The sequence below is a fragment of the Amblyraja radiata genome, chromosome 1 (assembly GCF_010909765.2).
Source record: "Amblyraja radiata isolate CabotCenter1 chromosome 1, sAmbRad1.1.pri, whole genome shotgun sequence".
Lineage (NCBI taxonomy): Eukaryota > Metazoa > Chordata > Chondrichthyes > Rajiformes > Rajidae > Amblyraja > Amblyraja radiata.
The window spans coordinates 34,792,260-34,854,534 of NC_045956.1; the positions used below are offsets into that span (position 1 = coordinate 34,792,260).

The 62,275-nt window shown below is 47.7% G+C and overlaps 1 protein-coding gene across 5 annotated transcripts; it reads left to right on the plus strand.

Annotated features, from left to right (window-relative positions):
* Positions 1 to 2,366: 2,366 nt before the first annotated feature.
* Positions 2,367 to 57,639, plus strand: bdh2 (3-hydroxybutyrate dehydrogenase 2). 5 transcript variants are annotated; one of them, XR_004411853.1, is made up of 11 exons: positions 2,483 to 2,503; positions 3,863 to 3,937; positions 4,520 to 4,598; positions 24,605 to 24,701; positions 28,100 to 28,208; positions 32,758 to 32,818; positions 35,296 to 35,409; positions 37,367 to 37,425; positions 39,089 to 39,181; positions 42,217 to 43,065; positions 57,562 to 57,639. XR_004411853.1 is itself a non-coding variant. In XM_033020441.1 (10 exons), exons 2-10 carry the CDS (start codon positions 3,866 to 3,868, stop codon positions 42,268 to 42,270), a joined length of 738 nt encoding a protein of 245 aa, XP_032876332.1. In that variant the 5' UTR covers positions 2,367 to 2,384; positions 3,863 to 3,865; the 3' UTR covers positions 42,271 to 43,343. The 5 variants fall into 5 exon arrangements, 3 of the variants coding, with proteins under 3 accessions (XP_032876332.1, XP_032876330.1, XP_032876331.1); XR_004411859.1 differs by lacking the exon at positions 57,562 to 57,639 and adding an exon at positions 53,278 to 53,340; XM_033020441.1 differs by lacking the exons at positions 2,483 to 2,503; positions 57,562 to 57,639 and adding an exon at positions 2,367 to 2,384 and having other exon boundaries at positions 42,217 to 43,343.
* Positions 57,640 to 62,275: the final 4,636 nt, after the last annotated feature.

The following is a 62,275-nucleotide window of genomic DNA, read 5'->3' on the forward strand; positions in this document are numbered from 1 at the left end:
ACAACATCCTCGTAAATCTTCTCTGCACCCTTTCCAGCCTAATTATCTCTTTCCCCTAAGCAGAGTGACTAAAACTAAGATCACAGTGCTGATCGGTAGACACAAGGAACTGCAGATGCTGGTTTACAAAAGAGGATACAGAGTGCTGGAGTAACTCAGCGGATCAGGTAACATTTCAGGAGAGCATGGGTCGGTAGCCTTCTTCAGACCCTTAAGTGACTTTTTGGTCTGAAGAAGTGTCCTGACCCTAAACGTCATCTATCCATGTGTAGAAAGAAACTGCACCAAAGATAGACATAAAGAGCCGGAGTAACTCAGCAGATTAGGCAGCATCACTGCAGAAGGAGGTTCCGACCTGAAACATCACCCATCCTTTTTCTCCAGAGATGCTGCCTGACTTGCTGAGTCACTCCAGCACTTTGTGTCTATCATCGGTATATACCAGCATCTGCAGTTCCTTTCTGCACGTCATCTATCCATGTTCTCCTGAGATCCCACCTGACCCACTGTTACTCTGTGTCTTGCACTGATAGGTCCACCTTTGTAAGCCTTTCCAGTTCATGTAACCATGGAAATAATTTATGGACTGTCCATAATTTATTCATCCTAATAAATGCACGTTTAGAAGTTATTTTTTCACTTGATCAGATCATTTATCAAGGGCAGCATGGTGGCGCAGCAGTAGAGTTGCTGCCTTACAGTGCCGGAGAGCCGGGTTTGATCCTGACTATGGGTGCTGCCTGTGTGAAGTGTGCACAATCACCCTGTGACCGCGTGGGTTTTCCTTGGGTGCTCTGGTTTCCTCCCACACTCCAAAAGAGGTTTGTAGGTTAATTGGCTTTTGTAAAAGTTGTAAATTGTCCCTAGTGTGTAGTGTGTGTTAGTGTCCAGGGTGATCGCTGGTCGGCGCAGACTCACTGGGATGAAGGGCTTGTTTCCGTCCTGTATCTCTAAACTAACCTATAACAACATCACTACCAAAACCCAAGCAAAATGGAAGATGGAGTTGAATCCGAGCAAGTGTGAGGTGTTGCACTTTGGGAGGTTGAATGGAAATGGAAAACATACAACTAATGGCAAGACCCTTAACAGCATTGAAGTACAGAGGGATCTTGGGGTCTACATACATAACTCCCTGAAAGTAGCAACACAAATAGATAGTGGAAAATAAGGCATATTGTATGCTTGCTTTTATAGGTTGAGACATTAAGTATAAGAGTCAGAAAGTCATGAGATAGGTTTGTTGGGCTTAGGTCAGGCCGCACTTGAAGTATTGCGTGCAGTTCTGTTCATTCCATCATGGGAAGGACGTGGAGGCTTTGGAGAGGATGCAGAGGTTGTTTGCCGGAATGTTGCTTGGATTAGAGAGGATTAGCTCCAGGGAGAGGTTGGACAGACTTGGATTGTTTTCTCTGAAACTCTGGAAGTTATGGAGAGACCTGATAGAAGTATACTAAATTATGAGAGGCATAGATAGGGTGGAGCCAGAACCTTTACCATTTGTTTATATAGGCATAGCTTTATGTTGAGAGGATCAACGTTTTAAAGAGATGTGGGGGAACGTTTGTGTGCCTGGTGATGTGTGCCTGGATGAGTGTGATGGATGAGACAGATACTATAGTAGCATTTAAAAGACTTTTAGATAGAGGCATGGATATGCAGGGAATGGAGTGATATAGATTATGTGCAGGTAGATAAAAATATCTGCCTGCACATAGAACATGGACACAGAGTGCTGGACTAACTTGCGGGTCAGGCAGCATCTCTGGAGAACATGGACACAAAGTGCTGGAGTAACTCAGCGGGTCAGGCAGCATCACTGGCGAACATGGACACAGAGTGCTGGAGTAACTCAGCGGGTCAGGCAGCATCTCTGGAGAACATGGACACAGAGTGCTGGAGTAACTCAGCGGGTCAGGCAGCATCTATGGAGAACATGGACACAGAGTGCTGGAGTAACTCAGCGGCTCAGGCAGCATCTATGGAGAACATGGACACAAAGTGCTGGAGTAACTCAGCGGATCATAGAAAAAATAGAAAATAGGTGCAGGAGTAGACCATTCGGCCCTTCGAGCCTGCACCGCAATTCAATATGATCATGGCTGATCATCCAACTCAGTATCCTGTACCTGCCCGCTCTCCATACCCCCTGATCCCTTTAGCCACAAGGGCCACATCTAACTCCCTCTTAAATATAGCAAGATAGCAGCATCTCTGGAGAACATGGACACAGAGTGTTGGAGTAACTCAGCGGGTCAGGCAGCATCTCTGGAGAACATGGATAGGTGAAGATTCAGGTCAGGACCCTTTTTTATATTGAGGGGGTAATAAACTGGAAGAGAGGAGGGGCGGGCCAAAGCCTGGAAAGTGATAGGTGGATACAGGTGAGGGTTTTTTTTGGACAGGCAGATGGTTGGACAAAGGTCAGAGATGAAACAGAATGTGTGAGACAAAAGGATTGAAGAGGTGCAAATTGTGAAGCTAGAGGATGGAAAGTGGAAGAGTAGGAGGAAGGAATGTGTGCGAGATGCAGCACAGGGGAGAGGCTTTAGTGGCCGCACAGTCCTACCTACACCCTATAGTGTCTGTACAGTCCTACCTACACCCTATAGTGTCTGTACAGTCCTACCTACACCCTATAGTGTCTGTACAGTCCTACCTACACCAGTAGCTTTTTATCAGTTGCTGTTAAAGTAGAAATGTAAATATATCCTCTCCGGCCCGGCTACAAGGCCTCTGGGTGTCCAGGGGAGGGCGGAGGGAAGGCGGGCCGGGCCGACGCTGTGAGCGGGTGGATACAACGTAAGGCGCTGCGCAGCGTCTCCATAAACCCGGGGCAAATTCCAGCTGAGCAGCGCTTGACATAGCAGGCAGCGCCGGAGTGTGTGGTGAGGAGCTGGGCTTCCGTGCACTAGCTGCATGTTGCCCGTGTGCAGAGGAAATCGTGACAAGCGGGGGGCACCGACGGCTGCCCTGCACCCTAACTGGCTCCGCTCCGTGCGGGACTTGGTAGCGGTGGAGGGTGATGTAGGAGGCTTGGGGTGATGGAGGGCGGTGGGGGTGATGTAGGAGAGGGTGAGGATGATGTAGGAGAGGGTGAGGATGATGTAGGAGAGGGTGATGGAGGAGGAGGAGGAGGAGGTGACAGTAGAGGAGGAGCAGGCGAGCAAATGGGACTAGCTTAGATGGAGCTCATTGGTTGGCATGAAGGGCCTCTTGGGCTGAAGGGCCTGTTTCCGTGCTGTTTTAACTCTACGTCTGTGATTCAATGTCCAGTTGTCCACTCTCAATTTAGAATTTAAAACTGCACCAGTTCCACTTGGACCATAGAACAGTGCAACACAGGAACCAGCCCTTCGGCTCACAATGTCTATTTTGAACACGAGGCCAAGATAAACTCATCGCATCTGACTGCACGTGGTCATATCCTTCCATTCCCAGCATGTCTATTTAAGAGCCTCTTAAATGTTGCTATTGTATCTGCCTCCATCCACCTCCAGCAACGTGTGCCAGGCACTCGCGACCCTCTGTGCAAAAGAAAACTTGCCCCGCACATCTCCTTTAAACTTTCCCCCTCTCACATTAAAGCTATGCCCTCTGGCCTTTGACATTTTCCCCCGGGGGGGGGGGGGAGTGCTATGCCCCTCATAATTTTAAGTGTATACTTTTATCAGGTCTCCCTGCAATTTATGGTGTCCCAGAGAAAATAATCCAAGTTTATCCAGCCTCTCCCTGTAACTAATACCCGCTAATCCAGGCATCAGTCTGGTAAACCTCTTCAGCACCTTTCCAAAGCCTTCAAATCTTCCCTGTAATGGGGCAAGGAAGATATTCTCTGTGTGTAATTACTCTCTTCTCTCAGAGGATGGGCCGGCTGGATGGGAAGGTGATTGTCCTCTCGGCTGCTGCACAGGGCATTGGACGGGCGTGTGCAATCGTAAGTCCTCTTAGCTTTAGTATTAGATATACGGTGTAGAAACGGGCTTCTTCGGCCCACCAAGTCCGCGCTGACCAACAATCATACATACCCTAGTTCTATGTCCTACAGTACACTCTATGGGGAATTTATAGAGACCAATTAACCTACAAACCAGCAGGTCTTTGAAATATGGGAGAAAACTGGAGCGCCCGGAGAAAATCTACATGGCTACAGGGAGAACGTGTAAACTCTGTACAGACACCACCTGTATGTAGTCAGGCTCAAACCTGTATCTCTGCTGATGTAAGGCAGCAACTCTACCGCTGCACCACTGTGCCTTCCTCTGTTTCACTCTTTGTTAGAACTTCTCTTGTTCAACTGGCAGTTCACATCACTCAGATTGAGGTCAGCCTTTTCTTAAATAACACATGATGTTGCATTAAACACCAACTCAACTATGAAGCTGCTATTGAATATCTTTGCATACAAATTTTAAATAGCTTTTGAAGTTGGAACAATGTTGGATAGAATGTAATCATCATTTATAAAAAAATCAAGTTGCCTTTCCTATTAATTGTGATTTTTCCTTTTAACTTTGAGGCATTTTGCAAAGAAGGTGCGACAGTAATTGCTACAGACATCAATGAAGAGAAACTAAAGGAGTTGCAGCTGTACTCAGGTGAACAATCTGTTTGTTCTTTTCTGTGTTCCCACACAATCTGTGGTGAAAACTCATGGAATAACTCTGTTTGTTCACTCAACAAGATAAACAGACTAGCTAAGTGGATGTGATGTGGGGAGAAATGTCTGCACCCAGAGGTGGTGAATATTTGGAATTCTCTACTCGGGAGGTCTGTGGAGTATTGATCATTGACTTTGTTCAAAATTCAGATTTATTGATTTCTGAACATTGAAGGAATTTGAGCAATATTGGGATAGATCAGGTAAATGGTGGTTAGGTTTAAATTTATTATTATTGTTATATGTACCAAGGTACAGTGAAAAACTTTGTTTGGATGCTATCCAAAAAGACCAGATAATATTCATGAATATAGTCGTCAAACTCAAGGTCAATAGATAGAGCAAAGGGGGAGATACTGAGTGCAGAATATAGTTCTTAGCCTCGTAGTGCCTGAGTTCCAGAGACAAAGTCCAATGTCCAAGGTAATTGAGACAGTACCCTAGCTTATGGAAGGACTGTTCAGAAGCTTGATAACAGAGCGGAAGAACCTGTTCCTGACTCTGGTGGTGCGCGCTTTCTGCCGGACGGGAGCAGGGAGAAGAAAGAATGACCGGGGTGGGACAGGGACAAGTCTTTGAATATGTTTGCTGCTTTCCCGAGGCAGCGTGAAGTGTAGATGGAGTTAATGGTGGGGAGTCTGGTCTGTGTGATGGACTGGGCAACATCCACAACTCTCTGCAATTTCTTTCATTTTTGGACAGAGCTGTTCCAAAACCCAGCTGTTATACAACCGAACAGTATGTTTTCTATGGTGCATCTGGAGAAGTTTGTCATTGCCGAATGTCCTCAGTCTAAACATGCCGAATGTCCTCAGTCTCCTCAGGAAGTAGAGCCGTTGCTGGGGCTTCTTGGCTGTTGCATCATTGTGGTGTATGGTAAAAGATCAGTCATGATCTTAATAATGGTGAAACAAGCACATAAGGCTTGAAGAAGGGTCTTGACCTGAATCGTCACCTATTCCTTCTCTCCGGTGATGCTGTCTGACCCGCTGAGTTGCTCCAGCATTTTCTGTCTATCTTTAGTGCACCTCTGATCCTATTCCTAATATTCTTATGATGTCAGATAATTAATAACCACATTGCTCCATTCTTAAACTGAACTTTTCATAAATGCAGTTGAAACATTTCTGCATTCTCATATTATCATTCAGTGCAGGGAGAGGAGGGAATTACTTGAAATTGGAGACCTGGTTTTGCTCGGGATATCATTTTTCGATCCTTCTCTGGGAAGCAAAAACAGGAAGGCAGATTTCTATCTAAATGGCGTCGTTGGAAAAAGGGGAAGTTCAACGGGATCTGGGGGTCCTTGTACATCAGTCTATGAAAGTAAGCATGCAGGTACAGCAGGCAGTGAAGAAAGCGAATGGCATGTTGGCCTTTATAACAAGAGGAATCGCATAGAGGAGCAAAGAGGTCCTGCTGCAGTTGTACAGAGCCCTAGTGAGACCACACCTGGAGTATTGTGTGCAGTTTTAGTCCCCTAATTTGAGGGAGTGCAGCGTAGGTTTAAAAGGTTAATTCCCGGGATGGCGGGGCTGTCATATGCTGAGAGAATGGAGCAACTGGGCTTGTACACTCTGGTGTTTAGAAGGTTGAGAGGGGATCTCAATGAAACATATAAGATTGTTAAGGATGTTAAGATTGTTGGGTGAGTCCAGAACTAGGGGCCACAGTTTAAGAATAAGGAGTAAACCATTTAGAATGGAGACGAGGAAACACTTTTTCTCACAGGAGTGGTGAGTCTGTGGAATTCTCTGCCTCAGAGGGCGGTGGAGGCAGGTTCTCTGGTTGCTTTCAAGAGGGAGCTAGATAGGGCTCTTAAAAATAGTGGAGTCAGGGGATATGGGGAGAAGGCAGGAACAGGGTACTGATTGGGGATGATTAGCCATTATCACATTGAATGGCCGAAGGGTCGAATGGCCTACTCCTGCACCTATTGTCTCAGAACAAGCAAAGAGCCACCACGCTCCAGCACCTTATTTGAATTTTACTGCTCCTTTGTGCTTACTATTGGGGCCGAGTTAAGAAAAACACCAGTTTTTAAAATACTTATCCATGTTTTCGTTATCCTCTGGAATCTTTCCCTTCCTTCCTGTGCATCCACTCCATCTTCACTCGGCTTCTTTAGTCTAGCTTGCATTCATACAACCATATCTCTTCAGAATTGATAGCCAGACCTTGTACTTTGTTCCTTTGTTTCTTATCACCTGGATAACAGAGATGCCTATTCTTAGACGACAGAGCTGCTTTCAATACCATGAACCCATCCAAGCCCATTTCCAAATTCATGGAGTCCGCACTCATCTCTGTAACTGGATCCTCGGCTTCCTGACCAACAGGCCCCAATCAGTGAGGATTGGGGACAAATCATCCTCTACGATAATCCTCAACACTGGTGCTCCGCAAGGATGTGTTCTCAGCCCCCTTCATTACCCCTTGTACACCCACGACTGTGCAGCCTAGTAAAAATCGCATTCAATTTACAAATTTGCAGACGACACCACCATAGCGGGCATGGATATCAAATAATGATGAGACGGAGTACAGGAAGGAGACTGGGAACCTGGTGGCACGACAACAACATTTCTCTCAATGTCAGCAAGGCAAAGGAGACAGTGATGAACTTCAGGAAGTGAAGTGGTACACACACCCCAGTATACATTGACGGTGCCAACGTAGAGATGGTTGAAAACTTCACGTTCTTATGAGTAAACTTATCCTGGACTAGCCATACCAGAGAAACGGCCAAGAAAACACACCAACGCCTCTACTTCCTAAGAAGGCTTAGGAAGATCAGCATGTCCCCTACAACTCTCACCAACTTGTACAGATGTACAAAGCATTTTATCAGGATGCATCACAGCATAGTTTGGGAACCGCTCCATCCAAGACTGCAAGAAAGTGCAGAGAATTTAGGATGCAATTTAGGACCATCATGCAAACCTACCTCCCTTCCACTGACTCCATTTATACCTCACGCTGCCTCGGCAAGGCCAGCAGCATAATCAAGGACATGTCCCACCCCGGACACTCCCTCTTCTCCCCTCTCCCAGCAGGCAAGAGGTACAGAAGTGTGAAAACGCACACCTCCAGATTCAGGGACATTTTCATCCCAGCTGTTATCAGGCAACTGAACCATCCTATCACCAACTAGAGATTTGTCCTGATCTACCCCCCATCAGTCTGAAGAAGGGTTTCGGCCCGCAACGTTGCCTATTTTCTTCGCTCCATAGATGCTGCTGCACCCGCTGAGTTTCTCCAGCATTTTTGTCTACCTACCTCATTGGAGACCCTCGGACTATCTTTAATCCAACTTTTCTGGACTTTTTCTTGCATTAAGCATGTTTCCCTTTATCCTGTATCTGTACACATGGGCAGCTTGATTGTAATTATGTATAGTTTTTTTGTTGACTGGACAGCACGCAACAAGAAAGCTTTTCACTGTATTCCAGTATACGTGAAAATAAACTAAGCTAAACGAAGAAGGGAAGTTGAGATAATCCAGGAAATTATACGTTGGAGAACCTCGTGTCAATGGTACAGAAGCTATTGGAGAGGATTTTTTAGGATAAGATTTACTCCCATTTGGAATGGGTTAAGTAGACCCAGTCAGCCTGGTGTTGCACAAGACGGGCTGTGTCTTACTAACCAGATCAACATTGTTGAGGAGGTGACGAAGGTGAGCTTTGGTAGGGTGGTGGATGCTACATGGATGCATTTACGTATAAAGTCCCTCAGTGCTGACGATCCTGAAGATTAAGATGGATTGGATCCATGGTGACCTGGTCATATATGATAGGAGCAGAATTAGACCATTCGGCCCATCAAGTCTATTCCGCCATTCAATCATGGCTGATCTATCTCTCCATCCTAACCCCATTCTCCCCATAACCCTTGACATCCGTACTAATCACAAATTTATCTACAGTATCTCTGTCTTTAAAATATACATATATACAGCCGTCTGTGGCAAAGAATTCCACAGATTCACCACCCTCTGACTAAAAAAATTCTTCCTCAACTTCTTTCTAAAGGTACATCCTTTTGTTCTGAGGCTGTGACCTCTAGTCCTAGACTCTCCCACTAGTGGAAGCATCCTCTCCACATCCACTCTATCTAAGCCTTTCACTATTCAGTATGTTTCAATGAGATCCCCTCCCTCATCCTTCTAAACTTCAGCAAGTCCAGGCCCAGTGCCGTCAAATGCTCATCATATGTTAACCTACTCATTCCTGGGATCATTCTTGTAAACAACCTCTGGACCCTCTCCAGAATCATCACATGCTTTCTCAGGTATGGTGCCCAAAATTGCTCAAAGTACTCCAAATGCAGCCTTATAGAGACTCAGCATTACATCCCTGTTTTTGTATTCTAGTCCTCTAGCAATAAAGGCTAGCATTGTGTTAGCATTCCTTACTACCGATTCGACATGCAAATTAACTTTTGGGGAATCCTGCACCAGCACTCCCAAGTCCCTTTGCACCGATTTCTGGATTCCCTCCCCGATTAGAAAATCGTCTACGCCTCTATTCCCACTACCAAAATGGTCTTCAGATGGTCTTGGTCTTCGGATTCTGATTAGAAGACAGAGGGTTACGATGGAAGTCAGGGGAGGGGGGAGTCTGAGACCAGTGAAGTTCTGCATGGATCTATGCTGGGACCACGTTATTTATAATGTACCGTAAACCATCGTTTTGACGCACCCCTTTATAATGGATTTTTCAGATATAGCAGACGAACCTGCTGTTGCCACCTGTGGTTTGAACGGCTCTCTGACCGTTCAGAGCCCCGGCTGCCGACCCCACTCCTGTCTCACAAGGTGCACCAGCGAGCCCTTCTTCTCCCACTGCACCGTCCGGTTGATGCGGCTCACGTTGTAGCTACTGGGGTCTGCACTATCTTTGGGCAGCCACCACCGACAGGACGTGCTTGGTCACCCTGGGGCTCCGGTCATAGAGCGGAATAGATGATACTTCTTCAGACTGAGTCAGGGGAAAGAGGAACAAGAGATATAGACGGCACTAAGGACAAATGAATGGAAGATATGCCTATATCTCCCATTTCCCTTTCCCTTGACTGTCAGTCTGTAGAAGGGTCTCGACCCGAAATGTCACCTATTCCGCTCTATGATCGTTACTTTCGTCCGTCTGTCCGCGCGTTCGCTCGCTCTTGGTGCCGGCGCTTCTCCCCTCGGACTCCGCCAAAAACACACGCGCACACGCGCACACACACACTCCGGCAGATCGATGCGGGCCGAGACCAGGAGCAGGGCGAAGGATGATATCAAACGGGTCATGGCAGCTATCAAAAAAGTCGACCCGAAATATCACCTATTCCTCTCCAGAGATGCTGCCTGATCCACTGATTTACTCCAGCCTTTTGTGTTGTCTTTGGTTTAAACCAGCATCTGCAGTTCCTCCCTGTACTAGGTATGTGCCGTTTAAAAAGAAAACTGTTCCCCCGCCACGCTCATTACACTGCGAGAGGCATAACTGAAGTCGGTCGGGGTTTACTGAAATGGCGGAATCCAGACTTTCCAGACTTTGACCCGCCCCTCCTCTCTTCCAGTTTATTTCCTCCTCCCTATAAAAAAAAGGGTCCTGACCTGAATCATTACCTATCCATGTTCTCCAGAGTTGCTGCCTGACCCGCTGAGTTACTCCAACACTCTTTTTTAGTAAACCAGCATCTGCAGGTGTGCCCAGTAGAGGGCGGTGTTGTCTTGTGTGGGGAATGGTAGTTTGGTGGAGGAAGGGTGCTGAACAACGAATGCAGATTATCCTTTGTACACTGGCCTCAGCACTCACATACGTGCTCGCGAACACATGTACGCGCAGGCGAGCGAGGACACACACACGCACGGATGCACGCATACACACGTACGGATAGACACGTGCACACTCTCACACACACATTCAAACTTTGTCTCGCCTTCTCACTTCCTTTCTCTCCAGCCTTGCTCTGAGTCCACTTTGCCCTACACTCCTTCTCTTTGCTGAGAAGGCCGTGTGCTGGATGAGTTTGAGTAACATCAACTTGCATCCATTATCCATTATGGAAGGTTTGCTGATTGGTATCTGATGCATGATGGCATTGGATGTATCAATTTCTTTCATTTTTGGACAGAGCTGTTCCAAAACCCAGCTGTTATACAACCGTATGTTTTCTATGGTGCATCTGGAGAAGTTTGTCATTGCCGAATGTCCTCAGTCTAAACATGCCGAATGTCCTCAGTCTCCTCAGGAAGTAGAGCCGTTGCTGGGGCTTCTTGGCTGTTGCATCATTGTGGTGTATGGTAAAAGATCAGTCATGATCTTAATAATGGTGAAACAAGCACATAAGGCTTGAAGAAGGGTCTTGACCTGAATCGTCACCTATTCCTTCTCTCCGGTGATGCTGTCTGACCCGCTGAGTTGCTCCAGCATTTTCTTTCTATCTTTAGTGCACCTCTGATCCTATTCCTAATATTCTTATGATGTCAGATAATTAATAACCACATTGCTCCATTCTTAAACTGAACTTTTCATAAATGCAGTTGAAACATTTCTGCATTCTCATATTATCATTCTGTGCAGGGAGAGGAGGGAATTACTTGAAATTGGAGACCTGGTTTTGCTCGGGATATCATTTTTCGATCCTTCTCTGGGAAGCAAAAACAGGAAGGCAGATTTCTATCTAAATGGCGTCGTTGGAAAAAGGGGAAGTTCAACGGGATCTGGGGGTCCTTGTACATCAGTCTATGAAAGTAAGCATGCAGGTACAGCAGGCAGTGAAGAAAGCGAATGGCATGTTGGCCTTTATAACAAGAGGAATCGAATAGAGGAGCAAAGAGGTCCTGCTGCAGTTGTACAGAGCCCTAGTGAGACCACACCTGGAGTATTGTGTGCAGTTTTAGTCCCCTAATTTGAGGGAGTGCAGCGTAGGTTTAAAAGGTTAATTCCCGGGATGGCGGGGCTGTCATATGCTGAGAGAATGGAGCAACTGGGCTTGTACACTCTGGTGTTTAGAAGGTTGAGAGGGGATCTCAATGAAACATATAAGATTGTTAAGGGTGTTAAGATTGTTGGGTGAGTCCAGAACTAGGGGCCACAGTTTAAGAATAAGGAGTAAACATTTAGAACGGAGACGAGGAAACACTTTTTCTCACAGGAGTGGTGAGTCTGTGGAATTCTCTGCCTCAGAGGGCGGTGGAGGCAGGTTCTCTGGTTGCTTTCAAGAGGGAGCTAGATAGGGCTCTTAAAAATAGTGGAGTCAGGGGATATGGGGAGAAGGCAGGAACAGGGTACTGATTGGGGATGATCAGCCATTATCACATTGAATGGCCGAAGGGTCGAATGGCCTACTCCTGCACCTATTGTCTCAGAACAAGCAAAGAGCCACCACGCTCCAGCACCTTATTTGAATTTTACTGCTCCTTTGTGCTTACTATTGGGGCCGAGTTAAGAAAAACACCAGTTTTTAAAATACTTATCCATGTTTTCGTTATCCTCTGGAATCTTTCCCTTCCTTCCAGTGCATCCACTCCATCTTCACTCGGCTTCTTTAGTCTAGCTTCTTGCATTCATACAACCATATCTCTTCAGAATTGATAGCCAGACCTTGTACTTTGTTCCTTTGTTTCTTATCACCTGGATAACAGAGATGCCTATTCTTAGACGACAGAGCTGCTTTCAATACCATGAACCCATCCAAGCTCATTTCCAAATTCATGGAGTCCGCACTCATCTCTGTAACTGGATCCTCGGCTTCCTGACCAACAGGCCCCAATCAGTGAGGATTGGGGACAAATCATCCTCTACGATAATCCTCAACACTGGTGCTCCGCAAGGATGTGTTCTCAGCCCCCTTCATTACCCCTTGTACACCCACGACTGTGCAGCCTAGTAAAAATCGCATTCAATTTACAAATTTGCAGACGACACCACCATAGCGGGCATGGATATCAAATAATGATGAGACGGAGTACAGGAAGGAGACTGGGAACCTGGTGGCACGACAACAACATTTCTCTCAATGTCAGCAAGGCAAAGGAGACAGTGATGAACTTCAGGACGTGAAGTGGTACACACACCCCAGTATACATTGACGGTGCCAACGTAGAGATGGTTGAAAACTTCACGTTCTTATGAGTAAACCTATCCTGGACTAGCCATACCAGAGAAACGGCCAAGAAAACACACCAACGCCTCTACTTCCTAAGAAGGCTTAGGAAGATCAGCATGTCCCCTACAACTCTCACCAACTTGTACAGATGTACAAAGCATTTTATCAGGATGCATCACAGCATAGTTTGGGAACCGCTCCATCCAAGACTGCAAGAAAGTGCAGAGAATTTAGGATGCAATTTAGGACCATCATGCAAACCTACCTCCCTTCCACTGACTCCATTTATACCTCACGCTGCCTCGGCAAGGCCAGCAGCATAATCAAGGACATGTCCCACCCCGGACACTCCCTCTTCTCCCCTCTCCCAGCAGGCAAGAGGTACAGAAGTGTGAAAACGCACACCTCCAGATTCAGGGACATTTTCATCCCAGCTGTTATCAGGCAACTGAACCATCCTATCACCAACTAGAGATTTGTCCTGATCTACCCCCCATCAGTCTGAAGAAGGGTTTCGGCCCGCAACGTTGCCTATTTTCTTCGCTCCATAGATGCTGCTGCACCCGCTGAGTTTCTCCAGCATTTTTGTCTACCTACCTCATTGGAGACCCTCGGACTATCTTTAATCCAACTTTTCTGGACTTTTTCTTGCATTAAGCATGTTTCCCTTTATCCTGTATCTGTACACATGGGCAGCTTGATTGTAATTATGTATAGTTTTTTTGTTGACTGGACAGCACGCAACAAGAAAGCTTTTCACTGTATTCCAGTATACGTGAAAATAAACTAAGCTAAACGAAGAAGGGAAGTTGAGATAATCCAGGAAATTATACGTTGGAGAACCTCGTGTCAATGGTACAGAAGCTATTGGAGAGGATTTTTTAGGATAAGATTTACTCCCATTTGGAATGGGTTAAGTAGACCCAGTCAGCCTGGTGTTGCACAAGACGGGCTGTGTCTTACTAACCAGATCAACATTGTTGAGGAGGTGACGAAGGTGAGCTTTGGTAGGGTGGTGGATGCTACATGGATGCATTTACGTATAAAGTCCCTCAGTGCTGACGATCCTGAAGATTAAGATGGATTGGATCCATGGTGACCTGGTCATATATGATAGGAGCAGAATTAGACCATTCGGCCCATCAAGTCTATTCCGCCATTCAATCATGGCTGATCTATCTCTCCATCCTAACCCCATTCTCCCCATAACCCTTGACATCCGTACTAATCACAAATTTATCTACAGTATCTCTGTCTTTAAAATATACATATATACAGCCGTCTGTGGCAAAGAATTCCACAGATTCACCACCCTCTGACTAAAAAAATTCTTCCTCAACTTCTTTCTAAAGGTACATCCTTTTGTTCTGAGGCTGTGACCTCTAGTCCTAGACTCTCCCACTAGTGGAAGCATCCTCTCCACATCCACTCTATCTAAGCCTTTCACTATTCAGTATGTTTCAATGAGATCCCCTCCCTCATCCTTCTAAACTTCAGCAAGTCCAGGCCCAGTGCCGTCAAATGCTCATCATATGTTAACCTACTCATTCCTGGGATCATTCTTGTAAACAACCTCTGGACCCTCTCCAGAATCATCACATGCTTTCTCAGGTATGGTGCCCAAAATTGCTCAAAGTACTCCAAATGCAGCCTTATAGAGACTCAGCATTACATCCCTGTTTTTGTATTCTAGTCCTCTAGCAATAAAGGCTAGCATTGTGTTAGCATTCCTTACTACCGATTCGACATGCAAATTAACTTTTGGGGAATCCTGCACCAGCACTCCCAAGTCCCTTTGCACCGATTTCTGGATTCCCTCCCCGATTAGAAAATCGTCTACGCCTCTATTCCCACTACCAAAATGGTCTTCGGATGGTCTTGGTCTTCGGATTCTGATTAGAAGACAGAGGGTTACGATGGAAGTCAGGGGAGGGAGGAGTCTGAGACCAGTGAAGTTCTGCATGGATCTATGCTGGGACCACGTTATTTATAATGTACCATAAACCATCGTTTTGACGCACCCCTTTATAATGGATTTTTCAGATATAGCAGACGAACCTGCTGTTGCCACCTGTGGTTTGAACGGCTCTCTGACCGTTCAGAGCCCCGGCTGCCGACCCCACTCCTGTCTCACAAGGTGCACCAGCAAGCCCTTCTTCTCCCACTGCACCGTCCGGTTGATGCGGCTCACGTTGTAGCTACTGGGGTCTGCACTATCTTTGGGCAGCCACCACCGACAGGACGTGCTTGGTCACCCTGGGGCTCCGGTCATAGAGCGGAATAGGTGACACTTCTTCAGACTGAGTCAGGGGAAAGAGGAACAAGAGATATAGACGGCACTAAGGACAAATGAATGGAAGATATGCCTATATCTCCCATTTCCCTTTCCCTTGACTGTCAGTCTGTAGAAGGGTCTCGACCCGAAATGTCACCTATTCCGCTCTATGATCGTTGCTTTCGTCTGTCTGTCCTCGCGTTCGCTCGCTCTTGGTGCCGGCGCTTCTCCCCTCGGACTCCGCCAAAAACACACGCGCACACGCGCACACACACACTCCGGCAGATCGATGTGGGCCGAGACCAGGAGCAGGGCGAAGGATGATATCAAACGGGTCATGGCAGCTATCAAAAAAGTCGACCCGAAATATCACCTATTCCTCTCCAGAGATGCTGCCTGATCCGCTGATTTACTCCAGCCTTTTGTGTTGTCTTCGGTTTAAACCAGCATCTGCAGTTCCTCCCTGTATGTGCCGTTTAAAAAGAAAATTAATTAAAAAAAAAAAAAACACACAAACTGTTCCCCCGCCACGCTCATTACACTGCGAGAGGCATATAACCATATAACCATATAACAATTACAGCACGGAAACAGGCCATCTCGACCCTTCTAGTCCGTGCCGAACACGTATTCTCCCCTAGTCCCATATACCTGCGCTCAGACCATAACCCTCCATTCCTTTCCCGTCCATATAACTATCCAATTTATTTTCAAATGATAAAAATGAACTTGCCTCCACCACCTTCACTGGAAGCTCATTCCACACAGCCACCACTCTCTGAGTAAAGAAGTTCCCCCTCATGTTACCCCTAAACTTCTGTCCCTTAATTCTCAAGTCATGTCCCCTCGTTTGAATCTTCCCTACTCTCAGTGGGAAAAGCTTATCCACGTCAACTCTGTCTATCCCTCTCATCATTTTAAAGACCTCTATCAAGTCCCCCCTTAACCTTCTGCGCTCCAAAGAATAAAGCCTTAACTTGTTCAACCTTTCTCTGTAACTTAGTTGCTGAAACCCAGGCAACATTCTAGTAAATCTCCTCTGTACTCTCTCTATTTTGTTGACATCCTTCCTATAATTAGGCGACCAAAATTGTACACCATACCCCAGAATTGGCCTCACCAATGCCTTGTACAATTTTAACATTACATCCCAACTTCTATACTCAATGCTCTGATTTATAAAGGCCAGGCTACATGAGATTCCACTTTCAGGGAACTGTGCACAGTTATTCCCAGATCCCTCTGTTCACCTGCATTCTTCAATTCCCTACCATTTACCATGTACGTCCTATTTTGATTTGTCCTGCCAAGATGTAGCACCTCACACTTATCAGCATTAAACTCCATCTGCCATCTTTCAGTCCACTCTTCCAACTGGCATAAATCTCTCTGTAGACTTTGAAAATCTACTTCATTATCCACAACCCCACCTATCTTAGTATCATCTGCATACTTACTAATCCAATTTACCACACCATCATCCAGATCATTGATGTACATGACAAACAGTGGACCCAACACAGATCCCTGTGGCACCCCACTAGTCACTGGCCTCCAACCTGGCATAACTGAAGTCGGTCGGGGTTTACTGAAATGGCGGAATCCAGACTTTCCAGACTTTGACCCGCCCCTCCTCTCTTCCAATTTATTTCCCCCTCCCTATAAAAAAAGGGTCCTGACCTGAATCATTACCTATCCATGTTCTCCAGAGTTGCTGCCTGACCTGCTGAGTTACTCCAGCACTCTGTGTCCATGTTCTCCAGAGATGATAAACTCTCTTGACTTGATGCTGCCTGAGCCACCGAGTTACTCCAACACTCTGTGTCCATGTTCTCCAGAGATGTTGCCTGACCCGCTGAGTTACTCCAACACTCTTTTTTAGTAAACCAGCATCTGCAGGTGTGCCCAGTAGAGGGCGGTGTTGTCTTGTGTGGGGAATGGTAACCATATAACAATTACAGCACGGAAACAGGCCATCTCGGCCCTACAAGTCCGTGCCGAAATGGTAGTTTGGTGGAGGAAGGGTGCTGAACAAAGAATGCAGATTATCCTTTGTACACTGGCTTCAGCACTCACATACGTGCTCGCGAACACATGTACGCGCAGGCGAGTGAGGACACACACACACGCACAGATGCACGCATACACACGTACGGATAGACACGTGCACTCTCTCACACACACATTCAACCTTTGTCTCTCCTTCTCACTTCCTTTCTCTCCAGCCTTGCTCTGAGTCCACTTTGCCCTACACTCCTTCTCTTTGCTGAGAAGGCCGTGTGCTGGATGAGTTTGAGTAACATCAACTTGCATCCATTATCCATTATGGAAGGTTTGCTGATTGGTATCTGATGCATGATGGCATTGGATGTATCAATTATTGGTGCCCTGCACTGGTCAGCTTTCAGTGACACAGAGCAGGGCAGGAAAAGCAACTGCTTGCAGTGTGGAAACAGGCCCTTTGGCCCACTGATCCATGCTGGCCAGGTTTTGTAATTAAGCTAATCCCATTTGCCCGCGTTTGGCCCATGTCGCTCCATGCCTTTCCTGTCCATAGAAACATAAAAAACACGTGCAGGAGGAGGCCATTTGGCTCTTCGAGCCAGCACGGCCATTCATTGTGATCATGGCTGATCATCCACAATCAGTAATCCGTGCCTGACTTCTCCCCATACCCCTTGATTCCGCTAGCCGCAAGAGCTCTATCTAACTTTATTTTAAATTACTCCAGTGAATTGGCCTCCACTGCCTTGTACCGGGTTGCCTTCTGCAGGGTTGCCTTCTGCAGGGTTGCCTTCTGCAGGGTTGCCTTCTACCGGGTTGCCTTCTGCAGGGTTGCCTTCTGCAGGGTTGCCTTCTGCAGGGTTGCCTTCTGCAGGGTTGCCTTCTGCAGGGTTGCCTTCTACCGGGTTGCCTTCTGCAGGGTTGCCTTCTGCAGGGTTGCCTTCTGCAGGGTTGCCTTCTGCCGGGTTGCCTTCTGCCGGGTTGCCTTCTGCAGGGTTGCCTTCTGCCGGGTTGCCTTCTGCAGGGTTGCCTTCTGCAGGGTTGCCTTCTGCAGGGTTGCCTTCTGCAGGGTTGCCTTCTGCAGGATTGCCTTCTGCCGGGTTGCCTTCTGCAGGGTTGCCTTCTACCGGGTTGCCTTCTGCAGGGTTGCCTTCTACCGGGTTGCCTTATCCAAAACTGTTCAGTGTCTGTAGGGAGCCCATCTTTCTTAAATGGAGCTTCTTCTTTCCAATCGACAAAAGGTATTTGGCTGTATTGTTCTTCAGTTGTGTTGACCTTGTTTCCTGCATGGTGTATAAAGGGTGACTTGGAAAACCTAGGCCTTGAAATTTGATTCATAATTATCACAGGACTCAATTTTGATAAACTTTCAAATGCATCTCTTGCCGACAGAAGTTTCCGTGTAACGTGACAGAGAGCTTCTTCTAGCATAGACAAGCATCTTTCTTTGACATTTTTAATCTCTAGATGAGCCTCAGCACTGTTGTTAGGTTGCAGGAACTTATTACATGCTGTTAAGAATTTGATACCAAAATCAGCTTGATTAAGAGTTTTTTTCTGTCCTTTGGCATCATACAGTCTGTTCTGAAGACTCTAAAACCCCTGTTCCACAGTACGAGTTCATTCCAAGAGTTCTCCCGAGTTTGCCCTGATTCGAACTCGGAGATTTACGGTAATAGCCACTCGTCGGTACTCGGGGCTCTCGTGGACATTTTTCATCATGTTGAAAAATCTTCACAAGTCTTCCCGTGCTTACCTGCCGTTAGCAAGTCCAGGATGCCCCCAACATTGGGAACATTTTTCCTGCATCTAGCTTGTCCAGTCCTTTTATAATTTTATACGTTTTTATCATCCTTCTAAATTCCGGTGAATACAAGCCCAGTCTTTCCAATCTTTCCTCATATGACAGTCCCACCATCCCGGAGATTAACCTCGTGAACCTACGCTGAACTGCCTCAATAGCAAGGATGTCCTTCCTCAAATTAGGAGACCAAACTGCATGCAATATTCCAGATGTGGTCTCACCAGGGCCCTGTACAACTGCAGAAGGACCTCTCATGTTTGTTCAAAATGTCTATTAAACGTGGAGCTCAATGCTCTTAAGACAGTGGAATTGATTGTAGACTTTAGGAGAGCTCCCCCCCCCACTCACCATCAACAACACAACAGTCACATCTGTGAAGTCATTTGAGTTCCTTGGAACCATCATCTCCAGGGACCTTAAATGGGAGGCCACCATCAACTCCACAGTCAAAAAGGCCCGACAGAGGATGTACTTCCTGCGGCAGCTGAGGAAACACAATCTGCCACAGGCAATGATGGTCCTGTGGCGGCTCCCAAGGGTCGTGCCATCATACTGTTGAACCCCTCGGCATGGGAGTGGTTCAGTCCGGAGGTTTGGCCATCAACCTCGACAAGTGCCGTTTTGGTGTAACCGAGATTGACTTCCTTGGCCACCGCGTGACTGCGCAATGCGCGGTTCCCCTGCCTGACAGGGTCGACGCCATCCGTCGGTTTCCCCGCCCACGCACGGTGCGTGGCCTGCAGGAGTTTGTCGGCATGGTGGCGTTTTACCATCCGCGGCCCACATCATGAGGCCGCTGTATCAACTTCTGGCGGGTGGGCAGAACAAAAACGTTGAATGGACCCTCGAGGCAGGGGCAGCTTTTGACGGCGCGAAGGAGGCCCTTGCTCGGGCCGTACTGCTGATGCACCTGCGGGAAGATGCCCCGACTGCTCTCACGGTGGACGCCTCGGAGTCGGCGGTTGGTGCTGTGCTGGAGCAACTGACGGGCGGAGGTTGGCGGCCCCTGGCCTTCTTCAGCCGGCACCTCAACCGTGCGCAGACAAAATACAGCGCGTTCGATCGCGAGCTCCTGGCTCTGTACCTGGCAGTGCGCCATTTTCGCTACTTCCTGGAGGGCCGCCCGTTCACTGCCTACACGGACCACAAGCCGCTCATTTCGCCCTGGCGAAGGTTTCCGACCCCTGGTCCGCACGACAGCAGCGGCAATTGGCCTACATTTCGGAGTATACAACATCTATCCGCTACATCGATGGGAAAGAGAACCGGGTGGCCGACGCATTGTCCCGCCCCGCTATCAACGCCGTGTTCGAGGTGGCGCCCGGAATTGACTATTCTGCTCTGGCAGAGGCACAGCTCACGGACGATGAGATGCCCGCCATTTCCGGCCTCCGCCTTGAGGATGTCCCTCTCGGTCCTGGGGGAGTGACAATCCTGTGCGATGTGTCGTCCGGTCAGCCGCGCCCCATCGTCCCTGCCACCTGGCGCCGGAGGGTGTTCGAGGTGATCCACGGACTTGCGACAATCCGGGCGACAACGGCACTAGTGGCCGCTCGTTTCATGTAGCATGGTCTGCGCAAGCAGGTTGGCCATTGGGCTCGCACCTGCATTCCGTGCCAGACGGCAAAAATCCAGCGCCATGTCCGTGCGCCTCTCCAGGAGTTTGGTCTACCTCACCGGCGGTTCGACCATCTCCACATAGACATTGTAGGGCCTCTCCCGCCGTCCCGGGGCATCACCCACCTCCTTACAATGGTGGACCGCTTCACGCGGTGGCCGGAGGCCATTCCGCTGGCCGATACTTCAACGGCTACGTGTGCTCGTGCGTTGTCCGCGCACTGGATTGCTCGCTTCGGGGTGCCGGCGCATATCTCCTCAGACCGGGGGCCACAGTTCACCTCCGAGCTGTGGTCACCCATGGCTCGCTTGCTGGGGGTGCGGCTACACCACACCACGGCTTACCACCCGCAAGCTAACGGTCTGGTGGAGAGGTTCCACCGGCAGCTAAAGGCAACACTGAAGGCACGACTCTCCGGCCCGGACTGGATGGACGAGTTGCCGTGGGTCATGCTGGGCATCCGGACTGCTCCCAAAGAGGACTTGGCCTCATCATCGGCTGAGCTCGTGTACGGGTCACCACTCACGGTGCCCGGGGAGTTCGTGCCGTCGGCGCCGGGGCAGCAGGGAACGCCCTCATCCACCCTAAAACGCCTTCGCGAGTGAGTTGGCAGGCTCGCACCCGTCCCGACGTCCCGCCATGGGACATTTCGCCCTCATGTGCCATCAACCCTCAGGGACTGCCCATACGTCTTCCTGCGCTGTGATGCCCACTGGACGCCACTCCAGAGGCCGCACGAGGGCCCGTTCCGGGTGCTGGAACATGGGCAGTCGACTTTTGTCCTGGACATGGGGGGCCGGTGCTGGTCGATTGACCGTTTGAAGCTGGCACACCTGGACATTGACCAGCCGGTGCTGGTTGCCCAACCTCGGCCTCGAGGGCGCCCCCCTTCACGACTCCCTCCGCCTGTCACTCCACCTGTCCTCCCGCCGGTCCCTCGACCATTCCCTCTACCTGTCCCTCCACCTATGCCTCCGCCAGCCCCACGATCGGGAGGAACATAATGAAAGGTGCCTCTCAAAACACTGGACTTCGTGCTTCCTTTTGAGACCCACGCACCACAGTCCAGTTTTATACTGCCATAGTAGAGTCTGTCATCACCTTCTCCATCATGGTCTGGTTTAGCTCAGCCACCAAACACGACATCTGGAGGCTGCAGCGATCGTCCGGTCAGCTGAGAAGGTTATTAAACATAGAAACATAGAAAATAGGTACAAGATGAGGCCATTTGGCCCTTCGAGCCGGCACTGCCATTCATTGTGATCATGGCTGATCGCCCCAATCAATAACCCGTGCCTGCTTTCTCCCCATATCCCTTGATTCCACTAGACAATAGGTGCAGGAGAAGGCCATTCAGCCCTTCGAGCCAGCACAGCCATTCAATATGATCATGGCTGATCATCCCCAATCAGTACCCCGTTCCTGCCTTCTCCCCATATCCACCACCCTCTGAGAATTCCACAGACTCACCACTCTCTGTGAGAAAAAGTGTTTCCTCATATCCGTTCTAAATCGCTTACTCCTTATTCTTAAACTGTGGCCCCTGGTTCTGGACTCCCTCAACATCGGGAACATGTTTCCTGCCTCTAGCGTGTCCAAACCCTTAACAATCTTATATGTTTCAATGAGATCCCCTCTCATCCTTCTAAACTCCTGAGTGACTCCCAGCTGCTCCATTCTCTCAGCATATGACAGTCCCGCCATCCCGGGAATTAACCTTGTAAACCTACCTCAATAGCAAGAATGTCCTTCCTCAAATTAGGGGACCAAAACTGCACACAATACTCCAGGTGTGGTCTCACTAGGGCTCTGTACAACTGCAGAAGGACCTCTTTGCTCCTATATTCGATTCCTCGTGTTATAAAGGTCAACATGCCATTCGCTTTCTTCATTGCCTGCTGTACCTGCATGCTTACTCAGGCCCTGGGGATTTATCAGCCTTCAGTCCCATCAGTCTATCCAACACCATTTCCTGCCAAATGTGGATTTCCTTCAGTTCCTCCGTCACCCCAGATCCTCTGGCCACTACTATATCAGGGAGATTGTTTGTGTTCTCCTTAGTGAAGACAGATCCAAATTACCTGTTCAACTCATCTGCCATTTCCTTGTTCCCCATAATAAATTCACCTTTTTCGGTCTTCAAGTGTCCAACTTTGGTCTTAACTAATTTCTTCCTCTTCACACACCTAAAGAAGCTTTTACTATCCTGCTTTATATTCTTGGCTAGCTTACCTTTGTACCTCATTGTTTCTCCCCATATTGTCTTTTTGGTTATCTTCTGTTGTTCTTTAAACATTACCCAATCCTCTTGCTTCCCGCTCATCTTTGCTATGTTGTACTTCGCTTTAATTTTTACACTGGCCCTGACCTCCTTTGTCCGCCATGATCGCCCCTTTCTCCCCTTGGAATCTTTATTCCTCCTAGGAATGAACTGATCCTGCACCTTCTGTAATATTCCTAGAAACACCTGCCATTTTTGTCATCCCTGTTAATGTATCTTTCCAGTCAACTTTGGCCAGCTCCTCCCTCATGGCACCATAGTCCCCTTAATTCAACTGTAACACTGACACCTCCGATCTACCCTTCTCCCTCTCCAATTGTAGATTAACCTGACCATGTTATGGTCATTACCTCCTAATGGCTCATTAACCTCGAGGTCCTTTATCAAATCCGATTCACTAGCCCCTAGAGCTCTATCTAATTCACTCTTAAATTCATCCAGTGATTTGGCCTCCACTGCCCTCTGTGGCAGGGAATTTCACAAATTCACAACTGATGAAAAAGTTTTTTCTCACCTCAGTCTTAAATAGCCTCCCCTTTATTCTAAGACTGTGGCCCCTGATTCTGGACTCGCCCAATATTGGGAACATTTTTCCTGCATCTAGCTTGGCCAGTCCTTTTATAATTTTATATGTTTCTATAAGATTTCCTCTCATCCTTCTGAACTCCAATGAATACAAGCCTAGTCTTTTCAATCTTTCCTCGTATGACAGTCCCGCCATCCCAGGGATCAAACTTGTGAACCTATGCTGTACTGATCAATCACAAGGATGTCCTTCCTCAAATTAGGAGTCCAAAACTGTACACAATACTCCAGATGTGGTCTTACCAGAGCCCTATACAACTGCAGAAGAACCTCCTTACTCCTATACTGAAATCCTCTTGTTTTGAAGGCCAACATTCCATTAGCTTTCTTCACTGCCTGCTGTACCTGCACGCCAACTTTCAGTGACTGGTGTACAAGGACACCCAGGTCTTGCTGCACCTCCCCCTTACCTAACCTAACCCCATTGAGATAATAATCTGCCTACTTGTTTTTGCCACCAAAGTGGATAACCTCACAATTATCTATATTATACTGCATCTGCCACGCATCTGCCCACTCACTCAACCTGTCCAGGTCACACTGCAACCTCCTAACGTCCTCTTCACAGTTCACACTGCCACCCAGCTTTGTGTCATCCGAAAACTTGCTAGTGTTGCTCCTAATTCCCTCTTCCAAATCATTAATATATATGGTAAACAATGCAAATACATGGTTTTATATGTCCGAACAGTTACTTTGCCTATCCGGCATCTCTACAGGAATGGGTGACGTTTCGGGTCGGGACCCATCAGTCTGAAGAAGTTGCAGAGTAAAGAATTCTGTAGAAGAGTTACATTGGTTAACAACTAGGAGATCGAGTTAAACCTTAAGATAAACATTGGCTCAGATAACTCTAATCTGATAGCCATTGCCCCTAATCCCATCCTCCTTGCATTCCATATTTCTTCTGCTACCTGCTTTGTAACTAAGGCACAAAGAAATGCAGAATCTTGAGCAAAACACAAAGTGCTGGAGTAACTCAGCGGATCAGGCAGCATCACTGGAGAACATGGACAGACGACGTTTCGGATTGGTCTATAGAAAGGGGCTGACTTAAAATGTTGTCTGCCCATTTCCTCCATAGTTGCTTCCTCAGCACTTTATGTTTTGCTTTGTAACTGAGCTGCTCTCGTTCACCTCACCTCAGCCTCAGCCCCAATCCTCACAAAAACACAAAGATTTGTGTTGCTAAATCATGAAGAGTTTTGCAAGATGTTTTGAACAGAATGCATGCATTAACCTGTGTTTCTGCCAAATGTTTTTCTGCCTGACAGGTATTCAAATCAAAGTTCTGGATGTGACTCGGAAGGAACAAATAGAAAAGCTGGCCAAGGAGATCGAGAGAGTTGATGTTCTGTTCAACTGTGCAGGGTAACAAACATCAGGCATCCATCTGAATATAGTTCGTGAATATAGTTTGAAATTAAGCTAATGCTGATCAAATAACAAAACTGTGAAGACGGCTTGTCTTGATTTAGATATTGCATTGCATTGAAATATTCTTAGACCCGTTTTAGGGGAAGAATGGGTTAGTGCAGTAAGTTATTGATACGGAAATATGCAAAGTGCTGGAGTAACTCAGCGGGTCAGGCAACTTCTTTGGAGAACATGGACACAGAGTGCTGGAGTAACTCAGTAGGTCAGGCGGCATCTCTGGAAAACATGGACACAGAGTGCTGGAGTAACTCAGTAGGTCAGGCGGCATCTCTGGAGAACATGGACACAGAGTGCTGGAGTAACTCAGTAGGTCAGGCGGCACTTCTGGAGAACATGGATATGTGACGTTTCGGGTCGGAACCCTTCAGCCTTGACCCGAAATGTCAACTATGCATGTTCTCCAGAGATGCTGCCTAACCCACTGAGTTACTGCGGCACTTTGTATCTTTCCTTCGAAAACCAGCATCTGCAGTTCCTTGTTTAATTCTGAGGCTATGACCTCTGGTCCTAGACTCTCCCACTAGTCAAGAGCGGAACTCGCTATCAAAACATAGAGGGGACAATTTTTTGGCGGCCACGTGCGCATGTGCACACTCACACACACGTGCGAGGTTTCGGAGGCTCAATCCAGCGCTAAATGCAGCTCAACTCTGCCTGTCTCACCGGGTTAACTACAGCCTTGTCTGGACTGACGGGATACCAGCGCTGCTTCTCCGCGCTGGCCATATTTCCCGCAAGCCCAGGAAGGTTGTAGGCTCACCTGACGGGACAGGCAGAGTTGAGCTGGGTTTTGCGCTGCTTCTCTGCATTGGCCCGTCTGATTCCCGGCCAAAGATCCTATAGCGGAGGATCTTTGATGCCGACTTCTCTGGGGGGGGGGGGGGGGGTACTCGGGATGGGACAGGAGAGCGCCGGAGAGTTGAGATCGATCCTGGCTGCGGATGAAGCGACGGTCTGTGCCACGTCTCCCTCCTCCAATCACCGCACTCTATCCTCAGTCCCACCCCCCCCCCCCCCCACTCCTCCCTCCTCCAATCATCGCGCTGAATTATGTCCCGCCCCCATTGCCTGCTGACCGACATCTCTCTCGTCCTCGATCATCAGTCCCACCCCCACTGTCTCGCGGAAAGCGGAGATTTCACCGGGTTTTAAAATCCGGATTACATAAACTTGGAGGGGGATGTCCCCCACCTCTCAAAACTTGGGGGGACATGTCCCCTCTGGACCCCCCGGGTTTTCCGCCCCTGCCACTAGTGGAAACATCATCTCCACATAGAATCATAGAATCATAGAAAGTAGGTGCGAGAGTAGACCACCAGGTCCGTCGAGCCCGCACCGCCATTCACTCATGGCTGAACACTAAACAGACACACTTACCCACAAACAGTAGACACAAGACACAGAACACAAGACACTACCCTCCCCTTTATACCGCTATCACCCCTCTCCACCCCAAGAACCGCGTGATCTCCTGGGGGAGGCAAAAAACCGGATAAAAACCCAGGTCCAATTCGGGAAAAAAATCCGGGAAATTCCTCTCTGACCCCAATCCAGGCGATCGACACTTGTCCAGGAGATCACTCAGGTCTCACTATACTAACCATACCTAGGTCCATATCCCTGCCCTCTCCCCGTAGCCCCTTATCCCCTTGGCAGCTAAAAAACCATCTATTTTTGACTTAAATATATTTAACGTTTCTGCTTCCACTGCTCCCTGGGGCAGTGAATTCCACAAACTAACCACCCTCTGGGTGAAGAAGTTCTTCCTCATCTCAGTTTTAAAAGAGCCCCCCCTCACTCTGCAACTATGTCCCCTAGTTCTAGCCTCCCCGATCATTGGGAACATCCTCGGTGCATCCACCCGATCAAGGCCCCTCACGATCTTATACGTTTCAATGAGATCACCTCTCATTCTTCTAAACTCCAAATAGTAGAGTCCCAGCTTACTTACCACATCCACTATCCAAGCCTATATAATATTGATAATTTTAGCTATATTATTGATGTTTTTGCCATAAATCTGTTAATGTGATAGTTTGTGTTTGATGAGTAAATTCTCGTTGAAGGCCGATTATTTGGTCTTGCATGTGGAATTGCCTGCATTTAGCTCACATCCCTCGAAGACAGATCCAGATCCTAGGTCAAGGTAATTTGCAACAAGCCACAAAAGAGCAGAATTGGAAAGTGCCGAGATGTAAAATGTCTTGGTTGAAGAGATAGCGAGAGGTGAAAGAAAGGAAGGAGCTGAGAAGTGTGGCAGTGTCTGTGTGGGAGCTGACATGGGCTCGCAAACGTACGCCGTGGAACAGGGTACATAGAACAGCACAGCAACAGGCCCATCGGCCCACAATGTCTGTGCCAAGACCAACTCTTACCTGCCTGCACCAAATCCATGTCCCTCCATTCCCTACATATGCATTTGTCTATCCAAAAGTATTTTAAATGCCACCATCATATCTGCTTCCACCACCATGCAGCGGGTTGGGTCAGGACCCTTCTTCAATCTTCTGCAGTCTGAAGGGTCCCGACCCAAAATTTCACCTGTCCATGTTCTCCAGAGATGCTGCCTGACCCGCTGAGTTACTCCAGCACTCTGTGTCCATGTTCTCCAGAGTTGCTGCCTGACCCGCTGAGTTACTCCAGCACTCTGTATCCATGTTCTCCAGAGTTGCTGCCTGACCCGCTGAGTTACTCAAGCACGTTGTGTATTTTTTTGTAAACCAGCATCTGCAGTTTCTGGTGTTAAAGGAAATGAGACACCTCGGGGCACGGGGAGGTTTCAGTTCAGTTTGGGATTTGCTGTAACGTCATCACTTTGTTAGACAACGAGACTGTGGCTGGGCTGGGCTATTTATTTTGTGGGGATTAACTAATTGCTCGGTGTTTGCTGTTATAACCATATAACAATGACAGCACGGAAACAGGCCATCTCGACCCTTCTAGTCCGGGCCGAACACGCATTCTCCCCTAGTCCCACATACCTGCGCTCAGACCATAACCCTCCATTCCTTTCCCATCCATATAACTATCCAATTTATTTTTAAATGATAAAAACGAACCTGCCTCCACCACCTTCACTGGAAGCTCATTCCACACAGCCACCACTCTCTGAGTAAAGAAGTTCCCCCTCATGTTACCCCTAAACTTCTGTCCCTTAATTTTCAAGTCATGTCCCCTTGTTTGAATCTTCCCTACTCTCAGTGGGAAAAGCTTATCCACGTCAACTCTGTCTATCCCTCTCATTGTTGTATGTTTAAGCCCTCCTGTCTCTTCACTGTGAAAGATCAACTCAATGCAGTTCTCTTCCTTTTACTTAATGGTTTGCTGATTAGATTTGTGCACCACGGCACAATTCTGGATTGCGAAGACAAAGACTGGGAGTTTACCATGAACCTCAATGTGGGCAGCATGTACATGATGATCAGAGCCTTTTTACCCAAGGTAGGCCAGACTTCTCGTTCCTGCTCCAACAACAGGTGGAGATGTGATTCAGTGTTTGCATAACCATGTTGTAAAGATCCTCTAACAGGATGTATGATGCAAGCACTTCCCCTTCACTGTCAATAGATTAATAAACAAATAAGATTACACAAGGACAAACAGCCCACCGCGCCCTGGAGCAAAGTTCACATCCAATTTACCAGCTGTTTCTCTGTGATCTTGCTTTTTCATCAGGAACCTCGCCAATTGCTTTTGAACCATGAACCTCCTTGGATGAAATGAATGAGCTGGCAGGGGAGGATCAGTGAATAAAGACAGGTGGATAAACACCCAAACCAGGATGATACATAGAAACATAGAAAATAGGTGCAAGAGTAGGCCATTCGGCCCTTCGAGCCTGCACCGTCATTCAAGATGATCATGGCTGATCATCCAACTCAGTATCCTGTACCTGCCTTCTCTCCATACCCCCTGATCCCTTTAGCCACAAGGGCCACATCTAACTCCCTCTTAAATATAGCCAATAAACTGGCCTCAACTACCTTCTGTGGCAGAGAATTCCAGAGATTCACCACTCTCTGTGTAAAAAATGTTTTTCTCATCTCAGTCCTAAAAGATTTCCCCTTTATCCTTAAACTGTGACCCCTTGTTCTGGACTTCCCCAACAATCTTCCTGCATCTAGCCTGTCCAACATCTTAAGAATTTTGTAAGTTTCTATAAGATCCCCCCTCAATCTGCCAGTTCTCCATGAACTTCTGCGTGTTCCAGTTTAGTTTACAGGTACAGCACAGAAACAGGCCCTTCAGCCCAATGAGTCCGCACCGACCAGCGATCCCCGCACACTAACGCCATCCTACATTAGAAAACCCACGCATGTCACAGGGAGAACGTGCAAACTCTGTACGGACAGCACCAGTAGTCAGGATGGAACCCGGGTGTCTGGCCCTGCGGTACTATGACATCCCCGACTCCCCCCCCCCCCCCCCCCCCCACCCCCCATCACCACCAACGCACAGTAGCAGCAGTCTGTACCATCTACAGGACCCACTGCAGCAACTCACCAAGATTCCATAGACAGCATCTTCCAAACATCCCACCTCCACCAGCTCGAAGGACAAGGGCAGTAACAGCACGGGGACACCACCCGGGCGGTCACGGTGGCGCAGCGCCAGAGACCCGGGTTCCATCCTGACTACGGGTGCTGTCTATACGGAGTGTGTACGTTCTCCCTATGACCTGTGTGGGTTTTCCCCAAGATCTTCGGTTTCCTCCCATACTCCAAAGACGTACATGTTTGTAGGTTAATTGGCCTGGTAAATGTAAAATTGTCATAATGGGTGTAGGAAGCTGGTCGGCGCGGACCCGGTGGGCTGAAGGGCCTGTTTCCGCTCTGTATTTCTAAACTAAACCCCCTGGAAGATTCCCCCCAGGTCACGCACTACAAAGATACATATTGTTGGAGTAACGTAGAACAGTAGAGCAAAGGAATAGGCCCGTCGCCCCATAATGTCTGTGCCGAACATAATGTCAACACCATCTCTTAATCTGGCTGCCCATAATCCATATCCCTCCACCCCCTGTATATTCACGTGCCTATCTAAAAGCCTCTTAAATGCCACTATCATATCTGCCTCCACCACCATTGCTGCCAGCGCCTTCCAGGCATTTCACCACCCTCTGTATATTGTAAATAATATATATCTTTTTTTTCAACTTGCCCCGCACATGTTTCCTAAACGTTGCCCCTCTCACCTTAAAGCTATGCCCTGTAGTAGTTAAGCTATGCTTTCTAGCCAAGATGAATATGCCACTGATGTCACAGACTTCATCAGCGAGTGTGTAGTGGACTAGCTAAATAAGTCAATCTGAAAGTTCCCCAACCATGAACCATGACATTCTCTCCCCAGCGAAGACCAAGTCGGAGCTGTTAAATTCGGGTGATCCTGACCTGCAGGAAGTCTAGGTGGGGTGCCAAGCCGGGCAGTGTTGCTGGCAATAATGAGCCCCTCCCCGGTGAACTCAGTGCATCCTATGCCAGCTTTGAACAACGTCACGATCAAGAAACAGTATTTTGGGTTCAACTTGAAAAATAGACAATAGACAGTAGGTGCAGGAGTTGGCCATTCGGCCCTTCGAGCCAGCACCGCCATTCACTGTGATCATGGCTGATCATCCACAATCAGTACCCCGTTCCTCCCCATTTTCCTTGACTCTGCTATCTTTAAGAGCTCTATCTAACTCTCTCTTGAAAGCATCCTGAGAATTGGTCTCCACTGCCTTCTGAGGCAGAGAATTCCACAGATTCACCACTCTCTGGGTGAAAACGTTTTTCCTCATCTCCGTTCTAAATGGCCAACCCCTTATTCTTAGTTGGAAAAATCCTTATAAAAAGTGAGAAACCACACTTCTCATGTTGTGTGGTGGGGAGAGAAAAGGAGAGGAGAGACCAAGAGAGACTGAACAAAGTGATTGGCAGTGGTGTTGACTGAGAGAGGGGTGAAGACTTGTTGAGCACAGTCGCTCAGTCCTGAAGAGATGCAAATAGAATGAGATGAAGAACAGAGGAGAGAGGGGAAAGTGTGAACAGTGGGTAAGAAACACTGGAATCGCTGAAAATAGTCAGACAACATGGAAACAGGCCCTTCACCCAACTTGTCTATACCAAACAAGAAGCCCATCCAAGGTAGTCCCATTTTTCCACGCTTTGGCTCGTATCCGTTTACACCTGGAAAGAGAATGCTCGAAATACGCATTAAGTCGGCCAGCATCCGAGGAGAGAGGAAATGGAGTTAAATTTACAGGTTAAACTTAATAGACACTTGTACCGGTACATGGATAGAAAATGTTTAGAGGTATATGGGCCAGATGCCGATAAGTGGGTCTAACTAAGATGGGGCATTGTTGGAAAAACTGGACTGAAGGGCCTGTTTCCATGCTGTATGACTCTATAGCTATGGGATCAAGGAGCTGTCATCAGAATCTTCCAGTGTGGTATATTATGGATAGGCTGGTGAAGTATTGACTTCAGAGCTGATCCCTGAAGGCTGGAGATGCTGGATCTCATGCTTGCTTTGGCCCTTGCTGCAAGAGGATGAGACCAATGCAGACAGAGTGGCTGGGGAATTACATTGACCGCTACTGGAAGATCAGGGTCACTCTGCAAAAATAAACACCAGTCTCCTGCAATGTGGTCACTGCATCTGTTCTCCAAAGTGTAGGATACGCTGTCACAAACAACCATTACTGCTCAGTCTGAAGAAGGGTCCTGACCTGAAACGTCACCTATCCTTTCATTCCACAGGTGCTGCCTGACCTGCAGAATTCCTCCAGCACTTTGTGTTTTACTGTACATTCATTTGGAATAATTACAAGTGAATGGTTGCTACAGAGGGCTACAGTCACTTGCCCAGAGTAGGGGAATCGAGAACCAGAGGGCGTAGGTTTAAGGTGAGGTGGGACCACCATGAGAGAGAACAAAGATTGACCCGGGGTGGGGCGCCGATAACTGAAGGGCCTGTCCCATTTGGCGATTTTTTTTTCGGCGTAGTGTCGCCAAAAGATTTTGAACATTTCACAATCCAGCGGTGACAAAAAAAACATTGCGACACTTGAAAAAACACCGCGCGTCAATACGTCATCACGCCGCATCACGCCGCAAATTTTCCGGTGACCTGATACGTCAGTCAATGATGCAGGCAGTCGCCGAAAAAAATCGCCAAGTGGGACGGGCCCTTAAGTGGACCACAAATGGAATAATTTGTGTTAAAATGCAATACTTTGTTACTTTGTGGGCGCCCAAAGAATCTCACTGTTACATGTGACTATAAAGTATCGTTTATTCATTCATGGAGGGAAGATTTAATAGGAACCTGAAGAGTTAACTGTGGTTAGTGTATGGAACAAGCTGCTGGAGGAGGTAGTTGAGGCAGTTACTATCGCAATGTTTAAGAACCATTTAGACAGGACAGGACGGGTTTAGAGGCATATGCGGGCCAAATGCGGGCAGGTGGGACTAGTGTAGATGGGGCATGTTAGTCGGTGTGGGCTAGTTGGGCTGAAGGGCCTGTTTCCACGCTGTGTGACTATGAGTAGTGGGTGATTGTGTGGCAGAGGGGAGACAGTGAAAGGGCGGGTGTTGCTCATCCTGCATTGCGTGGAAGGGCGGTGAGTAAGAGGGTGGTGAGTGGAGAGAGAAGAATGGAAGCGGAGTTACCTGTTAAAGGTGAGGGTCTGGTGTGGATTAGCAGTGAGGGTGATAGAATGTGAAGGATGATGTTCTGAATGAGGATGCTGCTGGGGGAAGGTGAAGACTGATCGGGCTGTGCCGAGTGTGATCCAGATATGGTGTTGGTAGAACAGGTCTGATCCGCGACGTACTCCAGCATTCAGTATATTGGACGTTCCTGCTAAAGCCAAACACCAATTCTAACGGTGATGGCAATGTATGTGGAGATGCCATCTGATTCTGAGACTGAACCAGTCACTCTCCCTGTCTGTGAGCTGGTACTGTGGTGATGTTCCATTCATTCATTTTCCTTTTCAATGCAGATGCTTGCAGAGAAGTCCGGCCACATCATCAACATGTCCTCCGTGGCATCCAGCATCAAAGGTGAATAGTGTACTGGTCTACCCTGATAACACGCGCTTCTCTATAATGACAAACAGTGGGTGCTGCCGCATAGTCCCAGAGACCCGGGATCAATCCTTGCCTCGGGCACTGTCTGTGTGGAGTTTCCACATTCCGACTGTGACCGCGTGGGTTTCCTCCGGGTGCTCCGGTTTTCTCCCACAGGCTGCGCATGTGCCGGTTTGTTTGGCCCTCTGTAAATTGTCCCCAGTGTGCAAGGAGTAGATATGAAAATGGGATAACATGGTGTGAACGAGTGATCGATGGCCAGTTTACCTCGGTGGACGAAGGGCCTGTTTCCATGCTGTCTTTCAATCAGGGCCAGGGGGAGTATGGTAGAGCAAAGAGATCTATGACCACAAGTACATCGTTTCATGAAACTGGCATTGCCTAGATATATGATAAAGAAGGCTTTTGGCACACTGCCTTCAAGCCAGGGAATTGAGTACAGAAGTTGGTACATTATGTTACAGTTGCACAAGACATTTTGAGACTTTGGGCTAGGACTTTATTCCCTGGAGCATAGGTAGAGTTGCTGCCTTACAGCGAATGCAGCGCCAGAGACCCGGGTTCGATCCCGACTACGGGCGGTGTCTGCACGGAGTTTGTACGTTCTCCCCGTGACCTGCGTGGGTTTTCTCCGAGATCTTCGGTTCCCTCCCACACTCCAAAGACGTACAGGTTTGTAGGTTAATTGGCTTGGTAAATGTAAATATTGTCCCTAGTAGGTGCAGGATAGTGTTAATGTGCCGGGATCGCTGGTCGGCGCGGACCCGGTGGGCCGAAAGGGCCTGTTTCCACGCTATATCTCTGAAGTAAACTAAACTAAGACTCTGTGATGCTGGCCTGCTGAGCTTGCTTACCATGGGGTAACTGCAGTGGGTGTCGTATCCCATTGCACTCCAAACCCTGATGCAAATCATGCTGACATTGCAAAATGTTTAATGTTTAAAATGCTGCTCCCTCTTTACATCGTTTATGGATTTGCTGCTCTACCACTTGCACCTCCACTCCTGTCACTGCTTGAACCACCGCTGCTCTTCACAGGGACATTCACCCTCCGAGCACTGGTGAAACCTCGCTCAATGTGGTCTGCCCTGGAAGTCTACCCTTTGGTCTGGAACTCCATCCACCTCTTCAGATCCTGCACCTTATTTAATGTCCTCTAAAATGAACCCCTGTAACAAATCTTGATCGCTCCTGCTGCTGAATTCTTCCTTGGTTTGACATACTTCCAAGAAAGATCTTGAATTATTTCTCTACATTAGAGGCATCATACGAAGATGCATTATGTTGTTTACGAGAGTGTTGACCATTACTAACCACATGTGTAGGACAGAACTGCAGATGCTGGTTTACACAGAAGGGTCTCTACCCAAAACATCACTCATTCCTTCTCTCCAGAGATGCTGAGTTACTTCAGCTTTTTGTATCTAACTAAATGAGGGCAGTTTAACCTTCACGGAGACCGTGTTTCTACAGGGAGTTTGCGTGGAGTAAGCAAAGTTAAAGTGGGGTAGGCTGGATTGGAGCAGTGTTCTATTTGTGGGAAGTGATATAATTGCAGCACCAATGTTCAGTCTGGGAAAATGTCATTGCTTGAAGACATGCTTTGATTGGCTGTGGGGAGTTGGAAGTTGCTAAACTTACATCTTTCCTTTTTATTTTCAGATTGGTTTCGTATTGTTCAATTGTGAAACTGTGCCATCTGTGTCCAGCATGGAAACAGACCTTTCGGCCCACCTTGTCCATGTTGACCAAGGTGTCCCATCTATACTAGTCCCACAAGCCCGCGTTTGCCCATATCCCTCTCTAACTTTCCTATCCATATACCGGTCTAAATGTTTTTAAAATTTTGTTATTGTACCTGCCTCAACTACTTTCTCCGGCAGCTCGTTCCATACACCCCTCACGTCTCAATTAAATCTTTCCCCTCTCACCTTAAACCTAAATCCTTTAGTTCTGGATCATCTGCTCATGTCGGCTACATCACCCCCGTCAAGAAACGCAAGTTAGAAAAAAATGATTTACTTTATAAAACATCTGTTCTGCACACACAAGTGTAGTCACTGGAGCAGCATGGTGGTGCAGTGGTAGATTTGCTGCCTCACAGCGCCAGGGACCCGGCTTTGATCCTGACTATGGGTGCTGTCTGTACAGAGTTTGTACGTTCTGACCATGTGGATTTTCTCCGGGTGCTCTGGTTTCTGCCCACACTACAAAGACGTACAGGTTTGTAGATTAATTGGTTTTGGTAAAATTGTAAATTGTCCTTAGTATGTAGGATAGTGCTAGTGTACGGGGTGATCTCTGGTCGGCGTGGACTCGGTGGGCAGGAGGGCCTGTTTCTGCGCTGTATCTTTAATAATAATGTGTGTGTCTGCACATGCATGTATGTGTGTGAATTTTCGAGAGACCATTTGTGCATTGATTGTTAATGCTCTGCTCTGTTCTTCCAGGGGTTGTGAACAGATGTGTGTACAGCACCTCCAAAGCTGCCGTCATTGGATTGACCAAGTCCGTAGCTGCTGACTTCATTGAACAAGGCATAAAATGCAACTGTGTTTGCCCAGGTCATCTTAATGCTTTTGTTTATTTAACCATATAACAATTACAGCTCGGAAACAGGCCATCTCGACCCTTCTAGTCCGTGCCGAACACGTATTCTCCCCTAGTCCCATATACCTGCGCTCAGACCATAACCCTCCATTCCTTTCCCGTCCATATAACTATCCAATTTATTTTTAAATGATAAAAACGAACCTGCCTCCACCACCTTCCCTGGAAGCTCATTCCACACAGCCACCACTCTCTGAGTAAAGAAGTTCCCCCTCATGTTACCCCTAAATTTCTGTCCCTTAATTCTCAAGTCATGTTCCCTTGTTTGAATCTTCCCTACTCTCAGTGGGAAAAGCTTATCCACGTCAACTCTGTCTATCCCTCTCATCATTTTAAAGACCTCTATCAAGTCCCCCCTTAACCTTCTGCGCTCCAAAGAATAAAGCCCTAACTTGTTCAACCTTGCTCTGTAACTTAGTTGCTGAAACCCAGGCAACATTCTAGTAAATCGCCTCTGTACTCTCTCTATTTTGTTGACATCCTTCCTATAATTAGGCGACCAAAATTGTACCCCATACTCCAGAATTGGCCTCACCAATGCCTTGTACAGTTTTTACATTACATCCCAACTTCTATACTCAATGCTCTGATTTATAAAGGCCAGCACACCAAAAGCTTTCTTTACCACCCTATCTACATGAGATTCCACTTTCAGGGAACTGTGCACAGTTATTCCCAGATCCCTATTTAGTCAGGACTTTGCTGTTTCTAAAAGCTTTGCTAACAGACTCCTCATCTTGGAGCTTGACAACATTTCCATTCCTTACACTTAAATTAATATACGCACACCAAGCCCTGCAATACATTGCCATAGTTATACATGATTAAACTACTATCGTCATAGAGTCTTACAACGTGGCAGCAGGCCCTTCGGCCCAACTTGCTCACATCTGTCGACACTAGTCCCACCTGCCTACATTTGGCCCATATCCCTCTAAACCAGGGGTTGCCAACCTTTTTCGACCCGTTTACCCCAGCAACTTTAATAGCCCATAACAATGTTATTTCACTTATTTATGAACAACTAATGATGAACAGATACCAGAACCAAACACAGTCAGTCAATTAGAAAAAATATGTACAAATCCAGAATCAACAAATTTACCCCCTGGGTAGGTGAAATTTACCCCGTGGGGATAAATTTACCCCAGGTTGGGAACCCTTGCTCTAAACCTGTCCTCTCCATGTACCTGTCCAAATGTTTCTTAAACTTTGTGATAGTCCCTGCCTCAACTACTTCCTCCAGTAGCTCATTCCATGCATCCACTACCCTTTGTGTGAAAAAGTTACCCCTCACATTTGTATTAAATCTTTCCCCCCCCCCCCTCCCCTCACCTTAAACCTATGTCCTCTGGTTCTTGATGCCCCCACTCTGGGCAAGAGACTGTGCATCTACCTGATCTATTCCTCTAATATTTTACTATATTTTAATGTAATGCATTTATCAATATGTTGGCTCTTGAATTAAGTTCCAGATTGAACAAGCTGTTTCTATTGGCATCAAAACTCAGTTTCCCCCTGTCCTGGTTCCCCCACGCTGCATCTATCGCTGCAGATGACTGTGGACGCCAAGGCATTGGGTATTTTTAATGCGGAGATTGACAGATTCTTGATTAGTGAGGGTGTCAAAGGTTATGGGGAAAAGGCTGGAGAATGGGGTTGAGGGGGGGAAATAGATCAGCCATGAATGGCAGAGGAGACTCAATGGGCCGAATGGCCTAATTCTGCTCCTGTGTCTTATGATATCGCTCTCCTGTAGAGTCCCCACTGAATTCAGTGAGGTTGGCCAAGAGTATGGTTAGCATGGGCGGGTTGGGCTGAAGGGCCTGTTTCTATGCTGAATGACGCTGTGACTAGAAGATAACAATGCGGGCGCTATGGAGGGTAATTCCTCATGATATATTTCCCCAGGTACCGTCGACACTCCCTCACTGAGAGACAGGATTCAAGCCCAGCCAAACCCTGAACAGGTACGTAAACCCCAGCAGCACGGGCTACACTTTTACAGCCCCCTCTCCAAGCCCCAGGGCCGCTGGGGGTCACTGGCCTGTGTGTGTGTGGAGGGGCTCAGTGGCAGGCAGACGTAGATCCGTGGCCGGCTACACTCACAGTTGCCAACAATCTATGTTTCTCTTCTCCCCACACACTCCACTCACATCCCCCGCTCTGTGGGACAGTCAGAGTGACAGGAGGTGGGTTAGGCATGTCCACCTGTAACGGGCATGGAGGTGTTTGCCATGCTTCACCTGGCAGGGCATCTACACCCTGCGACACAACATGAGTCCACGGGGAGAGGGTGGGCCACGGGGAACATTGGAGCAATGGGATTGAAGAAGGGTCTCGACCCGAAACGTCACTCATTCCTTCTCTCCAGAGATGCTGCCTATCCCGCTGAGTTACTCCAGCATTTTGTGTCTATCTAAATGTGAAAATATTAGAGCACAGAACAGTACAACACAGCGTCAGGCCCTTCAGCCCACAATCTTCATGCTCAACGCAATGCCAAGTTGCACTAAACTCCTCTGCCTGCACGTGATCCGTATCCCCCCATTCCCTGCATATCCATGTGCCTGTCTAATAGACTCACACAGGGGCTGCGGAACATTTTGAAAGTGGAAGGGCTGATCACCGGCCCCGGGGGTACCCGGTGAGGGAGCGGAGCGACCGAGTGGGGGGTGGGGGGCACAATTATTTTTTGTTGTTGCTCCTCTTCTAAAAACTGGAGGATGATACAGGCCATCCCCCCAACTCAAAAAGTGGGGGGATATATCCCCCATCTCCCCCCCCCCCTCCCTCCCTCCCTCTCGGGGCCGACACTCTCTCTCTCTCTCTCTTTCTCTCTCTCTCCCCCCCCTCTCTCCCTCTCTACCTCCCCCTCTCTCGGAGCCCATGGGCCCTCCCTCCCTTCCGCTCGGCGGCCAATCACAGCGCTTCGCTCACTGCCCCATATCACGACTGTGATTGGCCGTTGAGCGGAGGGGAGGGAGGGTTGGGCGGGGAAGGGGGCAGTCGGTTTTCGCCATGGCTGGTCGTGGGTTTGCCCAAAATTCCCAACGGCAATTCGTTGACCGACTAGGCCGTGGCTGGGTGAATGATGAGTTGGCCCGGGTGCTGAACTGCACACAAAGCCCAGCCGGCGGGCCAGCTGAGGAGTTTTGGCCCGGGCTGCACTAAGTCCAGCACCCCATCCAACTCATGAACCGATGATCGGCCATGAGAAGGTGGTGTCGACGGTAAGCGAAGGTCCAAAAGTCAGACAGCTGGCCGGGCTGCCAACCTATGGGGGCCACTGGCAAGGCGCTGCTTCTGCTGCTGCACTCCATGGGCTGCACTACGTTTGGACGGGTGAGGCGGGGCCGGACGCGGCGCTCCAACCCGACAGTCCCCTCGACCCGAGTAGTAGCAGTCAAATACGGGACAAGGGGCGGTCCCGTATGGGACAACCCAATGTATGGGATGTCCCAGCTAATACGGGACAGTTGGCAACCCTAGTCCACCTCTAGCTGGTGCTGGCAGCTGAGCCAAATGCTGAGAGGCAGCTGAGGAGAGGTCTCTAAACTAAACTAAGGGTCTCCACGTGTGGAAGCGACTCTGCACTGAGGTACTGGGGCACTAATCCTTGCACCCTCACAGGCTCTGCAAGATTTCCTGGGCCGACAGCGGAGTGGGAGGATGGCCACCGCAGAGGAGGTGGCTCATCTGTGTGTGTACCTGGCGTCTGACGAGGTACAGTATGTGGTGGCTGCCTCCCTCTCACTGTGTACAGGGGTCGGGCTGGGCAGGAGACATACTTCACAGGGACACTGCTCACTCACCCAGTTCATGCAGCACGGAAACAGGCCCTTCGGCCCAACTAACCATGCCCACCAAGGTGCCCCATCTACACTAGTCCCATTTGCCTGCGTTTAAGGTAAAGAGGGTAAAGATTTAATCTGAACTTGTGGTGGAACCATTTCACACGGAGGGGAAGAGTCAATGGAATTACCTCCGCTTACCAGCCCCATCTCCTCTGGCAGCTTGTTCCATGCAAAAAGTTGCCTCTCAGGTTCCTATTACATCTTTCTCCTCACCTTAAACCAATGTCCTCTGGTTCTTGACTCCACTAACCCTGCGATAAAGACTCAGCGTCTACCCAATCTATTTCTTTCATGATATTGTACATCTCTATAAGATCACCCCTTCTCCAGGGAATAAAGTCCAAGCCTGCCCAAACTCTCCCTATTGCTTAGGTGCTCACATCCTGGCAACATCCTCGTAAATCTTCTCTACACTCTTTCCAGCTTAACGACATAAATGTATTATCCATTACACCAGGGTGCAGAGAAATTCCTTGGTCACACGAGGCTTCCTGAAGGCACAGTGCACTTACTGTACAATCAGTGGCGGACTGACCAGGGTGTCAGCTTGCCCGATGGCAAGTGGGCCCCTGATGAAGTGATAGCAAGTGATGGCAAGTGGGCCCCTGTTAAATCATAGCATTGTACTTGTGGGTGGGCCCCCTTTGTCTCCTGACAACCAATATTTTTAGACCCAGTCCGCCACTGTGTACAATGACAAGTGTATGGTGAATGGTGTCAGGTTACAAAAAGGGGAAGTACACCGAGATCTGGGTGTCCTTGTTCATCAGTCACTGAAAGTAAGCATGCAGTGAAGAAAGCTAATGGCATGTTGGCCTTCATAACAAGAGGAGTTGAGTATAGGAGCAAAGAGGTCCTTCTACAGTTGTACTGGTGAGACCACACCTGGAGTATTGTGTGCAGTTTTGGTCTCCGAATTTGAGGAAAGACATTCTTGCTATGAGGGAGTGCATCTTAGGTTCACCAGGTTAATTCCCGGGATGGCGGGACTGTCATGTGTTGAAAGAATGGAGCGACTGGGTTTGTACTTACTGGAATTTAGAAGGATGAGAGGGAATTTTATTGAAACGTATAAGATTATTAATGGATTGGACACGCTGGAGGCAGGAAACATGTTCCCGATGTTGGGGAAGTCCAGAACCTGGGGCCACAGTTTAAGAATAAGGGGTAGACCATTTAGATCGGGGATGAGGAAAAACTTTTTCACCCAGAGAGTTGTGAATCTGTGGAATTCTCTGCCTCAGAAGGCAGTGGAGGCCAGTTCTCTGGATGCTTTCAAGAGAGAGTTAGATAGAGCTCTTAAAGATAGCGGAGTCAAGAGATATGGGGAGAAGGCAGGAACGGGGTACTGATTGTGGATGATCAGCCATGTTCACAGTGAATGGCGGTGCTGGCTCAAAGGGCCGAATGGCCTATTCCTGCAAATATTGTCTATTGTCTAATGTATAACCGCAGCAGGGTGCATGTTCACCGTGTAACACCATTACATAGATAGGGCAGGTTTGGAGGGATATGGGCCAAATGTGGGCAGGTGGGACTAGTGCAGGTCGGTGTGGGCAAGTGGGCTGAAGAGCCTGTTTCCACGCTGTATGACTATGACCGTGTTACAGCAGATTGTGTTGGTGTTCGCACAGACAAGGGAAGGTTACGTAGCACTTTGAGCTCTCACTGAGGCAATGGTGAACCTGCAGCTGGAGTCCACAAACTAGCTTTTTACCAAGTAACCTCAGAAATTTTGTTACAAAAATACATTAGTTAAAGATTTAAAATATCGAAATTCACCGGGTATCAAAATATTTGCAGACAAGATGGTTCTGCATGGTAGGCTGTTCTGGAAGGTAGATTGCATGAGAATCATAGAAACATAGAGAATAAGTGCAGGAGGAGGCCATTCAGCCCTTCGAGCCATTCAATATGATCATGGTTTATCATCTAAAATCAGTACCCCGTTCCTGCATTATCCCCATATCCCTTGATTCCATTAGCCCTAAGAACTAAATCTAGCTCTCTTGAATGATCCAAGGGGGGGCTGAGAAGACATTTGCTACATCGGCCTTTATCGGTCAGGGTATTGAGTATAAAAGTTGGAAATTGTGTTACAGTTGTACACGGCATTGGTGAGGCCACGTTTGAAGCATTGTGTCCAGTTTTGGTCACCCCGTTATAAGAAGGATGCCATTAAGCTGGAAAGAGTGCAGAAAAGATTTGTGAGGATGTTACCAGAACTCAAGGGCCTGATATACAGGGAGAGGTTAGGCAGGCTCGGACTTTATTCCTTGGAGTGCAGGAGGCTGAGGTGTGACACAGAAATGTAGAGCACAGAAACAGGCCAAGCGTCCCATTTCCCTTCATTTGGCCCATAGCCCTAAACCTTCCGATCTATGCCCCTTCCAAATGTCTTTTGAACGTCATAGTTATACCCACTTCTATAGCCTCCTCTGGCAGCTCTTTCCAGATATGGACTACCCTCCGAGTGAAAACTTTGTCCCTGGGCACCCTACTATATCCCCCCACCCACCCCCGCCCCTCTCACCTTAAGCTTGTGATGAAAAGACTGACTGTTCAACTTATCCATCATTTTATAAACCTCTGCGTCACCTCTCAGCATCCTGACTCCAGGGAAAACCTTCCAGCCGATCTAACCTCCCATAACTCAAACCCTTCAGACCCTAGCACCTTGGTAGAACTCTTGAACCCTTTCCAGTTTCTCTCCATCCAGACCAGAGCTCATTCTGTCTCAATCCATCTCCTGTTTATTTCGGGTTCTCTCTCATCCCTGGGAAGAATCGGAACCATAATTCCACGTAACAAGGTGCCTGACCCAGTGCCCTGCGCTTGCCTCAGATTCCACCACCTCCTGTCTCTGTGCCTCTGAGGTGCCCATGTTGTTTGTTTGTGTTGCAGTCTGCCTACGTGACGGGGAGAGAGTTTGTCATTGACGGAGGCTGGAGCCTGTGACTGCTGGACAGTGCGTGTTACAAGCCCCATCCATCGCCTGTGTGGATCATCGCTCATCAATTCCAACTGATCCTCCTTCCAGCACCTAAATCACACTCCGGTTCCTGCTGAATCACGATGTCCCTGTCTCCTGGTGAACCCTGACCCTCATGCTAACCCTAACCCTGACCCTCATGCTTCTCCCGAGGCTGCCTCACCTTCCCGTTGTGGCTTACGCGGGCCCCACTGCACTGCAGCTGGGACAGACCCAGCCTGGACCCGGCCAGACCCAGTCTTCACCGGTCCTGAAACTGTCTCCTGCACCCAGGTGACTTCCAGCCACATCACGCCCAGCATCACCCATTCATAGTTACACAGCACAGAAGCAGGCCCTTCAGCCCATCATGTGCATGCTGACCATCAACTCTTCATCAAAACTCATGCCGTTCAGCAGCACTGGGCCTGCAGTCATCTCTTCCTCAATGATTCAGCTGCTCACCCAGATACATGTTGTGAGAATCTCTGCCCCCCCCCCCCCAACAGAGAGTGGGTTCCAAACTCCAGCCACCCTCTGGGGAAACCCTCTGAATCTCCTACCCTCCCCCCCCCCCGGATGCCCTCTGGTTCTAGACACCTCTGCTGTGGGGGACCCCTTCTGTGCCTTGCTGTTTGGGCATCATAGAGACATAGTGACACCGCCCACACGGCCCCACGGTGAGGATGCCAAACTTTCATGGCCCCCATAGTTTCCACTCTCTGTTTCCAGGGATCCCAGCGCCTTTCTCCACAGCACTTCCAATCTCCTATAGACAATAGGTGCAGGAGTAGGCCATTCGGCCCTTCGATTCAGCACCACCATTCAATGTGATCATCCCCAATCAGTGCCCCGTTCCTGCCTTCTCCCCATATTCCCTGACTCCTTGCACTTAGTTTCCACAAAGGCTGTGAAGCAGACGTCTGTCTCTCCGTACCTGCCCTTCCTGTCTGTCGGACCACTGCCGTTCATTCCCTTAAGGGCCTGTCCCACGGCGATTTGTTTCGGCGACTGTCGACATCGACTGACGTATCAGGTCACCAAAAAAGCTGCGCGTGATGCGGCGTGGCGCGGCGTGATGCGACGTGGCGCGGCGTGATGCGACGTGGCGCGGCGTGATGACCGATTGACGCGCGCTGTTTCTTCAAGTGTCGCAACATTTTTTTTGTCACCGCTGGATTTTGCAAGTCAATGACGCCGTCAGTCGCCGAAAAAATCGGCAAGTGGGACAGGCCCTATAGACGACTCTTTAGGCCACTGTCAGGGACTAGTTTTAATGAAATTCACCTACGACACCTGGTGACAACCTACGACAACACCGATGACATTCACTGGATGTTTTCAAGAGAGAGTTAGATACAGCTCTTAGGGCTAACAGAATCAAGGGATATGGGGAGAAAGCAGGAACCGGGTACTGATTTTGGATGATCATATTGAAAGGCAGTGCTGGCTCGAAGGGCCGAATGGCCTACTCCTGCACCTATTTTCTATGTTTCTACGACAGCAAAAATTGTCACCACTATCGCCAAAATTTCTTTCAACATGTTGAAAGTTTTGACGCAGTCGCCTGTAGTTGCCCAAAAGATCGCCTAAGTGGGACAGGCACGGTTGCTCCTGAACCAGCCTCTTGATACCATGAACATCAGAGTCCTGAATCAATCATCTCAGGGGGAATTACAAAGTTTCTTGCCTCCAGAGGATAGAAACCTCTTCCCATCGCTGCACTGGGGCCGACTCCTGGTGAGGTCTCCTCAGCCCCAGAACCATTACCTGCCCACCCTGTAGCAGGGGTGTAGTTCCAGCGAGATGCTCTCCCATCCTTCCCAACATGAGAGTGCAGGTCTTGTCTGCCTAACATAGTCATGTAGTCATACAGCATGGAAACAATCCCCTCGGCCCAACCTGCCAACACAGACAAACATGCCACATCTACACTAGTCCCACCTGCCTGCGTTTGGCCCATATCCCTCTAAACCTGTCCTATCCATGTACCTGTCCAAATATTTTTTAAACGCTATGATAGTACCTGCCTCAACTACCCCTCTGGCAGCTTGTTTCACACACCCACCCACAGAAAAATGGCTCTCGGGTTCCTATTAAATCTATCCCCTCTCACCGTAAGTAATTCCTGGGCACAGGGCCCCATCCATAAAGTAACCTGATGAATTTGAGCACAGCTCTCCAGCTGCTATCCACTGGGGTGAGAAACACCGAGGTCATCGGAGTGCGGACTCCCTCCTCCATGCCATGAGGGATAGTTTTTGGCGGTCGCAAGAACGACAACTAAGTTTTGTAACTTATTTTATTCAGAAAATAGCTTCTTAGCTCACAGGTTCTTACAACACGTCTGGCCACAACGGTGGTCAGCACTCAACTGCCGCGCGAAAGCGAAACCGCGCGAAAAACAGCAGCCTCTCCTGAGTCACGTGACTGGGGCTTCCGAACGTCTGGTTCGATACCTGCGTGTGCCAGCAGGCGCCACTACAAGTTACTTACTTCCAGAACAAACGTCTTATGAACTCTACTTCCTGAAGGTCCATACTCAGACATCTGAAGAAGGGTCCCGACCTGAAATGTCACCTATCCATGTCGTCCAGAGATGCTGCCTGACCCGCTGAGTTACTCCAGCACTCTGTGTCCATGTTCTCCAGAGATGCTGCCTGACCCGCTGAGTTATTCCTGCACACTTGTTTTTTTTGTAAACCAGCATCTGCGGTTCCTTGTGTCTCAGTCAGCCGAGACCCAGACCTGTGACCTTGGGTACAGCCCCACATGTCGGCCTTTGTGTCTTGTCTATGGGGTGGGTTCAGGGTCTCCCACATCCTCAGTCCGCGGACCACAGCTGGCAACACCTGATCTCATCTACAGCCCACAGCTCTGGTTTGTACTCAGGAAGAGGAGGCTGCATCTCCAGGAGCTGCAGCCAGAGGGCGGGGAGGAGGAGAAATGAGGGGGGTGGCATGTCTTTGCTGCCTTCAGTGCAGATACATTCATTCAGTGAGTTTGCTCCCCAGTACTGGGCTGATGTGTTGTGCTGTGTGAGGGGTTGTTCACATTGTTGGTATCAGCGCAACGTTACACGGGAAACTGACAACACTCGCAGCAGAATTTACTTTAGTTTATTAATATCACGTGTACCGAGGTACAGTAAAAAGATTTTTGTTGCTTGCTATCCAGTCAGTGGAAAGACTATACAGGATTACAATTGAGCTGTCCACAGTGTACAGATACAGTATAAAGGGAATAACGTTTAGAGCAAGATAAAGTCCAGTAAAGTCCTATCAAAGATAGTCTGAAGGTCTACAACGAGGTAGATGAGAGGACAGGAACATTCTCTAAAGGATGGTTCAGTTGCCTGATGACAGCTGGGAAGAAACTGTCCCTGAATCTGGAGGTGTGTGTTTTCACACTTCTGTACCTCTTGCCTGATGGGAGAGGGGAGAAGAGGCCAGGGTGCGACAGGTCCTTGATTATGCTGCTGGCCTTGCTGAGGCAGCGTGAGGAGTAGATGGTCAATGGGAGGTTGGTTTGTTTAGTTTACTTTGGAGATACAGGGTGGAAACAGGCCCTTTTGGCCAACCAGGTCCGTGCCGACCAGCGATCCCTGCACATTAACACTATCCTATACCAAACTAGGGACAATTTTTACATTTACCAAGCCAATTAACCTACAAACCTGTACGTTTTTGGTTTGTGGGAGGAAACCGAAGATCTCGGAGAAAACCCACGGGGAGAACGTACAAACTCGGTACAGACGGCACCCATAGTTTGGATCGAACCCAGGTCTCCGGTGCTGCATTCGATGTATGGCAGCGACTCTACCGCTGCACCACAATTCTTTGCCGTTTCTCGCAGTCTTGGATGGAGCTGATCCCAAACCGTGCTTTCATGCATCCCGATAAAATGCTTTCTATGGCACATCTGTAGAAGTTGGTGAGGATTGAACTTCCAAAGTCTTTCTTGGCCCTTGGTCCAGGACAAATTCCTGGTGATATTTATTCCAAAGAACTTCTCCCACTGCAGCTTTCAAACCACCAGTAAGGTTAGTTAGAGCTACAACATGGTCCAAACAGGCCCATTGAGTCCATGCTAACCATTGATCACCAATTCACACAGGTTCTATATTACCCCACTTTCACATCCACTCCCTACACACCAGGGGCAATTTCCCACCTGTGAAACTTTAATTTGTCTTTGATTTTTTTACAATACAGTTTGTAAGCTCGCTAAGAGAATGGTACAGAATGTAAATAAAATCTCCCCCTGAAATCAACCTGCTTCCTGGTCTGTGAAATGTAACTGAAGAACACCCTGTCGGGTGGGATACCGGGGGAAATGTGTAGAATGGGGCTGTCTCCTGGAGTGGAAAAAATTCAAAGAGCTTTTATTGAAATAAACACATGTACACAGTAACAAAATCAAGACTGCCATTGGCAGTTTACAATCAAAAATCAAACAGTTATCTGATTAAAATATCATCAATTTTATCTACAATACACTCGACCCCTCCCCCCGCGGCAACCAGCATTCACGGTAGGCCTCCAGAGTCCCCATGAACACCGTGTGTGTCTGCCTTCTCCTGGGACACGCGAGCACGGACGTCGGCCCAGGAAAGGGGCAGGCAGTCGACTCGGGCAGAACACTCGATTGCCCACTGCCTGGACCCGCGAATGGCCATCTTGGCCAGGCCCAGGAGCAGCCCAACAGAGACCCCCCGATGTTAAAGTTCTAACCGCGCGATCATACAACAAACCACATTAGTCACTTGAAAAATGTAACAATTCCACTTTATTACACATGCTGGAGTGGGAGCTACATACTCGCTGCCCATCGCGGTCCCATGCGATTGTGTTGTGTACAGACAGTACATTTATGGGGTCAAGGAAAGAGCGTTCACGTCGCGGCCCTGTTTCAACCAATCTTTCCACCACCACGCACAAGACGCACAAGAAGTGCAAGACACACCATTGTGCAGATGCCGAGAAGTGTGTTCAGCTCTGGCTGAACAACTTCTAATCTTGTGTGTGGACTCGATAAGAAGAAGAAGTACATTTATACCTGAGTATTCACCGGTAGTTAATCACACAGTCAGCACATTCCTCCACCAGTTCTTATCTTGTCTGGATCAGACTTGTCTTTCTGTCCTTTTTTACTTAGCAATCGGCATCCTATCTTTTTAGTCACAGCACCATGCATCTGTTTGTTTTGTCGTGCATGACATCGCAATTTTAGCTATTCGCAGCATTTTACCTTGTTTCCACATATTTCTTGCATGAGCTATTCCTCTGCCCGTACACCCTTAAGGGCCTGTCCCACTTGGCGATTTTTTCGGCGACTGCCGGTGTAATTCCGGTCCTAATCTTTCCCCCCTAGTCTTATTCAGTCAAATACCGAATACGAAGCCCTGGTAATCAACTCTCTTTATTATCCAACAACAATACAATACCTAGTCCAACACCGCGAGTCCAAACCTTGTCTCAACTCATTCAAGCCCTTCAACCTCCTGCGAATAGAACAACTCCAGAAGACCAGCACACTCCCATGCGCTATCCCAGAAGATTGGCACACTCCCATGTGCTCTCCCCACTTTTATATCTTCACGGACCCTTGGCGCAAAATACATGGGGGGGACAATCCCTACAAGCCAATCATCAATAAGATTACAAAATACATTAATTGACAGTTCCCGAACCCAACCACACAACATAGTGTTGATAGAGAGCACTTGGTGGGAAACAGTTCCATTAAGCAAAGAAACACTCTACCAGGTAAAAGAAACAATTTTGGCAAGACCCCTCTCCTTGACCATTCACAAGTAACGGCGCGAAGACCATGCAACATAGTTATCAACATTATTGTAACTCATCATCTCCCAACCAATCCTGAGCATGCATTTGCAGCAGGACCTAACTCCCTCTGCAAAACCCTCATACATATTAACAATTAAAGGCCATCTGGACATCAACCTTTATTCAACCTCGTCCCAGGACACAGACAGTCTGGAGCCATGATCCTCCTGGTCTTTGCAGCTTTTGAAAAAGATGTCAAGCAGGTTTTACAAAAGCAGAAATCCTACATTTGTTCAGGTACCTAAAACGCCCAATATTATCATTCCCATCTTTTATCATACATTCTAACAAACAAAAAAAAAGGTGGCACGGTTCTTGTTATACAACTTAACAACAATGGCCATGTAATTTATCAGAACTCTAGGTAACTTCCTGAGTTTGCATGGGCATAGGTTCACGATTTCTGACTGACGAGTCTCCATATCGTTAGCTTAATGGACTCTTGACTCTCGATGGGTATGATGTTACCTAAGAGATTCCGCGACGAAACAAATTAGCAGTTTATTCTCCCACTAATACTCTTACAATGGTGCAGATGAACCCACGCATTCTTTCCACATTGTCAGGACAACGTGGTAAGGTCCCTCCCAACCTCCAAACCTTTCCTTACCCCATTCTTCACTAGCACAAAATCACCAGGCTTGACTTTAATGGAAGAAACCAAAAGAAGTAATTCACTATATGCTGCTCGCATCCTAGAATGCAAATCCCTTAGTGCCCGAGTCAAGGCCAGAATGTAATCGGTCATATCCGTTGTCATGTGATGGAAGCTTATGCTTTTTGTGGCATTTTGGTTCCATGGGGTTCTTAAAGGACGTCCATAAATAATGTCAGCTGGGCTCCGTCTCGATTTCCCTGCAGGTGTGACACAAATCTGAAACAAAGCTTTTGGGAGTAATTTGATCTTCAATTTAGCTAATTTAGTTTTCAGGGTCTGGTTTGCCCTTTCTACAAGTCCAGCAGCCTGTGGTCAATAAGCACAGTGTAGTTGCTGTTGGATGCACAGCTGTTCACAGAATTCTTTATTAATTTGCCCAATAAAATGAGGGCCAATGTCAGAACTAAGCTGAATTGGGATACCGAATCTGGGGGTAATTTCTTGCATAAGCACCTTGACAACAGTAGCAGCTTTGTTATCGTGTTGGATAGGCCTCGATCCATCTGCTGAATACATTGACAATCACAAGTACAGATCTATATCCATGGCACTTCTCCAGCTCGATATAATCCCTCTGAAGAGTTTCAAAAGGACCCATGGGCAAAGGTGTTCTCCCATTTTCACAACCTACTCCTTTCACAGGATTATACTTCTGACAAATAATACAACAGCTACTCACTTTCTGGGCCAAAGTTTGTAATCTTGGATGCCACTGCAAAATGCATACACTCCACAACCAAAACTGCAAGAGGATCTGTCATGCAAGTCTGCCCTGCCGGAGTAACCCACAATCCCGACATACAATCTATTGTACATCTAGGCTGTTTCCATAATCTTATATCCCCTTTAGGAGCTTCTTCCTGCAATTTAAGAATTTCCTGGATGGTTGGCGTTGGCTTTTCCAATGGAGACTTGTTACCTGAACTTTTTATCAGCCTCATCATTCTTAGCGCCACCACCTTGCGTTCCCGGAATACTTCCTTTGCTGCTTGATCACCACAACGATTACCTATGTCTATCGGGGTCTGTCCCTTTGTGTGAGCGCTACACTTCATTACTGAAATTTGTCTCGGTAGCTACAGAGCCTTTAATAAATCAGTCATCAATTGCTCATGAGATATTTGAGTTCCTGCCGAGGTTAGGAATCTATTCCTCCATAGTTGCCCAAAGTCATGTTCTACTCCAAATGCATATCTAGAATTTGTATATATGTTCACCCTTAAATCTTTCCCAACAACACATGCTCTGATCAAAGCAAACTGTTGTGCTGAATAGGGAGAATCAAAAGCAGCTGCCTCTATGCTGTTCCCATCCAGGTCTACAATAGCGTACCCAGAAAATCTCTCACCCTGGGGCACAATGGATGCACTCCTGTCCACGTATAGTGTCATGTCAGGGTCTTCTATAGGAGCGTCTTTTATATCCTCCCTTACAGATGTTTCTTCTTGTGTTATGAACAAACAGGCGTGTCCTGCTTCTGACTGTTCCTCGGGAGGTGAAATGTGGAAAGATGCTGGATTAGTATCTGAATTGGTTTTGGATTGTTCAATAGATAAATTTCATACTTGCTTTGATGAGCCATTGTCAAAGTTGAGTTTGAAGCTGTCCCAGCAAGGCTGCCACGAATGGGAACTGTACACTACTATTGCTGTATGGTCAGGTTTGCATCAGGCTGTAGACTATTATAGATTGCTGTTAGGATCTGGGTGCATAGTGAGTGTCCCCTTGCTACTGGGTCGAGCTTTGATGAATAATAAGCCACTGGTCTGTGCTTATCCCCGTGTTTTTGGGTGAGGACTGCAGTTGAACATTCGGGAAGGATAGTACAGTAAAGTTGGAAGGGCCTATCATAGAGTGGCCTTCCTAGTGCTGGAGCCTACATTAAAGGTCTCTTCAAATTCTCAAAAGACTTTCTTTGGACAATTGAAATTCACTCTCTAGGCTAGTATAAGGAGTCAATTCCTTGGTGTCTAGTGCAATATTAGGGATCCAGGGTCGGCAGTAGTTCACCATAGCGAGCCACTGTCTCATCTGCTTCGCCTCTTTTGGTACAGGAAATTCGCAAATTGGTTCCAGTCTGCTGTTTTCTAAACTTCTCTCTGTAGCCAAAGTTATTACTCCCAAAAACTTTACTTTTGTGAAGGGGAAGTCCTGTTTAACGAATCTGCTCGAATTCTTTGAGGAAGTAACAACCCGGGTGGATAAAGGGGAACCGGTAGATGTGGTATACTTGGACTTCCAAAAGGCTTTTGACAAGGTGCCACATAAGAGACTATTGCTAAAAATAAAAAATTATGGAATTGGGGGTAATATATTAGCATGGGTAGAGGATTGGCTAACAAATAGGAAGCAGAGAGTGGGGATAAATGGTTCATACTCGGGATGGCAACCGGTAACTAGCGGGGTTCCGCAAGGGTCGGTGCTGGGACCCCAGTTGTTCACAATTTATATAAATGATTTGGAGGAGGGAACCAAGTGTAATATATCAAAATTTGCGGACGATACAAAAATGGGAGGAAAAGTAGGGGATGAGGAGGATAGGAAGAGTCTGCAAAAGGATATAGATAAGCTAGGTGAGTGGGCAACAACTTGGCAGATGAAGTTTAATACTAATAAATGTGAAGTCATTCACTTTGGGAAAAAAAATGATAGGGCAAGTTATTTTCTAAATGAGGAGGAGCTGCGTTGTAATGCAACGCAAAGGGATCTAGGGGTATTAGTACATGAATCACTAAAAGTTAGTATGCAGGTGCAGCAAGCAATCAGGAAGGCCAATGGAGTTTTGGCCTTTATTGCTAGGGGGATTGAGTATAAAAACACGGAGGTCTTGCTGCAGCTGTACACAGTATTAGTGAGACCACATTTGGAATACTGTGTACAGTTCTGGGGTCCATACTTAAGAAAGGATGTACTAGCCCTGGAGGCAGTGCAGCGAAGGTTTACAAGATTAATTCCTGCAATGAGGGGATTGACATATGAGGAAAGGTTAAGTAGGCTGGAACTCTACTCTTTGGAGTTTAGAAGAATGAGAGGCGATCTCATTGAAACATATAAGATCGTGAGGGGCCTTGATCGGGTGGATGCACCGAGGATGTTCCCAATGATCGGGGAAACTAGAACTAGGGGACATAGTTGCAGAATAAGGGGGGGCTCTTTTAAAACTGAGATGAGGAAGAACTTCTTCACCCAGAGGGTGGTTAATTTATGGAATTCACTGCCCCAGGGAGCAGTGGAAGCAGAAACGTTAAATATATTTAAGTCTAAAATAGATGGTTTTTTAGCTGCCAAGGGGATAAGGGGCTACGGGGAGAGGGCAGGGATATGGACCTAGGTATGGTTAGTATAGTAAGACCTGAGTGATCTCCTGGACAAGTGTCGATCGCCTGGATTGGGGTCGGAGAGGAATTTCCCGGATTTTTTTCCCGAATTGGACCTGGGTTTTTATCCGTTTTTTTGCCTCCCCCAGGAGATCACGAGGTTCTTGGGGTGGAGAGGGGTGATAGCGGTATAAAGGGGAGGGTAGTGTCTTGTGTTCTGTGTCTTGTGTCTACTGTTTGTGGGTAAGTGTGTCTGTTTAGTGTTCAGCCATGAGCGAATGGCGGTGCGGGCTCGACGGACCTGGTGGTCTACTCTCGCACCTACTTTCTATGTTTCTATGTTTCTATGCAGGGTGACCTGGACAGGTTGAGTGAGTGGGCAGATGCGTGGCAGATGCAGTATAATATAGATAAATGTGAGGTTATACACTTTGGTGGCAAAAACAAGGGGGCAAATTTTTATTTCAATGGGGTTAGGTTAGGTAATGGGGAGGTGCAGCGAGACCTGTGTGCCCTTGTACACCGTTAACTGAAAGTTGGCGTGCAGGTACAGCAGGCAGTGAAGAAAGCTAATGGAATGTTGGCCTTCAGAACAAGTGGATTTCAGTATAGGAATAAAGAGGTCCTTCTTCAGTTGTATAGGGCTCTGGTAAGACCACATCTGGAGTATTGCGGACAGTTTTGGTCTCCTAATTTCAGGAAGTACATCCTTGTGATTGAGGCAGTGCAGTGTAGGTTCACAAGATTGATCGCTGGGATGGCGGGACTGTCGTATGAGGAAAGATTGAAAAGACTAAGCTTGTATTCACTGGAGTTTAGAAGGATGAGGGGGAATCTTACAGAAACATATAAAATTATAAAAGGACTGGACAAGCTAGATGCAGGAAAAATGTTCCCAATGTTGGGCGTCCAGAACCAAGTGTCACAGTCTTAGAATAAAGGGGAGGCCATTTAAGACTGAGGTGAGAAAAAACCTGTGGAAATCCCTGCCACAGAGGGCAGTGGAGGCCAAATCACTGGATGGATTTAAGATAGGGTTAGATAGAGCTCTAGGGGCTAGTGGAATCAAGGGATATGGGGAGAAGGCAGGCACGGATTATTGATTGGGGACGATCAGCCATTATCACAATGAATGGTGGTGCTGGCTCGAAGGGCTGAATAGAAACATAGAAAATAGGTGCAGGAGTAGGCCATTCGGCCCTTCGAGCCTGCACCGCCATTCAATATGATCATGGCCTCCTCCTGCATCTATTTTCTATGTTTCTTTGTTTCCATGACAATGACCCTAAGCACACGGCCAAGACAACGCTGGAGTTGTCAATGCAAGACAATACGGGGAGGAAAGATGAGGTATGAATTAGTTAAGACCAAAGTTGGACCCTTGAAGACCAAAAACAGAAGCCTAATTTATTATGCGGAACAAGGAAATGGCAGATGAGTTGAACAGGTACTTTGGATCTGTCTTCACTAAGGAGGACACAAACAATCTTCCTATAGATCAGCTGCAGATATAGTAGTGGCCGGAGGATCTGGGGTGGCGGAGGAACTGAAGGAAACCCACATTAGGCAGGAAATGGTGTTGGATAGACTGATGAGACTGAAGGCTGTTAACAAACCCCAGGGCCTGATGGTCTGCATCCCAGGGTACTTAAGGAAGTGGCTCTAGAAATCATGGATGCATTGGTGATAATTTTCCAATGTTCCATAGACTCCGGATCAGTTCCTGTGGATTGGAGGGTAGCTAATGTTATCCCACTTTTTAAGAAAGGCGGGAGAGAGAAAACAGGGAATTATAGCCTGACATCGGTGGTGGGGAAGATGCTGGAGTCAATTATAAAAGATGAGATAGTCGCACATTTGGATAGCAGTAACAGGATCGGTCCGAGTCAGCATGGATTTACGAAGGGGAAATCATGCTTGACTAATCTTCTGGAATTTTTTGAAGATGTAACTAAGAAAAGTTAACAAGGAAGAGCCAGTGGATGTAGTGTACCTGGACTTTCAGAAAGCATTTGATAAGGTCCCACAGGAGATTAGTGGGCAAAATTAGGGCACATGGTATTGGGGGTAGAGTGCTGACATGGATAGAGAAGTTACATAAAAATGCTGGAGAAACTCAGCGGGTGTAGCAGCATCTATGGAGCAAAGGAAATAGGCAACGTTTCAGGCCGAAACCCTTCTTCAGACTTATGTGGGGAGGGGGGGGGGGGGGAGAGAAGAAACAAAAAAGGAGGAGGAGGAACCAGAAGGCTGAGGGATGGGAGGAGACAGCCCGAGGGCTGAGGAAGGGGAGGAGACAGCAAGAGCTAACAAAATTGGGAGAATCCAATGCTCATGCCCCCAGGATACAGACTCCCCAAGTGGAATATGAGGTGCTGTTCCTCCAATTTCCGGTGTTGCTCGCTCTGGCCTTGGAGGAGACCCAGGACAGAAAGGTCGGATACGGAATGGGATAGAGAAGTGGTTGGCAGACAGGAAACAAAGAGTAAGGATTAACAGGTCCCTTGGCAGGCAGTGACCAGTGAGGTACCGCAAGGCTCGGTGCTGGGACCGCAGCTATTTACAATATACATCATTGATTTGGATGAAGGGATTCAAAGTAACATTAGCAAATTTGCAGATGACACAAAGCTGGGTGGCAGTGTGAACTGTGAGGAGGATGCTATGAGATTGCAGGGTGACTTGGACAGGTTGAGGGAATGGGCAGATGCATGGCAGATGAAGTTTATTGTGGATAAATGTGAGGTTATCCACTTTGGTAGCAAAAACAGGAAAGCAGATTATTATCTAAATGGCGTCATGTTGGGAAAAGGGGAAGTACAATGGGATCTTGGGGTCCTTGTACATCGGTCTATGAAAGTAAGCATGCAGGTACAACAGGCAGTGAAGAAAGCAAATGGCATGTTGGCCTTTATAACAAGAGGAATCGAATATAGGAGCAAACAGGTCCTTCTGCAGTTGTACAGAGCACTAGTGAGACCACACCTGGAGTATTGTGTGCAGTTTTGGTCCCCTAATTTGAGGAAGGACATTCTTGCTATTGAGGGAGTGTAGCGTAGGTTTACAAAGTTAATTCCCGGGATGCTGAGAGAGTGGAGCAGCTGGGCTTGTACAATACAATACAATACGGTTTTATTCGTCACATTGCACATAAAGTGCAAGTGAAATTAATTTGCCAGCAGCGGTACAATGATAAAGAACACCCAAAATACACAAAAATATTAACACTAACATCCACCACAGCATTCATCACTGTGGTGGAAGGCACAAACATTGGCCAGTCCTCCTCCATTTCCCCCCGTGGTCGGGACCCCAACCCTCTGCAGCCGTCGCTGCGGGCGTCCAGATGTACAGACAAGTAAATGTCCAGGTAAGTCCAGAGTCGGCGCTTCCCCACTGGAGACCGCGGCTTCAGGTTGGTGTAGGCCGCAGGCCGGCAGTCGAAGAAGCACCGCAGACTGCAGGGCCGGCGGTCGAAGCTCCCTTCCAGGGGTGATTGTAAGTCCACGCCGGGCCTGCGGAAGAAGTAGGCCGCGGGCCAACGGTCAGAGCTTCTTCTCATCCCAGGTCCCCATGAGGGATCCCAGGCTCCGGACGCCGCTAGCTGGGGCTCTGCAGACCGTGGCTTTAGACTGCCAGCTGCCACAGGCCAGCGAAACAGAGCGCTCCCCTCCGGCGAGCCCCGGGCGCGGCTCCGGGAAAGGCCGCCCAATCCTCGATGTTAGGCCACGGGGGAGGCGACCTGGAAAAAGTCGTCTTTCCCTGGAGGAGGCGACCAAAACGGTTTCCCCCTCATCCCCCCCCACCCCCCCCCCCCCCCCCCCCCCAATACAAAACGCACAAAGAAACATTAAAAACCTACCTTAAAACACACTAAATAAATTAAAAACGTTGAAAAGACTAACACGCTGCTGACAGGACTGCCGGCTTGCAGCGCCCCCACCGACCTTGCACCGTACACTCTGGAGCTTAGAAGGATGATAGGCGATCTCATTGAAACATATAAGATTGTTAAGGTACACAAAAATGCTGGAGAAACTCAGCGGGTGCAGCAGCATCTATGGAGCAAAGGAAATAGGCAAAGTTTCGGGCCGAAACCCTTCTTCATAAGATTGTTAAGGGTTTGGACACACTAGAGGCAGGTAACATGTTCCCGATGTTGGGGGGAGTCCAGAACCAGGGGCCACAGTTTAAGAATTCGGAACGGAGATGAGGAAACACTTGTGTGGTGAGTGTGTGGAATTCTCTGCCTCAGAGGGCAGTGGAGGTGGGTTCTCTGGATACTTTCATGAGAGACCTAGCTCGGGCTCTTAAAAATAGCGGAGTCAGGGGATATAGGGAGAAGGCAGGAACGGGGTACTGATTGGGGATGATCAGCCATGATCACAGTGAATGGCGGTGCTGGCTCGAAGATCTGAATGGCCTACTCCTGCACCTATTGTCTATTGTCTATTGAGTGGCTTTGTGACAAGTCTGTGAATGTACTTGAGACCCTGCCAGAGCCTGGACTTGAACCGGATCTAACATCTCTGGAGGGACCTGAAAATAGCTGTGCATCGACGCTCCCCATCCAACCTGACAGAGCTTGAGAGGATCTGCAGAGAAGAATGGGAGAAATTACCCAAATACAGCTTGTAGTGTCATACCCAAGAAGACTTGAGGCTGTAATCGCTGTCAAAGATGCCTCAACAAAGTAATGAGTAAAGGGTCTGAATACTTATGTAAATGTGATATTTCAGTTATTTCTTTTTAATTACTTTGCAAAAATGTCCAAACACCTGTTTTTGCTTTTTTATTATTGGGTACTGTGTGTGGATTGATGATTAAAAAAATGAATTTAATCAATTTTAGAATAAGTCTGTAATGTAACAAAATGTGGAAAAGGTGGAGGGGTGTGAATACTTTCTGAATGCACTGTATTATAATCGGATCATCAATGCATACTCTAACATGATGAATGAGCCCGAGTGATGTAAAGGGCATTCACAACCAGGTGAGAACGTGGAGGTATTGGTGTTAAAAAGTGTGGAGAGAATGTTGAAGAGTGAACAATGATTGCAGAGCCCAGTTGATTGATTGAAAGATACAGCATGAAAATAAGCCCTTCGGCCCACCGAGTCCACGCTGACCATCACCGTTCACCCTTGATCTATGTTATCCCACGCCCTCATCCAATCTCTCCACAATGGGAGAAATTTACAGAGGGACAATTAACCTACAAACCTGCATGCCTTTAAGATATGGGAATAAACCGGGGCATCCGGAGGAAACACACGTGGTCACAGGGAGAACGTGCAAACTCCACGCAGACAGAACCTGAGGTCAAGATCGAACCCGGGTCTCTGGCGCTGTGAGGTTGCAACTCTACCAACATATATTCTCAGTTAACATTTGGCTCGGCTTCTTGACTTTCCTGGAGGTAAATCATTTAATATGAACATTGATAGACAATAGACAATAGGTGCAGGAGTAGACCATTCGGCTCTTCGAGCCAGCAACGCCATTCACTGTGATCATGGCTGATCAGCCACAAACAGTACCCCATTCCTCCCTTCTCCGCATATACCTTCGCTTATCTTGAAGAGCTCTATCTAACTCTCTCTTGAAAGCATCCAGAGAATTGGCCTCCACTGCCTTCAGAGGCAGAGAATTCCACAGATTCACAACTCTCTGGGTGAAAAAATGTTTCCTCATCTCCGTTCTAAATGGCCTGCCCCTTATTCTTAAACTGTGTTCGGATATGTTTACATGTATTAATGATTACTGGGCACATACCAGTGTATTAATAGTGGTGGTGATGAATCAAGCATAGCGTTCCTGTCCTCATGAGCGGAAAGTTAATGTTTCGTCAAGCACGATCTCTCTTCAGAAAGCTTGGATGAAAGGGCATTCATCTGAATGTCTCTCCATCAACACTTCCTGCATTTTCCATTTATATTTTTTATTTTCATTATTGTAAAAATTCTTTTGAAATACATATATAGCAGGAAATTTGGAAATTATTAGGAAGATGATTGGGTTACAGTTTGTTTAAGCCTGGATCTTACATACCGGGGAAACATGATGGGGAAAATGGTTAGGAAGGTAATAAATAGATAAGTCAATGCATTTAGCTTTCACAGCACAGCCGAATTAAAATAGCTAAAACTAATCAACTGATAAAAAGCAGGCTTCCTTATCTATTAAGTGGACAGAATTGTTCGCAGTTCTGTCAAGGTTCTTATCTGTTGCAACCATACGATTAAGGATGACAAAAATGCTGTAGAAACTCAGCGGGTGCGGCAGTATCTATGGAGCGAAGGGAATAGGCAACGTTTCGGGCTGAAATCCTTCTTCAGGTTTCGACCCGAAACGTTGCCTATTTCCTTCGCTCCATTGATGCTGCCGCACCCGCGGAGTTTCTCCAGCATTTTTGTCTGCCCTCGATTTTACAGCATCTGCAGTTCCTTCTTGAACATACGATGAAGAATGCTCTTTGTCACTGTGTTTAGCAGAAATTAACTAACTACCTTTTTTAATAAACTGACCCCAACGATTCTCCATACAGGAATATTGACATCTATGCTATCTATTAGTTAGTTAGATATATGGGAGAAAGGTTTTCAAAATAACAGGAAATATAAGGTTAAAGATAACTTTGGAGAAAGACAAAGATGAAAGGTTACAGAGATCAATGATGATTTAGTTCAAATCCACAAGTAACCATTATGTCATGACAGAGAATATAAAAATCCTGTAGGTACTGTGAATCTTTGAAACACTTCTCTCACAGTGTTTTCAGGTGTGCACTGCTAAGTCCTTCAATAAACAAACCTGTTTGATAGACTCGCCACTGATCTATGAGCTATTTTAATTTGTAGTTGTGCTTATCTGAGTAAAGCCAGATACAGGGTATAGCACAAAATTCCCTCCAATATATAACCTAGGATTTGATAGTGCATTGTATTGCCACAGTTATTGTTGGTACCTGACGTTATGTAACTGGTGGGTTGCAGCTTCCATCTGCAGGGCCATTGGCTGATTGTCAATGGTTCAATAGAGCTTTATTTGTCACATATGCATCTGCACAGTGAAATTCTTCTGCATATATTACACATGCGGGCACCGCCATTTTTGGTGCCATTATTCAAAGTCCAAAGTCCACTGTGAGTCTGGAGCAGCTGAAATAACGAAACAAGCTTAGGTACCTGAACTCCCAGGTTAACAAACTAAGAGAGGTATTGACGGGAAGCAGTCATGAGAAGCATGGTGGTGCAGCGGTAGAGCCGCGGCATCACAGCATCAGAGACCCCCGTTCAATCTTGACCTCGGGTGCTGTCTGCGTGCAGTTTGCATGTGGTCCCTGCTACCACATGGGTTTCCTCCGGGTGCTTCTGTTTCCTTCCACATTCCCAAAGCCTGCGGATTTATAGGTTAATTGGCTTCTGTAAATTTCCCCTACTGTGTGTAGGAAGTGGATGAGAAAGTGGGATAACATAGAACTGGCGTGAACGGGTGATTAATGGTCAGTGGGCCGAAGGACCTGTTTCCATGCTGTATCCCTTTTAATAAAAATGGATACTTCAGTGAAGCTGCAAAGTAGTTCTAAATGTATGGGGGGAAAAAGTATTTAATGGCTTGTGATCCAAATAGGCACCTTTAAATTTCAGTTCATTAACAATTCACACACTAGTGGTAGAAGATGGGCAGTGAAGTAAGGGGCCCTATTGGAACATAGAACAGTACAGCACAGGAGCAGGCCCGTCAGACTACAATGTCTGTGCTGAGCATGATGCCAAGATAAGCTACTCATCTGCCTGTATGTAATCCATATCCCTCCCTATCTATGTGTCCACCTAAAAGCCTCTCCAATGCCACTATCGTATCTGCCACCACCACCGTCCTCAGCAGTGTGTTCCAGGCCCCCACCACCCTCTGTGTCAAAAAAACATGTCCTACCCAACTATATACTTAAAACTCTGATCTTGGATGTGTGTGTTTGTGCATAATCACATCTTTGCGAACAAAATGACGCGGTAACGGTAAAGTTTTTACATATTCCGGTTCTTCCCGTGGATTCCAAAATCACCTTATCTGAAAATGTCATGCTTTTTTGCAAGAGTTATTAATGAAAATGTTCAAGAATCTGACTAAGCTTTGAATTTGAAAACCACTGTCTTTCGCTGATGACGTCACAATGGCTCTGCTTGCTGCCATCTTGCTCACGCTGCGAGAGGCGGCACCCCCCCACACCTCTCCCTCCTTCCCCGCACCCCCCCCCCCCAACTTATTCAAAAGACGCTACCGGAGATGAAGCCGCCTGCCGCTCCCTCATTCAAGACTCTGCCGGAGATGAACCCGCCCCCCCCTCCTCTCCCCTCCCCCGGCCTCTCCCTCCCCCTCCTTCTACTCCCCTCTCATCCCCCTCCTCCCATCCCCCTCCCTCCCTCTATCCCCTCCTCTCCTCTCATTCCTCCCCTCCTCCCCCCTCTCGCCAGGGGGGTGGTTCGTGATTATGTGTGGGGGGTGGTTAGTGTGTGTGTGTGTGGGGGGGGATGGTTAGTGTGTGTGTGTGTGTGGGGGGGGGGGTGGTTAGTGCGTGTGTGACGCCGCAGGCCCCCCCCCACCGCAACTGCGCGTTGAGGGGACAGGACCCAACGGCTCCCACTTGGTCTAGTCTCCTACAAATTTGCCCCTCTCATGCCTTCTAGTCTCTGACATTTCCACCCTGGAAAAGGTTCTGACTGTCCACCCTTGCCCACCTCATTGCTGTTTTCAGCAGAAATGTTTCTCCAGCGTTGGTGCAGGATGATGAATGCAGAAGGAACCTGTGCTGGTTAAAGGGCAGCCCGAGGCAGAGAGAATGCGTTTTATCTTATTATTACTGTCACGTGTACCAACGATACAGTGCAAAATGTAATTTGTTCACGGTATCTCAGTACACATGACAATAATAATCTGCTATCCATGAGGACAATCAAACGGCACACAATTACAACAGGTGAAGGCAAAAGTGAAAGGGGAGTACAGAATCTGGTGTTACAGTGACAGAGAACATGCAGATAAAAACAAGGTGCAAAGATCACCACCAGATAAATTAGGAGATTGGAAAATCATCCTTAACTTATGATAGGTCCGCCCAAGAGTCAGATAACAGAGAGGAGAAAGGTTCTCTGGTTCAAAGCCCAGAGGAGTGTTAGCTTCGGTTTGGAATTGCTTTTCGTGGTTTATGTTCATTTATGATTTTACAACCCTAGTTGACAGTTATTAAAATGAGGCCTGCGTTAAATAACTTGAATTGCAATAAGTTGCCTTGTGTGTGAAGATTCTGATGAGGCAGATAGTCTCTTGGTCCATCACAGGTGGACGGCACGTGCCGCAGCGGTAGTGGTGGCGCGGTGGCATAGCGGTAGAGTTGCTGCCTCACAGCGCGAGACCCGGGTTCGATCCCGACTACGGGTGCTGTCCGTACGGAGTTTGCACGTTCTCCCTGTGACCCACGTGGGTTTTCTCCGAGATCTTCGGTTTCCTCCCACACTCCAAAGACCTACAGGTTTTCAGGTTAATTGGCTTGGTATAAATGTAAATTGTCCCTAGTATGTGTCGGATAGTGTTAATGTGCAGAGATCACTGGTCGGCAAGGACTCGGTGGGCCAAAGGGCCTGTTTCCACACTATATCTCTAAACAAAACTGATAGTGATCTCCCCACCATCGAAGGTCCATCATGGGTAAAGACCTTCCCACCATCGAAGCAATCTACAGGAGGCACTGCCTCAAAAAGGCAGCCAGCATCATCAGAGACCTACACTACCCTGGCTACGCTCTCATCTCGCTGCTACCATCGGGAAGAAAGTACAGGAGCCTGAAAACCGTGACCTCCAGGTTCAAAAACAGCTTCTTCCCAGCAGCTATCAGATTCTTGAACACTTCACAACACTAACCACACCAGAGCTACTCCAAACTTTGCATGACTATGGTTGCTCAGCGTGCTTGGTTAGTGGAATTAACATGGCATAGTTTACTTGCAATAACTGATGTTTAGAGATACAGCAAACAGGCACTTTGGCCTACTGAGTCCACGCTGACCATCGATAACCTGTTCACACCATTTCTATGTTATTTCACTATTTCTATGTTGTCTCATCCACTCCCTGCACACATGGGGAAATTTACAGAAGCCAATTAAAC

Excerpts from the sequence above, each read along its gene's own strand:
- bdh2 (XM_033020439.1), top strand. Across the intron at positions 24,702-28,099 it reads GTTCTGTTCAACTGTGCAGG|ATTTGTGCACCACGGCACAA; the intron begins GTAACAAACATC and ends TTTGCTGATTAG. Across the intron at positions 35,410-37,366 it reads ATGCAACTGTGTTTGCCCAG|GTACCGTCGACACTCCCTCA; the intron begins GTCATCTTAATG and ends ATATTTCCCCAG.